The sequence below is a fragment of the Lemur catta genome, chromosome 3, assembly GCF_020740605.2.
Source record: "Lemur catta isolate mLemCat1 chromosome 3, mLemCat1.pri, whole genome shotgun sequence".
Classification (NCBI taxonomy): Eukaryota; Metazoa; Chordata; class Mammalia; order Primates; family Lemuridae; genus Lemur; species Lemur catta.
Genome location: NC_059130.1, coordinates 3,447,446 through 3,508,393, shown reverse-complemented (window position 1 = coordinate 3,508,393; position 60,948 = coordinate 3,447,446). Strand labels below are relative to the sequence as shown.

Below are 60,948 nucleotides of genomic sequence, written 5' to 3'. Positions count from 1 at the left end.
CCCAGGTGTGTTTGGGGGTCCCCCTCTGCCCTGGCTAATGCTGTAGTTGCCCTATACCTATTAGCCTATCACCTATTTCTGATAACATTATTATTATCTGTTCAGAAGCTGGCTCTGCTGGGCATTAGAGTGCACACAGACAGTGCCCTCCTTCGATTGGCACACAGCAGAAAGGGCTGCGGCTCCTGTTATTGGCATTCTGTAAAAACCTGCCATCTAATCCTACCAGCAATACCGTGAGTACTGTGAGGTTTGAGGCTACCCAACAATCTATCATATCCGGTAAAGAAATGACCTCCAGTTATTGTCAGTTCGGTATTGGGCAGGTATCCCTCAGGTTAGAATCACTGCCAGGGTAGCAGCCAGACTTTATGACCCTGGTTTACCGTAGCTGTGAGCCTGTTCACACACAAATTTAACGTCACAGGCTCCCAACAGGTCATCATCATGCAGAAATAGCAAAGGGCACACTTCTGGTATTTTATTTGTCTGTTTTTTGTTGTTGTTGTTGTTGATGTCCTAAGCCTCCCAAATCCTACTAGGAAACAGTAAGAATAAAGCCTGGGTCAGGCTCTAACATAAAGATACAGTCTCACAAACGCCACGTTGCAACTGTAGCAGTCCTACTTCTACACGGAAGAAGCCTGGGTGGGACTTGCCTCATCTTCCTGAGCTGCGTCAACCATTCAGATACTGTTTTCTAGGTTTGCACTCTACAAAACACTTGGTAACTGGGGGGAAGGCAATCAACTCAGGCATCAGACATCTGTCATGAAGAAGAAGATTATTCCTTCTAAGTCTCTCAGCTAGCTGACGTGCATCTAATGAGGCTGGTGCAGCCTGTAGAGGGGACCTCTCAAAATGTGGGGACAGGGCATGTGTGAGCTCCATCCCTGTGGGGCACGGGAATGCAGATGGTTGAAAGGATGCTTCAGCTACGCTGGTTGGAGGTTATCAAGGAGTTTTCACACCTTCCCAACTTGCCTCAGATGAAATCTTTGGGAAGAGATGGCAGGGACACCTAGGCACCTATAATAGGGTAAATAGCAGAACGTGGCGGCTGGTGAATGAGCTCTGGAGTGGGACTGTCCGGTCTTAAATCCAACTCTATCAGTTACTCACTGTGTAACTGTGGGCAAGTTTCTTAACCCTCTATGACTTAGTTTATCTCCCTGTAAAATGGGAATGACAATAATAGCACCCACCCCATGGGGTTGTGGTGAGAATTCAAAAAGCATCACAAAAACCATACTCAGCACAATGCTTGGCAGCTATTAAATGCTCACTGGAGTTAACGCTGACTATTGTGATCATTATGGAAAAGCGGATAAGCACAGGGACCCTGGTGTCAGTCAGAGCTGGGTTCCAGGCTTAACTCCGCCACTTCCTGTGTAACCAGCAGCAATCAAACTTCCCTAAGCTTTCCGTTTCCTCACCTGCGGCATGGGGACAGCAGCAGTTCAGACTTCCCTGGGTTACGGTTTGGATTAAAGAGGTGACGTAGGAGCCCCTGGCTAGTAGTTAGTTAATACCCGTTAGCTGTCATTATTTATTAATAGCAGTTGATGGGAAGCAGCGCTCAGCCGGCTGCTTTCCGACCTCTCCCTCCGTCGGGGCCCCTGCTCTCGGGGCCGGGTGAACCCTACAGACCCCCTTTGTATACCTTGCGTCACCAGCCAGCTGCTGTAATGCCTCCTGGGTCCCCAGCTCCCAGACTGTTCCCAAGTGTGGCAATTAGTCAATTGCTTCCTGCAGGTGATAACCCTGTCTGGAATAGGGCAATGATTTTTAGCCTATCCCTGCCATTCTTGAAGGGTCTGAAAATCCCACTTCTGGACGGCCAGAGGGTGTGAGTCCAAAGGCCAGGACTTCGCAGGGGCCTCTTCTTCTAACAGCCCGGAGAGACCCGCCGGTGGCCGACGGTCCCACGCCGGCCCGAGGCTCCGGCTGGACGCGGAGACCCGGTTCTCCCCGGCGCCCTCGCGTCCCGAGGAAAGGTGAGGGCGCATCCCCCCCTGGCGGCCGCGGGGCAGACACCGGGCGGCCGGAGCGTGCTGCGCCCGGCGGTCCCTTCCTCCCTTAGGGAAGGTGGGACGCACTGCCACGGACACTTGTCGCGCGCGGGGGAGACCAGCTCTGCATGTCCGCTTCGCTTCTCGGAAAACAGCGTCCCTGGTGCTGTCCTTGGGGAAGATCCGCCGACCCAAAGCCAAGTCCCCACGCCGGCTTCCTGCAGGAGGAGGGGACGTAGAGCCACGGGGGCGCGCGCGGCGCGGGGACCCTGGTCTCTTCCGGAGCCGCCCCGGGGCGACTGCACTGACAGTCCCTCGCGCGGGCCAAGGGCGGCTCCCGTCGCCGGAGCGGGTGGATTCTTGAACTTGAGCGAGCCCCAAACACGCCTGCGCAGGTGCCCGGGTCGCAGCCCGCGAGGGTCAGCGTCAGCCGACAGGGCCAGCACCGGCACGGGCCAGCGGGCCGGGGTGGAAGTCGCCGCGTCGCTGGCAACTTGCCCGCCGTGGCTTCCGGTGCACGGGCGCCCGCCACCACCGTTCAGCTTCTTGCAAGAGGCAGGACCGAGACCGGACCCGGGATGGGGGATCTGCTGTCTCCGCGCGGAACGGTTTGGGGGCTGCCCCAGGGCGCCCTGGGTTGGTATACTTTGGTGGGGCTGAACTTGGACTTCCCAGGCCAGCAACTGCTCCAGTTGTCTAAAGGAGACCGAGCGCCTAAACTGAACTTGCAAATCTAAGAACATAAGCTACCTCTTAAAAAAAAAGGTCGAAGGGCTAGGACTCAGAATTAGAGAACCCAGAATTCAGCCTTCCCTTCACCGTGTGGCCCTACTGAGTTTTCTTTGGAATAAAGTCTAGCAAACTAAGCCAGAGGTGGGGGCCATTCTTTGAGGTGTCAGGAAAATAGTTAACAGTGTATCTTGTATCCACCAATATGCAAAGAAGGGTAGCGGTGGTAACCAAGGGGATGGGATACTCACGCACCTTCAGGAGCCCATCCCGACCCTAGGAAAATAACCACTGGTCAAAACTGAGCTAATTCGAAAACAAGGAGGGAAAGGAAATGTATATAGAAAAAACAAACAAACAAAATAACCACAAATTAACAAAATTAATTCAAAAAGAAATAAGAAACCCAAATAACCAGGGAGCTGAAATGGACATTTCAAAAATGTTGCCCTCTTCTCTACCAAGAGAACAAGCTCAGATGGTTTCCCTGGAAATCTCAAATTTTCAATAAGCAGAGAAGTCCCCCTCCCTTTTTTAAAAACATTGTTTCAGAGCATAGGAAAAGTGAAAAAAAACTCTCCAGCTCATTTCATGATGCAATGTGTAATTTTGATATTCAGACAAAGACACAGTGCTCAGAATTATTAGGCTAATTTTATTTATCACCATACATACAAAACTTCTATACAAAATATTATCAAATCAAATACAGTATTTTAAAAATGGATCATAACTAAGAAGCATTTATCCCAGAGATGCAAAAGTGGTTTAACATCAGGAAAAAAAAAAAAATCTATCAGTTAACTCACCACACCAAAAAAGAGAAAAGCCATACGATCCTCTGAATAGACGCTGAGACGCATTTATGCATTGTGATGGTTAATTTTATGTGTCAACTTGATTGGGCTAAAGAATGCCTAGATATTTCTGTGAGAGTGTTCCCCGGAAGAGATTAGTATTTGATTCAGTAGACTGAGTAAAGAACTGCCTTCACCAATGTGGGTGGACACCATCCAATCTGTTGAGAGCCTGAATAGAACAAAAAGGACTAACTCTCTCTGTGTTCTTGAGCTAAGACATCCATCTGCTCCTGCCCTTGGTTTTTGGGCCTTCTGGTTCTCCGCCTTTGAACTCTAGGACTTACATTGGTGACTCCCCAACCCCTGTCCCCACCATCCCTCAGGCCCTTAGACTGGAACTGAATTACACCACCAGCTTTCCTGTTTCTCCAGCTTGCAGATGGCAGATGGTGGGACTTCTCAGCTTCCATAATCACATGAGCCAATTCCCATAATAAATACACACACACACACACACACACACGCGTGCACTCTCTCTCTCTTTCTCTCTCTCTGTCTCGCTCTCTCTCTCTCTATATATATATATATTTTCCTTTTTTATTGGTTCTGCTTCTTGACAAACTGGGAATGAAGGATGTCTTTCCAAATGTACAGCAAATATCATACTTCCTGGTGAACTGTGAGGAGGAGTGTCACGAAAGCCAGGTGCCAGACATAAAGGCCCACACTCAGTACCATGACTCCACACTGTAATGGAAGGTGTAGTCTTGAGCTGTTTCATATGGTTGCCACTGGCCACAGGTGGTTATTCAAATTTAAATTTAATTAAAAATTCGGTTCCTGAATCAGGTGCGAAATAGCCATATGTAGTTACCTTAATGGACAACCCAGCTATAGAACATTGCAGAAAGTTCTAATGGACAGTGCCGGTCCAGCCAACACAAAAAAAACCAAGAAAATGAAAAAAGAGGCCTAAGGATTGGAAAGAAAAAGACAAAGTTTCCCTTATCTACTGACAATATGATTGTCTGCATAGAAGATCTAAAAACTCTGCAGGTATGCTATTAGGGTTAATAAAGGAGTTTAGCAATGTTGCTATACACAAAGTGGGCATAATAATAATAGCTATCACATATGCACTTTTACTACATGCCTGGCACGTGCCAAGGGCTTTCATGTACTGTTACATGTTATAATAATTTAATTTTTGTGACAAGTAGTAAGTAGCATTACTATTCCTACTTTTCAGATGTGGAAATTGAGGCAGAGTGATTAAGTACCTTGTTCAGAGTCACACAGCTAAATTAGACAAAGTCAGGGTTCAAAACTCTAGCAAACTAGCTCTGGTAACACCATGCTGTTTCGCATTCCAAAGTACCAACAAATCAAATTTTATAACATAATAAGGGGACAAGGTAACAGACAAAATAGAAGTCTTTATAAGAGCAACAACATTTGTAAAAGAACTTAGGTATAAAGCTAATAAACGATGCAAGACTGAGCTCCTTACTTTGGGGGAAGTCTTGGCTCCCCAAGGATAGAGAGCTCTGTTTGGTATAATCGCAGCCTTAACTCAAGGAAGTGAACTATCTCCTGGATTTCAACCAATAGGTCTGGCCAAATCTTCTGAAATTCACTTATCAAGTCCCTTCCCTGGGGTCAGATTTTTTGAGTCAACACCAAAAAGCAATTCATCTTTCTGGATCAGCACTGTGGCTTTCCCCTTCCAGAAGATGATGTCACCTAGCACAGTCTTGCTATGTCATTAGCAATTCCAGTGACAGTGCCTCAGTTTGGAATCTCCACCTGCCCAGAGTGCCAAAGATCTCTTCAATGCTTGACCTTCATCATGATACAAAAATATTTTTTTAGCACTGTGGAGAAACTCTTATGCACATTGAGTAGTGGTCAAAGGCTTCAGCCAAGTTTTCCAAATTTCATTTGGCTAAATGCTTACAGAGGTTGGAAGGGGTTCTTTGCCAACGTATGCAGTTTAATAACTTATATTTGGAAAGGTTTTTAAAAAATGGTCCCACATATATCTCTGATATTATGTCCAGGGCCAATTTCGTCTTTAACAGGAGTCCTTTAAGCCATTTGCTCATCCTCATTGTAGACTGTCTGTTCTTGTTATCATCATAGAAGCAAGAGGATCTTGGCTGCCAGGCTCCCAGAAGAAGCAACAGAATTAAGGGCTTCTTCTGAGATTCCCTTCAGGGGATAGAAATATCCTGGGGAGACAAGAGGGGCTTTGTCCATAGTTGGCTACTTCTTTGTGTCCTCAGAAGCTAATCAGTGGTCCAGCTCTGCCCCATATTTTGTCCCCTTAACTGTGCAGGAAACTCTGTTGCACCTCTGTTCTCAGTGAATGGCCCTAATTCTAAATCTCTGAGTTGTTAATAACACTTGTACTTTTACTTGTACTACTCTAACTGGGGAAGGTAAAATTGCTATAGAATAATTCAAAAAATAGATTAAAAAAAACTTAACTAATATTTGTAGAGTTTTTTGCATTTTATAATATATAAGTATTATACAGTTGACTGGCTTCTAATTATCTCTGTTTATATGCACAGATCATACCTTTTTCCTCTAGTCCCTAAATGTTTGCTCCTTTATTCTAAGGCCCACTAACTCCAGAAAAAATGATTTGGTTCGGTTAATTATAAAAATAGTGCCCAATTTTCAGTATTTTAGGAGTTGTGTAGGTAGGTGTCTTTCATTCACTAGAATCCCTAGACACCGTCCATTTCTCAACTTTAATCTTCAAGAGCTCCCGAGGAAGGGAAACAGAAACTATAGTTAAAGCTCTGTGCCTTCAGGTCCGAGGTGCTGAACAAGAAAAGCTCTGTAGTACTATCATGGATTGAATGTTTGTACTCCCCACCCCACCTCCACCAAATTTGTGTGTTGAAAGCTTAAAACCCTAGTGAGGCTGTATTTGCAGGTGGGGTCCCAAAAGAAATAATTAAGGTTCAAAGATGCTGAACAAAGAAAAAGCTGTGTAGTACTGTTATGGATCTAATGTTTGTATCCTTCATTCTCCCCTCTCCTCTGCCACCAGATTTATATGTTGAAGTTCTAACCTCCAGTGCTGCTGTATTTGGAGGTGGGGCCCCTCAGGAAGTAATTAAGGTTAAACGCGGTCATAAGGATGGGGTCCTGGTTTGTTAGGATTAGTGTCTATTTAAATCCATTCGGGCTACTATAACAAAATACTTTAGACTGGGTAATTTACACACAGAAATTTATTGCTCGTAGTTCTGGACGCTGGGAAGTCCAAGATCAAGGCAACAGCAGATTCGGTGTCTGGCGAGGGACTGTTCCTTATAGATGGCGCCTTCTAAGTCTTCACATGGCAGAAGGGATGAAGGGCTCCCTCAAGGCTTTTGTATAAGGGCATTAATTCCATTCCTGAGGCAGAGCCCTCAGGACATACTCACCTTGGGAAGGTCCCTCCTATTAATACCTTCAGGAGTTAGGTTTCAACATATGAATCGGGGGTCAGGAGGAATGTGCATTCAGACCATAGCAATGTTCTTATAAAAAGAGACATCAGAGACCTCACTCTTTCTCTGTCCTTTGGCATGCCCTGGGGAAAGGCCATGTGCGGATGTAGCTAGAAGGTAGCCAGCTATAAACCAGGAAGAGAGCCCTCACTAGAAACTGAATTTGCCAGCACCTCGATCATGGACTCCTAGCCTCCAGAACTGCGAAATAACAAGTTTCTATTGTTTAAGCCACCCAGCCTATGGTATTTTGTTATAGAAACCTAAGCAGACTAAGACAAGTGCCTGTAAAGCTTCAGAGGGTCTTAAGCCCCCAAAGGGTCTACGGATACAACTGTATTTCAATAAAATTATTCTAAAGGTAATCTTATGTAATTTATGAATTTAAAAACATTATTCTTACAAGGGCTTCAAAGGCATCACCAGACTGCCAAAGAGGTCCATGGCATTAAAATAAATAAATAAATAAATGAATAAATAGCTGGGTGTGGTGGCTTGAGTCTGTAGTGCCAGCTACTCAGGGGCTGAGCCAGGAAGATCACTTGAGCCCAGGAGTTCAAGGATGCAGTGAACTGTGGTCTTGCCAGTACACTCCAGCCTGGCCAACAAAGTTAGACCCTGTATCTTAACAAGAAAAAAAAAATGAAGAACCTCTTTATCTCCTCTGCTCCTTCTGGTAGGCATAAAATAAATATATGTGGTTATCAGGAAAAGATGACTCTCAGCTTGCTTTCAACCATAATTTTTACTAGGGCCTAATCTATTCCAAACCTATAACCTTTAACTATACTAAAATTTGTAGATGGGTATAGATATAAATGAGGGGAAACATTACATAGAATTTTCTAAAATATTTAATTCTAGCAGACATTTATGTTGAGTGTGAGCCACTATGTACCATAGCACAACCATATGTATAGGTACTATGTGTATAGTTACCATATGCATGTACCTTATGTACCACAGTATACCATATAAGTATTAAAAATCACAGCAAATGTTATAATGGTAAGTTCAACAAGGAAATTAAAAATATTATTAATAATATTTTAAAGCTGAACTTGGGGTGCCCTTCTAGTAAAGCAGAGCTGCTGATGTCTGAAATGGAAACTCACATATCTGCTGACACTGCTTAGAGAAAAAGGCTAACCAGTCTATGCTAATGGGTGGAGTAAGAAAGTCAATCAGATATTTCTGCTGTGGTAGGCCCTAGCTACTCTAAAGAAGGTATCAATTATTCATACAAAGATCTAAAGAAACTAAATATCATATCTTAGACAAAGAGAGAACAATAATTAAAGAATCTCCAGAGGTGGAACATCTCACCCAAACTCAACATCAAATTCGAATGCCAACAAAAGACAAGTGTTGGTGAGGATGTGGAGAAATTGGAGCCCTTGTACACTGTTGGTGGGAATGAAAAATGATGCAGTGACTATGGGAAACAAAGTAAAGTTTCCTCAAAAAATTAAAAGACAGAATTATCATATGATCCAGTAATCCTACTTCTGGGTATTTATCCCAAAGAATTGAGATCAGAATCTTGAAGAGATATTAGCACTCCTATGTTCATTGGAGCACTATTCACAATAGCCAAGATGTGCCAACAACCTAAATGTGTATGGACAGATGAACGGATAAAGACAATGTGGTATATACACACAATGGAATACTGCTGGCCTTTAAAAAGAAGGAAATTCTGCAACACATGACAACACAGATGAACCTTGAGGACAGACATTATACTAAGTGAAATAAGCCAGTCACAGCAAGGCAAATACTGCTGCATGATGCAGCTTCTATAGGTATCTAAGATAGACAAATTTATAGACTTGAAGAGTGGAATGGTAGTTACCAGAGGACGGAGAGAGGGGATATTGGAGCTGTTAATCATAGTTTCGGTCAAGTGAGATAAGTAGGGTCTAGAGCGCTGCCTTACAACATTGTACCTGGAGTCAGCAATAATGTATTATACACCTCAAAGTTTGTTAAAAAGATAGATCTCATGTTATACCACAAAAATACCACAATAAAAAAACCCTAATGCCAAAAACCAGTTCTTACTAAAATACAGAATGGGAAGAATTAAGGAAGCAGAAGCCAAGCTTTCATAAATATTTAAGTAAAGCACTATGAAAATAAACTTTTTGGAGGGTTTTCCTTTGTACACAATTATATTTATGAGGGAAAGAAGTTGCATGAAAACAGGCAATATATAATATATCACTAATACCATCAACCTTCAGTCATCCATCTGATGAAATGGAAAAAGATATGAATAATATAAATAATGGAAATTTTTATTTTATATATGTGAAGAATATATGAATATATATTTATACATACACATCTAAGTATTTATGAGAACGACTCACAGATACTTAGATACTAGGGAAGGTGGGGTCCTCAGACAATGACTGTTCCCAACATCCTATTGAGTTGACTCTACTAGTTATCCTCAAGCCAGTTTGTAACCAGCTACAGGATGATCCAAAAAATAGATAAAAAACAAAACAAAACAAAATAACCCCCCCCAAAACTAGACTAAACTAACATTTGTCAAGTTCTTTACATTTTACAAAGCACTCTGATACACGTTTTCTGAACATATTTAACAGTTCTGGTATGCATTGCATAAGTATCGCTATAACTAAAAGAAGATTTAGAATTAATTTCCTCAAAGTAAACTGCCAAACGACAAGTAGTTTTGGTGTTCATTTCTATTAAGCACTACCTTGTTTGCTTAGATGTCCATTTGTATATGTTATATTGTTTAACACTACAGTTTAAATGGACATTTTTAACCGAATACCCTAAAATTAGGGCCAGTAGGTGTATAAAGTGCTGAGAAAGAAAGGAATATTTAATTGAACTAGATGCGGAGGTATGAGTGTTGTCAACTATGGATTCAAGAAGAATCTCTTTGAGGCCTGTCATTGTTAGTGGCCAGGCAGAGGCAGGGACGATGACATATTCCTGGAATATACACCCAGGCGTCTGCGCCCTTCCTGGCCCTGCTGAATCGATCCTTTAACAGGTTCGCACGGACCCTGACGGACACAGCCGCAGGCAGGCGCCCATGCTCCCAAAGCCCGCAGCGGGGACCCGCGGGGCGGCCGCGGCGCGCGGTTTGTCACCGGAAGCCGGGCTGACCGCGACGCGAGCGCACGTGGGCGGCGGCGACAGCCGGGGGCGGCGGGTACACGGGCGAGCCGGGTTCAGGTCGCGAGCAAAGCCGAATGGCGGAGTCTGCAGTTTGTTCCGCAGACGCTGGGGAGCCCCGAAAGTCTAAATGGACGATTGATAAACAAAGCACACATTGTTTCAAAAGGGAGCAAGTTTCTCCGCAGTGTTGGCAGGGAGAGACTGTACAGGCCTCGTTTAGCCCTGTGTCCCCAGAACCCAGAGTGGCCGCACCCTTTTGTCCTTATCCTTCCGTGTATTTTCCCAGTTAATTTACTCCGCAGGTATTTGCCGAGCGCCTACTGTGTGCCGGGCGCTCCTCTAGAACTGGGCAAACAGTGAATAAAACACAACTATCTTCGGGCCCCAAAGTTCACAAGATAAATCATTTAAATGGCATATCGGGTGATTAGCGCTCAGTGAAAAAAGAAGGCAAGGAAAGAGGATAAATTGATACTGCATCCACTCCCGACCCGGAGGGGGAGCCATCCCTCCGGGTGCGCGGGGAGTCGAACCCGGCACCGGCCGGAGACGCGCAGCCGGGCAGGGCGGGGCCGGCGGCTGGGGTTGGGCGCGCGGCGCGGCACAGCCGGTCACGTGACTCGAGGGGCGGGAGGCCGAGAGCAGAGTTCGGCTGGGCACTTTCCCTAGGAAAAGGCGGGCGGAGCCGAAAACCAAACAAACGTCCTCCGAGCGACTGGGGGCGGGGCCGACGGGAGCGAGCCCGGCTTCCCGAGCCAAGGCCTTCCGCCGAGTTGGTTTTTCGGTTGTTGAGCACGGCGGCCGGGCGGTCCGCGGTCGGGCCGAGACGCGCGGAGCAATGGCGACCTTTGTGAGCGAGCTGGAGGCGGCCAAGAAGAACTTGAGCGAGGCCCTGGGCGACAACGTGAAGCAGTAAGAGCTGCCCCGGCGCAGCCTCGGGGCCGACACGCGCGCGCCCTCCCGACCCGGGCTGCCGACCCCACCGCCCCGAGGCCTGTGCGTCCCCGCGTCCGCGGCGGCGGGGCCTCCGCGTCTCTCGGGCCGCGGCGGGGCGGGCAGCGCGGGCTCACCCCGCCGGCGGGGCCGGGCTCCCGGGTCCCGGGTCCCGGGCGGGCGCGTTCGCGGGGCCTCTGCCCTGGGGGGCCGGGAGAAGCGCGCTTCCCGCCCCAGGGCCCGCCGAGCAGGTCCGGGTCCCTGCGCAGGGGGCTGAGCGAGCCGGAGCCCTGCGCGCCCGGCGGGAGAGGGCACTGCGCGGGGTGGCCCGCTCCTGGAGGGCTTCCTGGAGGCGGAGGCCTACTGTGCGCGTGTGATATGCCAGGCATTATTAGTAAGCACTTTGACAGGAATTTCGGAAGACCGACGGACCCTCCTGTAAAATAATAGTCATCTGACACTACGACTTTTACAGTGACCGTAGCAGTAGGGGACATTTGAACCCCTTTTAAGCGCTCTTAATGTATTAGCTCGTTTAATCCTCAGAACAGGTACAAGGTTGGTACAATTATTATTCCCATTTGGTAGATGGGAAGACTGAGACCTAGCGAGGTTAAGTAACTCTTTAAAAACCACTGCCAGGATTGGGACCCACGCTTCTAATTCCCAGCTTATGCTTTACAGGGGGGTGTAAAGGGTCCCAGAGGGCCGTGGCTCGCGCCTGTCATCCTAGCACTCTGGGAGGCCGAGGCTGGAAGATCATTTGAGCTCAGGAGTTCGAGACCAGCCTGAGTAAGAGCGAGACCCCGTCTCTACTAAAAATAGAAAGAAATTAGCTGAACAACTACAAATATATAGAAAAAAATTAGCCGGGCATGGTGGCGCATGCCTGTAGTCCCAGCTACTCGGGAGGCTGAGGCAGGAGGATCACTTGAGCCCAGGAGTTTGAGGTTGCTGCGAGCTAGGGTGATGCCACGGCACTCACTGTAGCCGGGCAATAGAGCGAGACTCTGTCTCAAAAAAAAAAGATCCCAGAGTTGCCCAGCCAGGGAGGACCCAATATGCAGTCCGGTCAGATGCAGAATGGGTGAGGGTAACATCAATATCCAGGGAAGGCCAAAGCCAAATAATACCATAGAAGGAACCTCTGAGATACAAGGATAAAATTGGGAAGTTTTCAAAACACTATTACAACTTTATTTTCCAAAAATATGGGAAGCAAATTTGAAACATTTAAAATTATAGTGCCTGTGTTGTTGCTGCTATATGGCTTCCGTGGTATTCTGCATATTTGCATTACACAATAGATGCATACTTTTAAATGATGTTGGTGGAGGAGCAAGGTATTTGCGAATACTTTCTCTCCAACACTTTTCTTCTTTTCATCTTTCTTTGTTCTTTACTATGACCGGATTGAAGTTACTTAGCTTGGATGTCACATGTGATTTTTGGAGTTTTTTCCTTCATGTGAAATTTTGGGGTGGCAGATTTGACAGTCTGCTTTTCATCCTAACAAAATACTAATAAATCACACTTCTACAAAGACTAGAATTAAAATCTAATCTATTATTATATCATAATTATTTAATTTTTGGTAAACATTTATTGACTCCTAAAGAGAGAATGTTCCACTGTAAGTTATCTTTTAATATTCATGTTTGCTGTTTGTTTGTTGCTTATTTAATTAAAAATTCTTAATCATTTTAATAGGTAAAATTGACAGCTTTTATGTTCGTTATTACAGCTTTATACTTTTGTAATGCTGACAAAATTTACATTTTTTAACCATGATAGGAGATGTTTCATTCTGTTCCATCTAGAATGCTTACCAATAATCTGAAAGTGAATGCTTATATACTACAGTAAATCTTAAGGACCTTGCTGTGTGACGATTGACTTTAATGCTGATTAGATGCAGTGGTGACCTCTGTGATCCCACACTCATCAATTACACACAGGTTCAAGGCTGCCAGAAGTGATTTCAAAGTTAGCATTCCTTATTCAGTCCCCCTGCCCCCTTTTTTTTTGCAATGGAAAATTATCCATTTAATGTGTAGAAAATTCCCCAAAACAAATCTGAACCAAACCATAACAAAACAGACAAATCAATAAGCAAACAAAATGCTGGACATGTAACCTTATTCAGTTTTTAAAGGCCAAAACTGATCGTCCGATGTTGGTCAAATACCGATGCTGTAGCTAAATTTGGTGCATTTGTAGTGTGAATACCCACTAGCAATGCAATCAAAAGAGGTTTGTGTGCCTGGAACAGTATTGTTCTGTATTGTTTTTCCATTCTCTCTTTGTCCTTTTCCTCTTCTGCTCCTTAAAAAGGGCCTCTTGGTTCAATAGTCTAATATGGCTATATTGTACAGTCATTTCTCACATTTCCTCCGTAAGCCGTTTGCTTTGGTTTGTACAGCCTCACCATTTAAATGTGGTCCTTGGTGGTCGGTAAAACATAAGGTTAGATAAGAAACCTGGATGTGAGTAATTTGCTGTTTATCCAGCGGTCCAGATGCCCTTTACGTCTGACTGGATCAAGTTGTGCCCATGTCCCTCCCGCAAAGACACAGGCTTCGCGAGCCAGCTCACTTTGTACAGTACCCAGTAAAGTGTCATGTTCAAATGGTTGTTTAATTTTTTTGAGGTCTTGGTCATGTTACTTAGTTTTCTCCAGGTCATCTCCAGTGCATCCTGGTCTGACTCACAGGCCTCACCCATCATCCTCACCTTCGTAGAGGTTGACTCACTTTGTTTTTGGGATTGTTGAGGGAAACAGTCATTTGTCTGTGGCTATACTGTGAGTTAACAAACAGACCAGGATTGGGGAACGAGTATTCTATTGATAACTCTTGATAGTCAGTTCTGACTCTTTGGGCTAGAAAGTTTGCCTTTGGGGAAGACAGAGAGCATCATTTTGGCAGAGTAGTTCTGGAACAAGTTCGCTACTCTAAATATGGTTTCTGTTAGCATCTTTCTTATAAAATAGTGACACAGGATTTTAAATAATAGTTTTCCTCCTGTTACTGTCTGTCCTTTGTTGGATAGAATGAGGTAGGGAAAGACTTTTGTGGAGCTTTATTTCATTTCATTATTATTCCGGCTCTTGTAAGAAAGTGGTAAAGTGTCCATTTTGGGGAAGTTTCTATTGACCTTTGACTCATGAATGTGTGACTATCAGGGGGTAGGGGTACCAAGCTCTAGAGCTACAAATGTTTTACTGTTGAGTGAAATGGGCCTGAACCGTGGCAGTGTCATGGGATTTGGGCCGTTTAAGTCTCCATAAAAGCTGGGGGTGTGCTCCTGTAAAAAAAAAATGCACATGAACCCAAAGCTTTGCATGCAGTTTCTCACGTATGCAGTCAGTTACATACAGAGGTAGTTACTGAGATGCCTTGGAGCTGATCCACATACAGAAGGCTGGATATTATATGGCAGTGAGAACATTAAAACATTTCATTTAGAAATCTGATATATATTTTTTTTCTGTTACGAACTCAAATGAGCATTAGAAAGTAAGTAGGCTTGAATTGAAAGTGACAGGACAAGTGCTGAGTAATTTTTAATCCTGTTCCATGAACAAGAAGCAGCTTCCTTAAGGACTGAAACAAGGGTTGTGAATGTGATGTGAAAACCCATATATTTTAGTTTTATTTCTAACAATGTTGTTAAGGTATAAAAGATTAAATCATTTTTTTCCTACCAGTTACGTAGTGATATTAGGTGCTGGTTTTCACTTAAGAAAACCAGTAAGTTTCTCATATCCATAGATACTTTCTTTGTGGTAAGAATGTGTTTAGAAACCCATTCCTTCAGCCAGTTAGATTAAAAATTGAGTTCATCTGAAGGGAAAGATATTGCCTATCATAAGTATAAATGACCATGCCCCTCTCTGTAAAACACGTACACATTTTAAAATATAAATCTTAAATGCAGCATTCTGGAGGGTAGGTCTTTTAGAAAGTGACAGTGAGAAGGAAAGGGAGAGCTGTTTTTGGTTAAAGTGAATCAGGAGTCCAGTTCTGCGAACACCTGCCAGTCTCCTTTTAGGGAGGACTTTCCTATCTGTTTCTTTGTTGGTATTCTAATTCCTAGGTGTATGAGTGAGCTAGGCCTGCCATAACAAAATACCACAGATTGGTTGGTTTATATGACAGAAATTTATTTTCTCGCAGTTTTGGAAGCTAGAAGTTCAAGGTCGAGGTGTTGGCAGGCTTGGCTTCTTTTGAGGCCTCTCTCCTACAGATGACAGCCTTCTCTTCTTGCTGTGCATTCACGTGGTGGTTCTGTACGTGCACGTGTCTGGTGTCTCTGTATTCTAATCTCCTCCTCTCATAAGGACACCCATCATATTGGATGAGGGCCGCCCCTAATGGCCTCATTTTCATTTAATTACCTCTTTAAAGGCCTTGTCTCCAAGTTCAGTCATATTCTGAGGTACTGGAGTTAGGGCTTTAACATGTGAATGGGGGGGGTACAATTCACCATATAACCCCAGGGAATGCAGTTCCTTCCCTGGGATTTGGAGCATGTAAGGTAAACTTGGGAAAGAAGCCAAATCTGTGGTTCTTAATGTTGTTTCTGCCTCTGCAGATACTGGGCTAACTTAAAGTTGTGGTTCAAGCAGAAGATCAGCAAAGAAGAGTTTGACCTTGAAGCTCATAGACTTCTGACACAGGATAATGGTAAAATACTCATCTAAGGAGTTATTTTGCTCTTCTGAAGTTTTCCCAGATGTTCAATAAATTAAAGTTTTTTCACTTCATAAAAAATAAAATTTTGGTTTTGGTAGTATGTAAGGTCATCTTAATAATGTGAATGTTTAAACTTAAGTATAAAGAATGGCAGAGTAGGAGGCATCTAAAATCCTTACAAGCTAGACTAAAGTGGTTTCTTTATGTTGAAAATATCTTGTATTTGACTTGTGACAATCTTCCCTTTTCAGTACATTCTCACAACGATTTCCTCCTGGCCATTCTCACGCGTTGTCAGATTTTGGTTTCTACACCAGGTAAGGGAATGGAAATACTCGCAGTGTATGTCGGCCAGCAAAGCCATGGCGCATGAGGCTTTAGCTTCCTCTGATAGACACATCTGGTGTTTGTGATGAAATGTTCTTGGAACTGCTCAGAAGAAAAATTTTATTATGTAGATATGAATTTTTTTATGGACCTTTTTAAAGCAGGCGATTTTCCTGTACTTATGTTGACTTTTGATCTTTACTCCCCACTCAGCTATATTTTAGATTACTTAAATAAATGAGAAGCGAGGAAGAGGGTGGGAGGTCAGGATGAAGAAGGTGAGGGAAGTGAAGAGAGGGCCTTTGGTGTTAGAAGATATTCCGTAGGTAGAGTGGAGATGAATTAGTGGAGGGAAAACCACAACGTGTGTGGGAAACCTGAACTTTCACTTGTATTCTTAAGTAAGATATCAGCATCTGGAAGGTAGAGCTCTAACACGAGTTTGGCAGATTATTGGTAGAGAACAATTGGTAGGGAATAGGCTCATGTTGGGGAGGTGAGTGGAAACTAAACCTGTTACTACAACCTAAAGAGGGATAAATAGAAACACTGACCCCTGTGCCCCTAACTTTTTGAAGCTTAAGTGGTACATTAAGTTACAGATCACCTCTCTCAACCATGTTATTTTAATCAGTCACTCAAAAACAAATAATTAAATACATTGAGAACCTACCTTATGATAAGAGTCGTCCTGTACTCTGTTAAAAACTTAGATTGATAGCCACCTCCTGCTGTAGATTAATTTTTTTTTTTAAGGCCTAGGGTGATTCTGATGATCATATGTCAAAAGCCCATGTTTTATCTAGAAACTGCTGGTATTTTGTATCATCCCTCTCTGCTAACCTGTACTGTATGATAAAAATTCACTTAGGATTTCCTAGCACCTAGTTCTTCAACCTCAGAGAAGTTGTTATTGATGTAAAGTGTGATAAACAGCGAGCACTTATTTATGGAAGTTGGGATTGGAGACCAGGGGCTGCTCCCCTTGACCCTCTCCATACCTGTCGCTGCACATTCTCACGCTGGGCCAGAGTTTGGATGTTCTAGATGTTCTATTTAATTTAAACAGAAGTAGACTTTAGCCATACCACGTTTTTGTTTTTTTTTTTGAGACGAGTCTCACTCTGTTGCCTGGACTAGAGTGCCGTGGCGTCAGCCTAGCTCACAGCAACCTCAAACTCCTGGGCTCAAGTGATCCTCCTGCCTCAGCCTCTGAGTAGCTGGGACTACAGGCATGCACCACCATGCCCGGCTAATTTTTTCTATATATTTTTAGTTGTCCAGCTAATTTCTTTTTATTTTTAGTAGAGATGGGGTCTCACTCTTGCTCAGCCTAGTCTCGAACTCCGGAGCTCAAACAATCCTCCCACCTTGGCCTCCCAGAGTGCTAGGATTACAGGTGTGAACCACTGGGCCCGGCGTAGCCAGACCACTTTTATGTCCAAAGTTAGATCATAAAGATAATCTACTTTGTTGTATATAATTTAATTTGATCAACCAACATTGTGAGGATTAGATCTTTCTTTGTAGGTAGGTATATTGTAAAGTGCCACATACTCAAATGGTAAGTGGAATGGTCAGAAATAAAAACCCTGGTTGATAGGAGTCAGGAGACTTGGCTTCAAGTTTAGGTTTTGCCACTAGTTTGGCAAATATGTAAGTACTTACCTGGGCATTCTTAGCTTTCACATTTATAAAATAGGTTTAGTAATATCTGTCCTATAGGATTATGGAAAAGCAGATGAAAGAACATGTAAAAAAAATGCTTTTAAAAGTAAAAAAATGCCAAACAAATATGAAGTATTAGTAAGTATAGGTGGCTCATTTTAATTAAATAAAAACCTTTGATATTCTTGAATGTCTGTTAATGGTTATTTAAAAATAAGTGAAAAAACATCCCATTTGGAATTTGAGAATATAAATAATATTTCTCCATCAAACACCCAAAACTTATTTCCTCAAAAATGAAATTAATATTTACTAGGAACAGAGATGATTTCTTTTAAAAGTAAAATATAGTTATTTATACTTAATAATTTTGGATGGGTTGTTTTCTATCCTTCTAAGCTAGACAGGAAAGATACTAATATTTATTGACTGTAGTATGCTAGACACATTATCTTTAATCCTCACAACAATTCTATAGGGTGGGTATTGGCCTCTTTTTATAGATAAGGAAACAAACTTCAGAGAAGAGAAAACGAATTTGCACGACGTCCTGTCCAGCTAGTGAGTGGAAGTGGTGGATCAAACTGAAATCTAAGTGCTGCTGAGAAGCCCTCCCTCGTGTCAGGGTGGTCCTTGCCATGCTTTGCCCCCTCACCCGAAGCATTTGGCTACACAGCAGCAGCTCGTAAGCGCGTGTTTGCGGGCCTGCTCCTGTGCAGCGTCCTTCAGCCTGCTTTCTTGTCAGCACTCAGCATCCAGTGTCATTTACCAGGAATAAACTTCTTTGGGAAGTCATCTACGATTGGTTGACCTTATCAAGTGAGATCTGGGTGTGCAAAGATGGAGAAAAGAAACTTGATCTCCTGAACAGTTATTTTTTAACTGAGGAACTTAGAGCATTTTTTTCAAAGTTTTAGAAACTTTTCTTTGCAAACATATAAAAATGGTAGTAACATTTTACTATGATTATGGGTGATTTTTTTTTCATTCTTAAACATTTTGGGAGGGGTATTTTTTTCAAGTGTATAATACTATAATGAATTTGTATTTGGTTTTTTTTTTTTTTTTTTTGAGACAGATTCTCACTGTGTTGCCTGGGCTAGAGTGCTGTGGCATTAGCCTAGCTCACAGCAACCTCAAACTCCTGGGCTCAAGCGATCCTCCTGCCTCAGCCTCCCCAGTAGCTGGGACTACAGGCATGCGCCACCATGCCCGGCTAATTTTTTATGTATATACTTTTAGTTATCCATATAATTTCTTTCTATTTTTAGTAGAGATGGGGTCTCGCTCTTGCTCAGGCTAGTCTCGAACTCCTGAGCTCAAACGATCCTCCCGCCTTGGCCTCCCAGAGTGCTAGGATTACAGGCGTGAGCCACCGCGCCCAGCCTGTATTTGGTTTTTTTAAAACAATATATGTTCACTGTTTTTTTTAATCATTAACACAGAGGGTTTTATGATAAAAGCTTTTCCTCCCTCCTGACCTATTCCCAAAGGCAAGTACTTTTGTTTCTTATTCTTCCAGTGGGACCAACATAGACCCTCCATAGTTGCCTAAACCTGTTTCTGGATTTACTGATTTTACTGATTTTCTGTCTCTTTGTCTTATTGCTGTGTTCTTTGAGATTTCTTCAACTATTATCTTTTAGCCTTTCTGTTTAATGTATTCTTTAATTCAGCAATTTTTATAGCATCCTCTTTTTGTTTTATGGATACACATCGTATCCAACTTTTGTGAGGCTACCAGTTAGAAATGTATCAGGGCCCTTTTGCATGTCCTCTCTAGGACCTCTGTTTGTTTAGGTTGGGCTTTCTTGTCCTGTTACAGAATATCATCAAATGTCTGAGGATTCATTGTTGTCCTTTTCATATTTATTCGTAAGAATGAAGCATAGAACTACCTGGAGAGTTTGCTTTAGAGTGAGCTGACAGGAAGCCAGCTATTAAACTGGGGGTTCCCCAAATACCAGGATGCAGAGAGCTTTGCTCTAGGGTGCTAGCATGCATACCAACTACTGCAGTAAATCCCAGTAATTTTGTTCAGTTTAACTAGAGAAGAGTCCTCATTCCCACCCCGCCATCCCCTGCCCCCATTATAAATACCTTGCTGTGTGCCATTCTGGGCATGAGAGTGAGCAGGGCTGCCTTCAGAGTGTGTGAACTACAGTTCACAGAAGGTCCCTGCACTTGGTTTGCTGCTCCACCAGCGTCTTGAAACTCTTAATTTTGAATGCAGGGCCCTACACTTTATTTTGTACTGAGCCCAGTCCTGGGAGTGAGGAGAGGGGTTTGTGTGGTTGATTTAGGCATATAGACCTTTTGTTAATCTTGTTTTTAGCTTTACTGATCCCTCATGGTTTCCACTGTGCTCCCGTTCTCCAAATCCAGATGCTCTGTGGTTTTACCAGGCAGGTTGATGTGCTTCCACCTCATTTGCCGCTTTGCTTGCCTAGCTGAGGTTACTGCTTCCGTTTGTCTGCTTTGTAAGTCAGCACCTTCAGAGTGGTCCGTCGTAGGAATTTTTTGAGATTTCATCATGTCCTCCACTCATTTTCCTTGTTATCTCTGTTGTGGATGTGTGGCATTTACCTTCCTCTGCTTTCATTTTTTTGTAGGGTCTTGTAAGAGAGGAGATAAATACATGTGGTTAGTTTACCATCTTAGCCTAGAAAATTTTGTCCTACTTTTATAATACTACTACTAATAATAAAAACAACCAATAAACATTAATTAAAAATATAAAAACATTTTGTCTTCCTAAAAAAATGTTGATTATGGATAGAAAAAATTATGATTTGAGAGAATTTTTAATGTTGTGTAGAGAAGTAGAAAGGGAAGATTTGAATTTAGGCGTTTATTATTTATTTCCATTTCTTGAGCATTCTGTTAGTTTTAAGCCCAACATGGAACTTCAGCAGTTAACAATTGTCATTATTTTCACTTATGGTTATTATTTTTCTGTCTCATAGAGGGTGCCGGATCTTTGCCCTGGACAGGGGGTTCTGCAGCCAAACCTGGGAAACCCAAGGGAAAGAAAAAACTTTCTTCCGTTCGTCAGAAATTTGATGTAGGTTGTTCTCCAATAGATCTTGAAAATGAGTGACTGAAGTACTCGTGTCATGAAACTAGCTTTAGTTTTTAAATAAATTTTAAAATACGAGTAGTAGAGTTAAAAAAAGAGGGAATATGATTTGGGGAGAAGGGTTCAAAGATTGTGAATCCTAGGTGTCTGGATTTTTATATTTTCTTGTTTGTTATTGCTTGAATATTAATACGTTATCATTAGTACCTAATGGTTTTTCAATTATTCAAAGCTTTGCCTTTGTTCTTTCTCCTCTTAAATATTTTTTTGAATGAATAGTTTCTCACATTGAGAATATGTGTTGCGAGGGTTCGGGTGGCCTGGAGGCCTCTGGCGGGACCCTGGTGATGCCCAGCTGGGCCCTGAGCCGTTCGGGGACCAGTAGAGATGTCATGAAGGCATTTGGCGATAAAATTTGTAAACATTTTAAGTAAATTGCTTTTTTCAGTTTTTATCTAGGGAAAAAAGTTTCCCAAAAGTAACCCTTTATAGGTATCGATAACTTTATCGATTGATATCAACAAATATTTCTTTTTTTCCACCTTTGCTCTGTGTTTTGTATCAGTCATCATATTCAGTCTGGAAGGTATTGATATCTCCACAGAGGCACGCCTGGTTTAAAAAGGCACGTTTGGTAAAAAATACAGTTTTATACTTGGAAAATGGAAAAATAACAATGTTTGTATGATATAAACTTCAAACAGGGACAAACCATCTTCACTACAAAATCTTGTATGTTGGCCTTAAGCAGCAGCTCCCAGGGGCCTGTCACCCCGAGATGGTGGAGGATGTGAATGGGCTGTCAGAAGCCCCCAGAGGATGGCTAAGGTTTTATGAATGAAAAAAGATTGAGGAAAACTATTTTAAGTAGTGTGACTATAGGTCAGGTTCTGTATTGAGAATTGTAAGTAGAAAATAACAGTAGCTAAATTGTTACACCACACAGCTTTATCTTGGAATATTTATTAGATCCATCATATGGATTAGCTATGCTTTTTAATTGAAGCATTAATTATATGTTTATGCTTGCAGAACCTGATTAGTTATACTTAAAATGCTCTGACTTGTTTGAGTATAGTTCTGTATCTTCTTCTTCCATCTAATTGTTATTTTGAGCACAGGGCCACACATTCTGTGATCACCAAGGTATCAATGGAATAGAATAAACTGCTATGCATACTACCATTACTCCCCTTAATTCATGTCTTCATTATTACCATGCAATGGGTGTGAATCTGTGATTATTTGTACATGAGTTACTTTTGTTTTGCCCCTGTGGTATATAGTTTTGGTGGTGTTAATTGGTAGGATCTCAAGTTCAACACATGGGTTACTTTTATTTTTGTCTTAACTTGCCACTGTAACGAATAATTTTGAAAAGTTTTCTTACTCATAGCATAGATTCCAGCCTCAAAATCCCCTCTCGGGAGCCCAGCAGTTTGTGGCAAAGGATCCCCAAGATGATGACGACTTGAAACTTTGTTCCCATACAATGATGCTTCCTACTCGGGGTCAGCTTGAAGGGAGAATGATAGTGACTGCTTACGAGCATGGGCTGGACAACGTCACTGAGGAGGCCGTTTCAGCTGTGGTCTATGCGGTGGAGGTTGGTTTGCTGTTGGCAGAAACAATTTTACAGATTGAATGGAACAAGCTTGTGTGGTGTTTAAAGTTACTATTACCAGAAAGGAACCATAATGTCGCTCTGATTTCACAGGACTGTCATCGTTGAAATTGTTTTCTTTTAAGGGGAGAAACACATCGATCACATTCCAATGACTTGTCTTCAGTTAATAGACTAAGCTTTTCAGAAAGGTTGCTTACAAACTTCTGCTTGATGTCGTTTTTACTTTGTCAACAAGGGAACAGTTTTTAAGGAAAGAAATGAGATTGAGACTCCTCTAAGATTAAAGTCACTTGTTTTTGCTGTGCTGTAGCATTGAACGAGCGTCAGTCTCGGCATCTGTACAGTGGGGTTGTTGTCTCAGCACGCTATTTCACTCATCCGTTCGTTTCATTCATTTAGTTATTTAACAAAATAGACATTGTGGTCTATAGTGCACAGGTGCTGTCGGGTAATATTGGTTAATTCCTTTCAATTCTCTGGGCCTCATTTTCTTCATTTGTACCTCAAAAGTAATAGCTGTCTCATGAAGTTATAAATGTTAAGTAAATTCTGTGTGAAAACCTGTTATAAATTGTACAGTGATGTGTTTGTATAAGACAGGCCCATTGGTATAATTGAAATACCCTTTCTGACCCTGGCTCCCTGTTAATAATGGGAGGCTGGGCCTAGTCCGATCTCTGTTTTCACAGACGTTCCCCAACCTTTTCTCATGTACTTGGCACGTGTACTTTCTCATAAAGGTAAACAGAAATTAGGTACCTAATTTTTTTGTGTTCATTTCCTACATATCTGTAGTTTATTTGGCTTTTGAGAGAGCTGAGGTTCTTTTCATGCAGAGATTTTGGTGGATTGGCTATTATGACCAATAACCCCAGATCTTGAAACATTTTTCCACATTTTAAACCAAGTTTCAAGGTAATTTGCCTCTTTGTAAAAAAATTATTTATCTTTGTCCTTTTGTTTAAAGCTATCTAGAAATCATTTTTGAGAGGAACCAATTTAGAGATGTAAAAAACTTTAAAAATACATTTCATGTAGAGAAAGCCCATCTGAAGGAGAACTAAATAAAAATAAGCATGGCCCCCTCTTTCCTATACCCGCCTCCTCCCCTGGTACGGCTCGTTTTGAACATTCATTTGGTTCTAGCATGCTCTAAGCCTGTTCCACATCTCCATCTAAATGCTAATAAACATTTTTTGGTCAATGGAAGTGTTATGATCTGTTTTTAAAGAGAAGATCACACTATTTTTCTTTTCTTATTTTTACAGAATCACCTTAAAGATATACTGACGTCAGTTGTGTCAAGAAGGAAAGCTTATCGGTTACGAGATGGCCATTTTAAATACGCCTTTGGTAGTAACGTGACCCCACAGCCTTACCTGAAGAATAGTGTGGTAGCTTACAACAACTTAATAGAAAGGTAAGTGAGGTTTCTTGTGATTTTGTTCCATCCTTTGCTAACTGGTTACACTAGTCTTCTGTAATAGAGCACTGTTAAATAATCCATTATTGTATTGCTGCAGGTTGAAGTACCTTTGACAGCAGTGCAGTTTTATTTCTTAAATCCTATCCTTGCACGATAGTGAATTATTTTGGTACACTTTTTATCCACAGCAGAGTTCCAGAGTGTGGCTGCGGCCTGTGGGTTTAACATGATTGTCCCTCACTGTCTGAGGTGGAGGGGAGTAGTTCCCTGGGAGGTGCATCCTGATGGCTCCTGAGGCAGCACCGCCTGGTGGCGAAGTCACAAGCACGGCCCGTGATTGCTGGGTCGGGGCTGGATTTCCTAACGGTGGGAGGAGGAGGAGTGGTAGATTTTTCTCGAGGTCCTCATGTGGCTCTTGTAGCTGTAGCTCAAGGGTTGCTTTTGGCCTCCTGTCATACAGATGTGGTCTCTGTTCATCTCTGGGATTCCTATGTCCTCCCTCCACTGAGGGCTCCAGCACCGCTCGTGCCCCGAGTCACCCGTTTATGAGACAGCCTAGATGACCTTCCTCCATGTGTTGTCTTTCTCACCACAGCCCGCCCCCCTAAAAATTTCAGTCTGAAGTTTAAGCCTTAGGGAAAGAAAAGCAAATACAATTTTCCTCGTGGTTACTGAAGAGACTGAATTTCCTTGGATTGCTGGACTTCGTATATCTGGTTAGTCAGGGAGAAGAGAGGTGATGAGTTAATGGGGATACAAGTTCAGAGAAAAAAGTATGATCGGGAGGGCTGGCAGGGTGATGGTGGTGAAGAGATACCAGGGAGGAAGGCAGGCAGTGTAGGAGGGAAGCAGAGAGAGTCACCACGCACGGGAGCTGGCGTCGGTGCCCATTCCATGGCTCTGAAGACCTCTACAGGGGTCCCAGGCCCAGTTTGAAGAACCACCTTAAATCGGGTGCAGTTGAGATGCCGTATATGGTTATTTATTGTCTAAATCTCATTCAGGCATATCTGTTTGGGATTATTTATTTTCGTTTTTAAGTCATTCTTCTCTAGAGAAAAACAAGCCAAAAAAAGTGGCTCCTTGTAGTGGGTGATGCTGGGAACAGTGTCTGACCCTGGCGGGACTCCCGAGCCCCCCTCCCCTGCCGACCAGTCCCTGGGAGGGTTTTGTCTGTCTGTGGGCTGCTTGTGACTCTGACAGGGCTGCTTTTGTCTGATGCTGCCGTCCCACGCCGTGTTCCACTGTGCTTCCCTCTGAGTTACGGCCTCGCTCTTTTGTGTTACCTCTTTGTTCCTCAGCATTGTGTAGGTTATCTCCTGCCACTGTGGTCCCCAGCCCCCTCTGTCACAGCCCCCCATCCCACTGCTCCCCACTTCTGTGGGAAAATTCTCTTTAATGAAACTGGTCCCTGTGCAGAAAGGTTGGGGACCACTGTCTTACTGTATTACGATGGACAACTCATGCCTGACTTCTCAGCTTGTATCGTGTCTGTGCTCGATTTTGGGAAATTGGCAAGACCTCAGTGAATTCTCCCCACCCTCCAGTTTTGCCTGCTGCTTCTTTTGTGCTATATCTTCTTTTCTTGCTCTTCATTTTGAACCTACTGTCTCTAGTACCATTCACTTTCCTCTCTATTTGCTTCATTTTCATATTCCTTTAGTTAAACCCTATTATTTTTTCCAGCTGGAAGCTCTTTAAGGGCAAGAAACAATTTTGGTTCAGTATCCTGAGCTAAGTAAATATTTTAATGATGTGGAGGAAGGAGGGGAAATGTGGTTGCATTGTATTTCATTTCCAACCTGATAGATGGGCTGCCTTTAAAAATTAAAATTATGGACTATTGATGTGTATATAATAGTATACACTGAATGGATTTCTGATTCATTTTAAGATATTCTTAATAAGATTGTAGCAGGCTACTCCTATTCTAGTTGTTCAGTTGTTTCCATGCTGGGAATGTTTCTGAAATTTCTATTTTCAGCCCTCCAGCTTTTTCTGCTCCCTGTGCTGGTCAGAATCCAGCTTCCCACCCGGCCCCGGACGATGCTGAGCAGCAGGCGGCGCTCCTCCTGGCCTGTGCCGGGGACACGCTGCCTGCCTCTCTGCCTCCCGTGAACATGTACGACCTTTTTGAAGCTTTGCAGGTAATTCTTGGCTCCTTAAAGTTTACCTAGATTTAGGGGTAGGAGTCTCTTCCACTTCCTGGCTTTGTCCTTTTCAGTTTTTATTGTTTGTTATTAAAGCCATTAATACTGGCCTCATCCTGAGCCCAGGAGTCCTTCCTAATTTACCTCCCCCATCTTCCACCTCCCTGATAAAAGAAAAGAAAAAAAAAATCCCCTTGTTCTCCTATTCCTATTTTAGAACCTTGTTATTGTTGTTTTCTTATTATCTGATCTGGGATTCATTAACTTCTGACTTAGAGTTTATAGGTTCTGTGTCTGTTGTGTGTTTTGCTGATATAAATCCTACTTTTATATGTTGGGAAAATAAGTATACTAAAGTATAATTGGAGGCTGGGCGCGGTGGCCCACGCCTGTAATCCTAGCACTCTGGGAGGCCGAAGCAGGGGGATCGCTTGAGGTCAGGAGTTCAAGACCAGTCTGTGCCAGAGCGACACCCCGTCTCTACTAAAAATAGAAAAATTAGCTGGGTGTAGTGGCACGCACCTGTAATCCCAGCTACTCAAGGAGGCTGAGGCAGGAGGATTGCCTGAGCCCAGGAGTTTGAGGTTGCTGTGAGCTAGGCTGACGCCACGACACTCTAGCCTGGGCAACAGAGCGAGACTCTGTCTCAAAAAAAAAAAAAAAAGAAAAAGAAAAATAATAATCAGAGACATGCTAATTTTTTAAATCCCAGGTACACAGGGAAGTCATTCCTACACATACTGTATATGCCCTTAACATTGAAAGGATCATCATGAAACTGTGGCATCCAAATCATGAAGAGCTACAGCAAGACAAAGTCCACCGCCAGCGCTTGGCAGCCAAGGAGGGGCTTTTGCTGTGCTAAATTAGGATTTGAGGGTATGGGACCCTCACCAGCTTGATTACTGAAAAGTGAATATTTTTGGGGTCCACATTTCAAGGCTGAAGTGTATAGTGTATATGTAAACTTTCCTATGGAAATGTGACATCAAGTACATTTTGTGTTGCTACTGTGAAGCCATTGACATAAATCTGATTTTGATAATGATCCGTATCACTGTATGTGCGTGTTCCCAGTTATGGGAGCAGGCACTGGTGAAGGTCTGTGCTGGTGTGGAGGTGTTCAGGCATCTGAGGCTCAGTGTCTGTGGTCTGCATGTACGATAGATGACATCTTAGAACAAAGAAGCTGTTATAACTTTGTCCCCCCGATCACAGGACATCCAGGTGTTCAGTGACACATCATATATTCTGTATCTAAAAGTCTTAAATTTCTGCGTTTCTGTTGAAGAACTGTGCTCTCGGATTTTGGTTGAAATAACCTATACAGTGTTAAAAATCAGATACCTCCTTTAATGACTAGTTTAATTTTAACAGCTATAGGTAGGCCCCTGAAAAAATTTGTCATTACAACTCCATAGAAAATATGACTGGGAAATGCTGTGTTATTACACAGCATAAAGTCCTTTCTTTGCATGTAAAACCAAAATCAAACAAACAAAACCCTTGGAATGCAATTAATTAACCTTATAAAATATCTTCCCATAACTCGTTTTTTAGAGTTAATAATGCCCAAAGACTTTGATTGGCAGGTTCATCTGTTATTTTTATAGAATGTGTTTTAAGAAATCTATACAAATTGGATTTATGCTTGATAATTCCTATTCCTGTGAAATATCTATTTCTACCCTTTCAAGTGATAAAGTGAAGATAATTTGCATTTGACAGTGTTACCGATAACCAGCTTTGTTTTTTCCAAGAGGTATCTTGGTTTTTGTTCAAGAATAGTGTTGATGGATAAATTAGAATGTATAGATGGGTCTGTGTAGGTCTAAATAATAGATGTATAGATTTGTATATATGGTTCACTTACCTGGATCTGTGTATTTGATTTTGTACTTTACATGTGAAAAATAAACCTTTTGGGAGAAAATTTTTGTTGTTTATTAGAGTAAAAATAAGGAATATTGCCGTCTACCAAAATATGAAAACTTTGCTTTATGAGATCTTAACAGAGACTTTTCAAAAGAATATACTAAAAGATTAAAAAGGCAGGTTCCAGTTAAGGTATGCTATTTCTTCCTTTTGTGATGTATAGATTAAGACTTAAAAATCAATGGCTTGGTTTCAGTTCTTGGCACAAGCCATTTAGAGTTTTAGGTGAAATAATACTTAAGAATGTTTAGGGTTTGGAAGAATTTGAACTGATATTCAAATTAACACAGAGGTTTTGTTTTGGACTAGTTACACCCCTGGGCCTCAATGCTGCCCAGGGAGTATTGAATTTCATGAGTTCCACAGAGGGAGGCAGCCAGGAGCCTCGGCTGTGCCCTCCTGCCCAGTGGGCAGGTGCCGTGGGGTCTGTGTGGCACGAAGGACACTGCAAACAGGAAAGTTCCTCATCACCCTGTAGGACCTGGCCTAAATTCCTAGAGTCACCTCTCTACCTGGTGGGACCGCAGAACACAGGACTCCCTTCGCCTCATATTTCAGGTCTGCGCTCTAAGATCTCTGTCCATTTCAGTTTTCCTCAAGAAATCATTTTCTAAAGTGGGGGGAGATGGGGCTGAAGGCAGGACAGGAAGGTAGAAAAGGTGATAGTGAGGATTTTCAAGAGCGCCCGGGAAAGCGATTTGAACTTGTCCCCCCCCCCCGGAGGCTGGCTCCACCTCTTGACACCACTGCCAGCTGTGGGGCTCGAGTGCAGTCCCTTATAATTAGCTTAGAAAACCACGAGTGCTTATCATTGAGCATCATTCAGAAAAAATAATTATTTTAATGAGGAAAAAAGCTGTTAGAAACCAGATAATTTCAGATTTAAGAGTAAAGCTTGTTTTTCCTGCAGGAATTTAAGTAACTGTCTTTTTTAGCTACGGGTTTATCACTGTACAAAACCAGGTTTGATAAGGCCTGCCTTACTTTACTAGACAGGCTGAGAGCCAGCCTAGCACATTCTTGTCACCTTTGCCACCTGCTGCCGTGATCAACCAAGCACAAAGTTCCGTAACTATTTCTCCTTTCCGTTGTCTGAAGTGACTGGGATGTTCCCACATCTCACAAATTGTCTTCTAAATGACTATTTTCTTTTGACCACAAATGCCTGGGTCCTATCAGGTCCTTGACTCATACCAAAATGACTCTGGGAGGAAGAGTCATGGTCAGGAAGCTCAGTCTTAGGGGTCAGACTTGGAGGGTGTGGTCAACAGACTGGGTCAGCATTAAATTCTAATGGTTTAAAAAGGAAAAAAAAAGGTCCAGATTATTCTTAGAGAGCCGACTACTACTTAAGTGTATGGGCACAGAAAATGGCCAGGACTAATTTTACTAAAAGCATATAACAAAAAAGACACGAGTTCATCATCCTTTCATTTTAAAAGAAATTTATGAAAACAGAATACTAAATTCTCTTTTCTATCCATTAACTTGTTAGCATGTTTTCCCCTCATTTTAAATTCATATCCCTTGATAGATGTCCTTCGTGTGATTTTGGCAATGCACCACTCCTGAGGGCATCCAGAACACAACTCCTCGAGGAAAAGAGCCGTCTGTGCCAGACCTGCCTCACCTGTAAAGGCCCCTAAACCCACACACACCCTCTTCCCTTTGTCTGCAGAGACACCAACGTTACTTATACTGCATCCCACAAACAATTACCTGATTCAAGGGTGTAATATGCTGATACCAAACTGGATGGAGAAGAAAGTGTAGACAATAGCTTGAAATGTAACTTTTCACAATGCTAACAAACAGGTCATTAAATAAAACTGCCATGGCCTGTTGTCTTTATTATCAAAGTTTATTGTTGGGGTCAGTTCCTATCTACTAGGGAGTACAACTATGTCTCAATATGTGCTATAGTAACTCTAGGGTAATAGCCATTCTGCAAAATAGTTGTACTGGGGCTCTGTTAGGCATAGATCACAACTAAGTCAGTGGAAGAATGAGCCCAGAAAAGCCCTGACAGTAGAGCCATTACTCTAGGAAAGTTCCAGTGCTGTGCAACCTGTAAGGCATCATCTCTCAGCTGATGATGAGGCTCACGGAGGTGTTGGTGGAATGAAACAGGAGTTGAACCCATTTTCTACTCTTCTTGGCAGGATAACTATGGCTCCGAGGCAGGAACCGAAAATCTTGTCAAATCTTTTAAGCTCCCAAAGCAAGTGAAATAATACATGAAGAAAGGGCCAGTAACTAGGACAGTAAACGAAAAATTGGGTAGAATTGCAGGGAACAGAGACTTCTGGAATGGAGTAGCTGGGTTCAGATGGCATTTGAGATGACCAGGAATGCAGTAGAGGTAAAAGCAACTGGCGAAACAAGCCAAATACTGAAAGTTATTCAGATACTAGAAATTAAGTGAAATTTCCCCCCTTTAGGGGTAAGAGTAGTTTAAAAAGATCAGAAAGATGAATCACTAACAGGAATATGAGTACCTGAGTAGAAACGGATGTTTCAAGATGCCAAAGAGTTTGTAATATACAGATAAGCTAAGTCTCCAGGAAGGAAAAGTGGTTACAGCAGCCTGTTGGCCAGATTTGACACAGGAATGACGTTTCTAGCAATGGCTTTTTCTATGAGGTTCTGGCATATTTTTTGTAGCACAGATAGCTTTCAAGGAATGTTTTCATAACACCCAACTTATGTGGGAATGCAAATTACTATCATGTAAAAATCTGACGACCTAGAAGATTTGAAGTCTCGAAACAGCCGTGGCTAAAGACTCGAGCCCTCCCACTACCCTTGTGATAAAAAATTAAAGAAATTAACAAAACAAGTATCAGTCAGTGGGCCTTGTACCATGTAGACAAGCAGATAATTTATAGTGACTTTTTCTGTAGGCAGCCTGAGAAACAGAAGACCTTGTGTGCTAATTCCTGCCCTGTCATTAAATATAATAATGAAAAAAATAGGGCCATTAAATGAGACCCTAAAAAAGTCTAGCTGCCAACCAGACTGGGAAGATAAATAAAACAGCATATTTTATTTTAACCTATATCTTCCACACTAACCTAGTTTGTCTATAGAAAAGCCATCTGCTGGCACCAGGCCAGTATGTCTATGTCTTAATTTTGTTATCATTAGTATCTCATTTTTTCCAAAAGAGGAAATGTGTTAAGTAGCAGGTACATATAAGTGACACATTTCTACAAAGCCTTCTCTGTAGTCTCGACCTGTGTGGGTCTACTTTTGGAAGCATTTTCAAAGGCAGAATAAAACATTTCCTTGAGGTTTTATCCATAGAAAGGACACTATTGGAGTTGTGCCTGTATGCCGAGTCTCTTGTTGGTGTTGAACAAATGGTCTCTTCTCCAGGAAATACCTTTGTTCGTTTCGTATTTACAGGTTTCTTTTGATGGACAGATGGAGTAATCTCCAAAACAAGAGATGGAGCAGAAGCAGTTTCTTTTCTAATCATGTCTCTGATGAAATTAAGAGTCCCAGACTTTTCTGACACCTCAGGGTGTGCTCAGGCCCCGTGGCCTTTTCCTGCTCTTCACTGTGCATCCATATTTTCGGGAATAATCTTCTCAAGAATTCTCCCCAACTGTTTCAATCACAGTTCCACTTGCTGGAAAACAGAGAGAACCTAAGTGTGAATTAACCCTTGGAATTCTGGATATCTTCTTAACTTTTCACAAACACAGTAATTCCTTTAGTCAGATTTCCAAATAGATGACAAGAGGCAGCTTTGTGCCCACACATCTCCTAAATCTCTCTTTCACCACAAATCCATCTACTTCCATCACTTCCTCAGCAGCTGCAGAGAATCGTGGCGGTCTACAAGAGCAAAAGCTCACGACTGATAACAGAAGTAAATGCCACGCAGATAGCTGCAGCTTAGCATAGCTTTTCCCCCTTTCCTCATCTGCCAGTTTTTAATCAAGTCCCTGAGGTAGCAAAAGTAGAAAATTAAAAATGCACAAAAATATAACCTAACAAGGACAGGGAAAAGCAAAAGGTAAGCGAGAAAAAGATAAAAACTCACTGTAGGTCAAGTTTGGTATCCAGTGGAGGCAGTAAAAGGGTCAGTAGAAAAGGGAGGCTGAATTCATGGGATTTTTCAACAAGTGGGGGACATATGGGGGAAAAAAGCAATTTTGGTGATGTTGAATGTAATAATAAGAACTTCTTGCTCCACTGTAATTCCAGATCTCAGGATTTACAGTGGGGTTCAGCGATACAAGTACAAATTGATCTGGGGGCAAGGATGGAGACAGAAGCCACTCATTGAAACGCAGAGGTACTGACACAGCATGAGGTGGGCTGAGAGATTCCCTTAGCATTTCATTTGGAGAGCAAGGAGGGCGGAAACACCTCATTATACTTTAAAAGAAAGAAAAAGAATGTGTCAAGATGGCTTCAGGTCCTTTGTAAAAGGGAGAGCTTCTTCTATTTGGCGGGGGTAGTGAGAACGAGAAGGTAAATGAGCTGTTGTGTGTGTCCCCTACTGCACATGGCTACTCCCCTCCCCTCAAGGAGTGGGGTGGTGGGGGTGGTGGCTCATTTCACCAGTGTTGTCCCTATTAGGCCCCCATTCCTCATTTCCTTTTAAACCTGCTCCTTTCCCGTACTCAGTTGAAAATTCCAAGCCTATCATCCTCAGCCTTCAAACTTTCCTCACTGGAGTTCTAGATACGCACCCTGTTTTTTTCTTTTTTTGGTGCAAAATGATTCCATTTAAAAATGTCTTCCTTCAGACATCTGCTGACCACAGGAAATTACTGTAATTGCCCACTCCATGTGAAGGTCATTATGAGACTCAGATGATGCCTTAAAAACCCTTGAACTCCCTAGGGAAAAGCATGCAGACGCTATTATTTTTATTTCCGTGGTGGGCATACTACAGACCACCCAAGGACTGCGACCTGAGGACACAGTATGAAGGCACACTGAGTGCTCGCCCTAGGTCAGGGTCCTGCAGGCCAGTGAGCGTAAGTACAACTGTTGCAAGTGTATCAGGCACCCACCGATTGGCCTAAATGTTCAGCATAATTTATAAGGGTCAGAAGAAAGTTGGCTTTTCAGATAAAACTGTGTGTGACCTGAGCACTGTCAGATGATGCTCCTTCAGGCCCAAATAATTTCTTTCGACCTTACAGCTCTCAGATTAAATGTTCCAGAAGCTCACTCTTTGTTCATTTTATGTATTACACAAGTGCTTCTGGGTCCAGACTGCAGACCAAAATACACACGAAGGTTAAGCAATAAAAGTTTCATATAGAGGAGAAAATTCTAATGGCCTCTTATCTACACTACTGCTCTGTAGTCTCTAAAAGAACCTGAAAGCAGGGCTGGGCGTGGTGGCTCACACCTGTAATCCTAGCACTCTGGGAGGCCAAGGCGGGAGGATTGCTTGAGGTCAGGAGTTCAAGACCAGCCTGACTAAGAGCGACACCCCGTCTCTACTAAAAATAGAAAAAATTAGCCGGGCATGGTGGCGCATGCCTGTAGTCCCAGTTACTCGGGAGGCTGAGGCAGGAGGATCACTTGAGCCCAGGAGTTTGAGGTTGCTGTGAGCTAGACATGCCATGGCACTCCAGCCTGGGTGACAGTGTGAGACTGTCTCAAAAAAAAAAAAAAAAAAAAAAAACCTTGAAAAAAGTAATGGAAAGAAAAATGTGTTTGCAGAACAAACACGTCAACCAGCAAGGCACTGAGCACGTACTCCTGACCATTACCTTTAACTTTCCCTTCAGTTGCCCTCAGTCATGCTTTCACTGTCACACTCTTTTGGTGGCTCTCCTCCTCCTGGCAACTCGCTTTCGATTTCCCACAGGACATCGTCTTCCTCCTCCAAGTTGCTGGAGATGTGGCACTTCTTGAAGCCCTGGACAATGGATTCGCTTGGGATGTTATTCCACGCGACCATGACCCACTCCAGAAAGAGGCCCAGGGGCGGCTTCTTGGCATTCCCGGTGGGGCTCAGCGCCAGGTTCCCGGCCAGAAGCCAGTTGGAGTACTGAGCCCGCACGCTGTCGTTCAGCGGCTTGTAGACCACCACATCCAGCACCTGGAGCTGCGAGGTCAGGCCCCCCGGGATGATCACCATGTCGGTGTTCATGCTGTCCATGGAGTTCTTCACGGAGTCGGTGGCGTGGCCCCGGAAGCCATTCAAGATGAGCATCCCTCGCTGCTTGGGCGCCGCGCCGGGCCTCCGTCTCCACACCACTTCCAGCCAGTCCTGCATCAAGTCCTCCGTCATCCAGCCGTACCGGTGGCAACGGATCTCCATCCCGCTGGGGAACTTCCCAGGGGGGATGTACGTCCCCCTCAGAATGATGTACGGAGGCAACTTCCTCCCATCGGCCAGGACGCCAAGCATCGCCGTGATTTTCAGTTTTTCCCTGCCGGGCGTCTTGACCAAGACAGGCTTTTCGCCCTGGTTGTCAACAGTCACCCTCGATGGCACCTCTAGACAGATGGGCGTCTCGTCTGCGTTCCCCATCTGAGCCACCTGGTAGTCATGCGCCCGGCGCAGAGCCAGCACGCTGCGCTGGTACGAGACGAGCTTCTCAGTCAGGTCCTCGGGCAGGTGCTGGGGGACGGGCACCTTGTGCCTCAGAGACAGGTCGTACCTCCTCATCATCCTCCGACACCAGCCCAAGCTTGCCTTGAACCCCTTCTCCGGAATGTTCATCTCCTGGGCGATTTCGAGGGCTTTGAGCTGCATGGCCTCCCTGGTGATGGGGTCCCCTTTGGCCTGCATGTAGCGGACGTACTCGGCCACACGCTGGTCCACCAGGGCAAACCTCCCGTTCTTGGGCCCTCGGAATGCCCGGCGCATGGCGTGGGCGTTCTGGAGCTGCGGCTTCACTTTGCGCCAGTCTCGAACGTTCTTTTCCAACACCCCAAACTGCTTGGCAGCCTGGCAGTTGTTGGTGCTCTCGGCGTATTCCACCACCATTAACTTGAACCCTGCGTCGTAACTGCGGCGCATGCCCCGGCTGAACTGAAACTTCCCGGCGATGTCGTCCGCAGACAGGTCGTACCCTGGGAAGCCCATGGTCACGTAGAAGGGGTACCCCTCGCTCCACTCGGGCAGCTCCGTGAAGTCCCGGGGCAGGCGGAGGCCCAAGCTGTCCAGGTGCTGAGGCTGAGGAAAGTGGGCGGCAGCGTTCACCGGGCTGGCCCACTCCGGGGGCTTCACGTCCGACTCTTCATTTTCTGGGAGACAACAGGGAGGGGCAAAAATAACGCTAGTAAGTAAAATGGTTTATACCCTAACTCTTTGGGTTGAAAAGCAAAGAATACCTTAATCTGAGTTTCACCAAAAGTAACTTTAATAACAAATAACCATTGCCTAAGTCCTTATCCATAGGCCAGATACTGACATGGATCACCCACTTCTAATCCTCTCAATAACTGCATCACTGTTCCTCCTTTGCAGATGAGGAAAGGGATGGGACAGAGGTGACATAATGCATGGAGGTAGCCACACTAGAAAGAGGCAGAGCTGGGAACTCAACACAGGCACTAAATAATTTAGGGGCCACATTTAGGTCAAAATAATTTTTATGTGAATGAGAAGCCAAATGTAACTCATTCTGCCACATAATATTACAGAAATCTGGGTGCTGTCATGGGCTGAATCTCATCTCCTGAACCAAGAAAACCCACAGGAAAAACCACACTCAACAAAATTAAGCTTGTAAGGCAGAAAATTAGTTCTTGCACACCAACGTTAGAACTGGGTTTCACTGTATGTTTATATTTAGAAGGTGGCCACAGAAGTTGGATATGATTTGGGGAAATTTCACCAAAACTAAAATGCCATCAGTTGTAGAATGCACCATTACGTGCCATTAAGGAAGGAAAAAAAATGCCACTAAGGAAGCTATGACAAGCCACTGACTTTAAGAGGCATTCCAGTTTCAGAGATGGTGAAGTGGTGGCGGAAAAAACATATCCTAGAGTCAGTGAAATATGGCATTTTAAACTCTTACCTCTAGAGAAAATAAAAATAAAGCTATTCTGGCTGTCTGGGAGCTATGCTGTATTTACTTGACTGCTACGTTGCTAACCATTTTTCTCGATAAAGGAGTAAGTGCTTCTTAGACGTATTTGCTCCAGTGTGCACTATGGCTGCTATTGATTTTTCCATCCAGTGTGAAATGGACAGAAAGCCAGCTAACTCAGAGTGTGCAGGGGCATGTGCTGCGCTGGGATGGCCCAGCTCACCCTGGATGTGCGCTGGGCCAAGTGCTGTACAAGCCTCATTCCAGTTCATCCACGTACAAGGTCGCGCATCAAGCCTTACTCCCCAGAGCCGACGGAGGAAGAGATGGAAGCTCAGAGGTGACAGAAGTTGCCTAAGGTCACACAGTTAACGCCGGGAAGAGGGGGATTTTTAAACTCCAGAGCTCATCTTTCTACCTCACTCTTCAGAATGTGTTTATACATAGAAACTGAAAACCCAGCTTCACAGTGTTCCCCTGTGGATGGATGCTGAATTGGTCTGTTCACGGTACCTGCAAAGGTTCCTCCTCCTTGGAGCTGCCACTCATCAGAATTCTGAGACTCCTCTTCCCCTTCCAACCGAGAGATCATGTCTGGCTTAGGGAATGGGAATTCTGTTGACAGGAAATAAAACAGGTAACAGCGTGAGTTACTGTCCTGGAGCACTAGCAGGAGAGCTTCACAGGACTTCAGAAACACCCTCCCTTCTTTTGTGAAAGACAAGGGGAAAGGCTCAGGGATACTTAAAGAAAAAATATGCTGGGAAAGAGGTCTTCCCAAGAGGATTTATGAATCTCTGCTAATGAGGGATGCTACCAGCAACAACAAAAACAGAACTGCATTTAGCAGCAAAGTGGGTGGATGCAGCCCCTCATCCAATGAACATTTTGGTACCTCTATGAGGAAACTGGAAAAACCCTCCGAATGGCTACATTCTGATTAGACAGATAATACCAGTCCTGGGGGAGTGGGGAGCAAACACTCTTTGGGGGCATGTCCCAAGCTTCAAAGCTGACAGGATAATAACAAGGTCTGCCTTCCCTCCTAAGGAACACAGGCCCAGACTCAGGGTGACATTTCTAAGGTTATGTTTTGTGTGTTTGTTTCAAATGCCAATGCCTGGGTCGAATGAGGGAATTTCTGAGAAGTGACACAAGTTGCTGAGTCAAAGGACACAATATTTGTACACTGCCCAAATCAAAAATAGGAAATTAAATGGCTCAGACATTGAGGAGACAGAGTCCAAGTTCAGGAGAGAGGGACACTGGATACACCAGAGAAGAGAGACATGGAAACAATTCTCTGGCCTCAGAGCTTCCAGGAGACAAAAGAAAACAAAGCTTTACCCAGGGACAGGACAGTTTCGTAATTCATCCTCATGACTTCCCGGTACAGGGCCTTTTGTTGCTCCGTCAAAACTTCCCACTCTTCATCAGAAAAATAGATGGCCACCTCGTCGAATAGGGCTGGTACCTGGAACAGTGAACAGGCCTTTCTCAGTGATGAACAGGTACGTGCGGACACAGGGTCCCAGACCAGACAGGATCCTACAGCAACCTGGGGCAGCCCTTCCTCCCGCAGGTCAGGTAAGGGGCCCCGACCCGGGGGACGGCCTGTCCACATTCACACGGCTGCTGGAGGCAAACACGGGCACGGACTTGGTCCTCCTGTGCCCTGCTGAGTTCTTACCCGTCACCACGGCAGCTGCCACCCTCAGTTCACTGATAAGGAAAGCAGCCCCTTGAGAAGAAAACTCCCTACTGCCGGATCACCCGGTTGGGGGACACTGGACATACTATCCTCACGCACTGCGGTGACAGCTGCTCACAGCTCACCCCTGACCCCAGAAATGGAAGCCACCCACACCCAGAAAAAGTGTCTCCACCCACACCTCATCCCAACCCATACCCCCACCTTCCAGTCAGACCCTCAGCCCAGGGTGCGGCGGGTTGGTTTGTAAATTCGAGTAGCATCATTGCTCCCCATGGGATCCCTGTGGTTTTCCAGGGCACTAACCCGAATGACTTGGAGTCCAAAGCCACCCAGGGAGGAACCAGCGAGAGAAGGGGCCCTGCTTGGCCTTTCCAATCCACAAGAGCACGAAGAGGAGAGAAGGGCTAATTAGAGCTTAATTTATGGAATGAGACGCCAGAGCAAACTAGTTTGCTTTGATCCCAGAGCAGGTAGGCAGAAAGCCCCAAGGACAGACTCCACCCCCCACCCCCTTCTTCCCCAGCAGGAGGGGGCTCCCCAGCAGCTAACAGCAGCTAAGCCACCCACACCAATCTCCTCTGCTTTTTAAATGACTTGCTTTTCTTTTTACTACATTTTTTTCTTTCAGTCATTAAAAATCCTGCTCCAAAGCTGATTGTATTTAGTGGTAAGAGATCAGCGGGCAGCTTGCTTCTGGATACTTTGCACACTCCCCTTCAAAGCCATTCCCCACGGCTGTATCTTGGGGCCGGGTGATCATGATACTGCTTTTCCTCGGCTTAGAAAATAGGCGTCTGCACAGCCTGCAGCCCGCCCAGGCGCCGGGCCCTCAGTCACTGGGCTACACCGGCCTCTCCGCCCTCACCCGCTCACTCTCGCCCGCCCCACAGCCCCTGCGCGCACCTACTAGGAAAAGCCCTGTGACTGCTTCATTTATTTCCCCCCAACAACCCTGGGGGGAGCAGAGATGCCCCCACTTAATCAAGGAGGAAATGGGCTCAGAGAGGACTCATTTGCAGGCTAAGGTCACCCAGCCAGGAAGCGGCAGTGTTGCGGTTTAGATCCGGCACTGTCTGACGCCAAGGCTCTGGCTATCCAGAGAACAGAGCTGTCCCCCTGAGGATTAACCTTCGACCCTCCCGCACCTGTGTGCTCACCTGTACTCAGCTGCTTGCAGTTCCTGAACAAACCGTCCCCCGGCACCTTGACCCCTTGGCCCACATTCTCCCTGGGCCTCCCCGTTCCTGGCCTGGCTGACACCCACCCATCTTCCAAGACAGCACAGACGACCTGCCCCTCAGGGAGCCCACTCTGTCCCATGCCGTGAGCACACCCATGTTCCCGTGATGCCCTGGGCTCAACACTATGGTGGCACTTGTCACACTGCAGTATTCCTTAGGTTTACTCGTCTGCTCCCTGCACTAGGGTATGAACTCGTTCAGGACAGAACCTGTGCTTACCCCTTTTTGCTTCCCTAAGCCCAGGGCACCTGCTGTAGCTAGCAGCCACTTAAAAATGTGTTTTTGAACAAACGATCTAGGCGAATCATCTCTGGATCTCCCTTCTTTTGTTCCACTTGGAACAGTTTCAGAGAATCATGAGATTTTAACTGTCATAAAGCCGAGCCTACTCTTTGGAGTAAGAATGGACGAAAATCACCAAGTGTGAAATACTAGGAGGTAAAAACGGCTTGGTTTCCAGGCTTTCTGCAGACATCCTCAACCTGGAAAGCCAGTCAGCCCCGGAATTTTCCAGCCCACTCCCTTCCCACTTCCCAGGCCTTTAAACAACTCTCCCTTTGGCCTCTTTTCTCCCTAGAAAGTTCCAGATCTAGGCCATACCTATTTATAGTCCCTTTCCCTTTGCTGATAAAACGGGACACAGGACTGGCTGTGCGCGTCATTCCAGAGGGGCTAGCAATACTCCCAGGGGTAACAGGTTCTCGCCTGGGGAAAACATTAGGTGTGAGGAGCCTTGCAGTTGTGAGAAGGCCAGAGGCCGGTGCGGGACTCATCTCCTCCTATTCGTGACGGAGCCACGGAGCATCTTCAAACAAGCTCGCATTATGCTCCAGCGGCACAGTGCAGCGGCTCAGAAATCCTCCTCCCAGCAACCCTCTGTGGGGAGGGAGCAAGCCTCCGGCCAGGCCCTGCTGAGCTGGCCTCCCCGCGCTCCACAGAGGCCTTTTATCTGGCCGAACACACCAGAAGGTAAACAGGGCCAGCCCTGAGCAAAACTGACAAGTCAGGCAGTCTGGGTACAACCTCAGACACCCTTTCTTGGCCTTGCAGGTAGGGGCCCCCCTCCCTGCCCTCAGAAGATCAAGGCCGCATTGGGTAGGTGTGCTTCCTCTAGCTTGTATGCCCTGCCCTGCCCTGCCCTGCCCGGGCCTCTCTGGAAGGGTGACCGTTGCAAAGTGCTTACACCATGCACAGGCTCACTGAAGGCTCACAGCCACCCGGCACAGGTGGCAGGGACCGCAGGGGAATGATTGTACGGGTGCACGGATGGGGCACCTGCTGTGTGCCAGGCACGGTGTAGGCACTCCCGCCTACAGACATACATCCGCTCATCGAATCCCTTAAACAAGCTAGGGACAGACGGATTGCTACCGACTTCTATGCGTAAGGAAACAGAGTGGTTAAGCAGCTTGCCCAAGGTCACAGCTAGAAAGTCTGACTCCAAAGCCTGTCCTTTCTCAGCAGGCCACTTAATCTTAGCATGGTGGCTTAGACAGCCTGGGGCTTCCCTTAGAAAGATGGGCTGAGGACTCACTCCTCACAGCGAAGGAGAGCTCACACCAAGCCCTCCTGGCAGGCCCTGGCCCCTGGCCTGGCCTCCTTCTACGTATCCCCTTCCACTCCCCGCTGTGCACGTCAGGTTCCAGCTGCAGGCGCTGCTCCTGACTCTGCACACGGGCTCCTCGCCCTCGCTGCTCGCGCTGTCCTCTGGCCCGGAGTGCAAACCCCTCCCTCCCTCGGCTGCTTCCACTCATGACTAAGACTCAGTTCAAAGTACATTTTTTTTCTCTTTTCTATGTGAAATTGTATTTCTACTCCAATTCTATGGTAGTTTAGCTTAATATACAGCACAGTTCTTATGCTTAGAAAGCTTTTATTGATCACCCTAACATAATTCTCTACAACCGAAACACATATTTAAAAACAGACTCAATTCTTTTCTTCCCCTAATTTAATGCTCTAGAGCAGGGTTTCTCAACCTCAGCCCAATTGACATTTTGGGCCAGACAATTCTTTGTTGCGTGTGTGTGTGTGGGAGGGGATCCTGTGCCTTGTAAACGTTTAGCAGCATCCCTGGCTTCTATCCACTAGATGCCAGTAGGATCTGCCACCCGCAACCCCTACCCAAGTCATGAATGACAACCCGAAGTGTCTTTAGATATTGCTGAATGTCCAGGCCGGGGGAAGGAGGGCAAAACCACTCACTGCTCAAGACCAGGCCTTGCCCAGGAAGCCCCCTGAGTTCTCCAGCCTGGATCAGGCCTCCCCACCTTGGCCGACCTCCACCACTGCCTCTGCCCACTGCACTCACTGTGGTGTTTCCCTCTCTGTCTCACTCACGAGACTAGAACTCCACAAGGACAGGATCCTGTCTTTACACCCAGCACTGCGCTCTGTAACCTTGGAGATGGAGGACAGATGCCTGGAGGCCACAAATGCCAAATCCCCAGCCCCAGGAAGCAGCCCGGCCCCTCCAGCTCCTCTGGTTACTTCCTTCTTGCCCAGCCAAGCACGGTCTTCACCTTGCTCCTTTCTCCTTGTCCCAACGTATTCACTTTTACTGCATCCGTTTTCCAAGGTTCTCCACTCCAACTAGATGTTCTGGGCTGGCCAGTTTAGCCTCAAAGCCCGGGATTTCTACTGCCTTGATGACTCGCTCCAGGCTAGATGGTCCTGACACCTGCCCAGATCAGAGCCGAGGAGGAGGATGGGATGGGCAAGGAACACTGATCACACCAATGCAGCGTGGCCTCCACAGCCAGACTGGCAAACCCAGAGCCTGGGGCTGCGTTGTGCTGTATTTTTTTTTAAATTGAGGTATAATATACATACAGCAAAAGGCATTACTTTGAAGAGTACAGCTCAGGGAGCCTGCTTTTAAGAATAAATGTCTGTGTACATGTGTATCTTGGGGTGAAGCAGATAAACTTTCTGCACCCCAGTTCCCTAATGTGCGAGGGGGTCTGGACTGAACAATTTGGAAGTACCATGGTTCTATGGATAGCGACTCTCCTTGGATATTACGTATACTGATAATGTTTATGGACAGTTGAAAACTAGGCAGAGAAAACAATGCCAATTTGTTGCCTCAAATGTTTATCATTCATGCCTAATCACTGTGAAGTCCAGTAACTACTGTGACTGAGTATATGTAACTATAAATATCTGTTGCATTTACATTGGTGTAGTTTACCTCCATCCCACTACTCTGTCTGAATATGCTAAATCTCCGTATTCCCCGCTGCCTACCGTTTCAGTCCAGGTCAGGAGGACCTGCAGTTGTCTCGCGTGAACTCCGATTAAGAGGTACTCGTGCAGAACCAACCGGCCTAACTCTCTTCATGTCAGCTCCGCGACCCGAGTCTTACCTAAAATGGTTCCCTTCAACCAGCAGTCAGTCAGCAAACATTTATTTGGTGCCTACAGTGTACCTGGTATCGAGCAGGGTGTAGGCAAAATGTGGGAAGGAGAGAGACAAGGTCTTGGCTTCTAGGACTTCCACATTAAGGATGACAAGCTCCATGGCTGAAGGGACTGTTCCCATAACCACCTCCTCCATTCTCTGCACTGCCTTTTAAAGCCACAGGGCTGTTTTCTCAGGAATGCAAACACACCGTGGCTGGGCTGGGCTATTTTTACTTCCCACGGCTGCCTGAGGAGGAGACTGAAAGCAAGGCTGGCTCCCAGGCCTGCGCGGACCCCGCGCCTTCTCACTTACCCATCCACCCTCCGAGCAGATTCGTACTTTCTGCATATCTGCGGGGCCATCCTCCAGTTCCCGGCTCTGAATCTCTTCCTCCTCTTCCTCTTCTTTCAGGGTCAAGTTGAGAGGGTAGGCTGTGGACTCCATCTCTGCAAGCAAGATTCAGTTCAGAAAAACCAGGTGTCAGCGTGACCTCTCCAAAGCCCATGAGGAGGTGGGAAGGCCCAGCCATACACAAACCTCTTTTGCCCCAAGCATGGTTCTGGCTGGACAGAAGGGAACAGAATCGGCCGGGAGGCGAGAAGGTGACATATTTAATTATGATAAGAGGGGCTGCGGGTGGGTAGATAATGTATCTGGCTGCCTTCAAATATTTAAAAGCGATCTACAGAAGAGACCAGACCGGCCTGTAGAGGCTGAAGGGCAGAACCGAGGCCAGTGCGTAAACATTCCCGGAACAGGTTTCGAACCGGCACTGACAGACAGGACTTTCTCACAGCCAGTGCGGCCCAAACAGGCATCGGAGGGAGCGAAGGCGCCTGGACACAGACAGGACACTTACTCAACTGGGTTGGTACTAGAAGGCAGTTAAGCATCAGCAGTGGTTGGCTCAGAAGGCTCATCATCTGGATTTTCCAAATTCAAAGGTTCTGTCCAAAAGCTGGTTCAGAAAATGGTCGTTCTGCCTTAAGGGACTTTGCTAAGCCGGGAGTCAGTGACACACAGTGAGGGGTACGCCTGGATACCCCCAGAGGTGCTAGGGCCCGCCCGACCGGGAGATGACTCGTCGCTCCTGGGCCGCAAATTCTCATTCGGCGGCCCCTCGGCCAGCACAATGGGCCACGCTCCTGCCTCCCAGGGGCGTGGGCGATTCCCAGGTGCGGGGCGGGGGCGCATCTTGCGGGCCGCATCCTCCCGGACTTCAAAGGAAAGATCCCTCCAGAGTTCAAAGGCAGCTTCTTCGATATTTCCGAAAGAGACGGGCGAACGCGGCAGGGGCGGGTCCGGGGCGGGCGGGACGGGCTTCGGACCCCGGCGGCGGGGCGCGCACTCAGCCGCGGCCTCCCCGCCGGCGCCGCGCGGAGGTGCCCGCGGCCAGATCGCCGCCCCGCCCGCCGCCGCCGCCGCCCCCGGGCGCGCTCGGGTGTCTCCACCATCTTGTCCCATTTCCCCTCCCCGCGGCCCCGCGCCGGGAGCGCTCCCGCCGCCCGCCGCCCGGCCCGCCTCCCCGCCGGGCCCCCGCCCGGCCCCGGCGCACCTGCCGCCCCCGGCGGGCCCGCAACAAAGGCGGCGGCGAAGGTGCAGCCTCGGCGCCCCCGCCCCCGCCGCCCTGGGCCCGGGGAGGGGCCGCGCCGCCCCCGCCCCGCCGCCCGCGCGCACTCACCGCCGGGCCGAGCGGCCGGGCCGCGGGCTGGGGACGCGAGGGCTCCGGCGCGGCGGTCACGGCGCCATCCTCTCCGCCTCTCCGGCTTCCCGTGCGCGCGGCCCCTCGGGAGGGAGCGGGCGGGACACGTGGTGGGAGGAGGAGGGTCCGGCCGGAGCTGAGGGTGTTGGGAGGCGAGGGGAGGAGCGCGGCTGATGTCAGCAGGCCTCGGCGGCGCCGGGGGACGGCGCCCGAGCGGGCTCGCGGACCCTCCTCCCGGCGCGGCTTCCGGCCGGCGTCCCCCGCCGTCCCCCGCCGGCCGCCCCGCCGGGCGCCGACTGCTTCCAGCGCCGCGTGTGACCCCGGCGGGGTGAGGCAGGAAGAGCCCGGATTTGTTTTGTAACCGAGTGTAACGTGGGTGCGCCTCCAGGTGCTCATTTGCATTCGCCGGTGGGTGCGCTGGCTTGGGTGAGCGCTCGGGGCCTTCCCTGCGTCGCTTCCAGGAAGAGCCTGAAGACGGACCGAGCCAGGCAGCGTAGGGGCATGAGGAGGGGTCTTTGGGGACGAAGGCTCTATTCTGGCAGGGTTACGTCCAGAACTTGGTAACATACATGGAGAAGGAACTTCCTGATTTTTGTAGTTGTTGCCTGTTAAATCCCCAGCATGTAAGGCGAATAGAAGGATCTTCCACCTGCAGAACGTTCAAAGGGGTTGCTCACTCGCATCTCTGTGGACGATACAGCGAAAGTGATCTGAGAAGCCCTGAAGCTCTGTCTTCTCATTCCAGAAAAAGATTTTGGATTTGCGTTTTTTGTTGGGAACTTGTTAAAGAAAAAATTACTCTGATGCTGGTTGAAAGAATAAGGAAGACTTTATTCAGGGTTATTGAGATAGGTGTCAAGATTATCACAATTGGGGAGAAAGACGGGATTCAACACAGAACACAGGAAAGACAGCTGGGAATTTACAGCCAAGAGGCAGAATGAAGAGGGTCAGTGGATGGAAAATTACCGAGAGGAAACATCTAGAGTAGAGGGATTCTGGCTAAACTGACTTAACAGGATTCTTGCGGAAGGTCTGCCAGGGTGATCAGATATCAATGATGATCAGATATCAAGGGTGGAGTCTTTTCTCTAAACTGACTTAGCAGGATTCTTGCTAAAACTGGGTTGGGCATGCAAAAGGTGGTGGTGGGGGGGGGGAGGTGTTGGCCAGGGGGCCAGGGAAGAGGCTGTTCAAGGAGAGAGTGTTTGTCAGACTTTTCAGATTATCTCTAAGACCTGAGTACCTGTTGAGAAAGATTTGTCTCTGCAACTTTTTGTGGCCGTTCCTAATTATTTATGTGTGATTTTACTTCTCTCTGCAGTGGGAAAGGCCACTGTTTGGCGTGCTCTTAATACATAAAATATAGTATGACAAACGTATCTTGGAAGTGCCATCGTGGCTGACAACCCAAGACCAGAGAAGGTCTAATGGATGGATGGAAAAGATTATTCAAATATGGGGATAGGGTTTAGAATTTTTTGTTTGTTTTAATGAACAGTTCTTTTTGTGTATAACATTAGTATTTTTAGAGCAGGGGTGACATCTTAACTGAAATTGATTGACATTCCCATCTAAACTTTCCAGAGGAAACGGCAGATTCAAATAGAAAAGTGAGGAGGGTGTCAGGAAGGAAGCAGGGTACCAGGGGTATCACTGGAATCTCAACTTCTTAGAAAAAAATAATACAGGTTATGAGATAACCACAAAGGAATATTATGTTAGGGTTTTAGTCTCTGAGAGCCTTGATGTTCTCATGCAGCTTTGGTTAGTTGTCTCTGAAAGGAAGCTAACCAACAATGACTCACCTGAATTCTTGACTTTGAACCTACAGCCTCATGGTCTCTGTTACTGTCATGGGACCCACCTTTATACAGGTCCATGATTGCTAACAAGACTTACTCTAGGAACAGAGTGCTGGTGTAGGCACAATATCCTGCAGACATATTCATGTATCAGTGGTTTTCTGAGTCATCTCACTTCTCTTTGCTTGAGTTTCCTCATCTGCAAAAAGGTACTGTCCAAGCTTTCCCTTAGCTCTGTTATTCAGAGCTTCCATTCTCCATAAGACCTCGTCTCAGTCTGAATGAGAAGTGATTGAAGCAAGTTTTTGAGACAGCGTATGACTTTGGTAATTCAGTTGGATGGATTTCTGTTAGTAGGTGGCTAACACATAGCAGCAGAACACCCATGTAATCAACATAATATTAATAGTTCTTTAATGATGGTATTGTCTGACTTCATCCTTCCTCCTCTTGGATTATTGCAGTACACAAGCCACTGGGCTTCCTAAAAGGCTCAGATTCCACAAAATACTCATTCTACACTGTAGCGTTCCTTGGTGAATACACATTTCTGACCTTCTTCATGGCCAGGTCAACATAGCTACTGGCCCATGCAGCTATTCCTCAGGGACTGTGGTAGATTAAGTTAATAGTCCCTGTGGTACTGTTATACACCATGTCTTTGCTGAGGCACCATGTGTGCAGAATGTACTTCAACACCCTTTCGCTTGGCCTGGGTATGTGTTGTGCTTAGGGCAATGGAATGCGGAGAGAATCTCTGTGTGTGAGTCCTGGGCAGAGGTCCGAAGAGGTCTCATGTTTCTACTTAGACCTCTGAAAGCCTTTGATCTCTGCTATGACAAAAGTATGCCTAAATAGTCACTGCCCCTTCAACCTGGGCATCAGAATCAGGCATTTGTTACAGAGCCATACTGGCTAACACAAAGGCCAGTGACCAGGAGAAGAGATCATTGTTTTAATGAGTTCTGAGTGTCTTGTTATATAGCATTTTTGTGGCTATAGCTAATTGAGACAGTGACAAGAGGCAACCTTGGACTTGGGGCTCCCAACATTGGCCCTCATGGGGATGCTGTGAGGTGGAAGGGGGAGAATTGACCATTTCATGGCGGATATCTTCTGGTATGTGAACAAGGAGTCCTAGATAGGCAGGGAAGGAGGAGGGAACAAATGGAGGGAAGGAGTGTCACTGCTGACTACGTCCTTCTCCTCCCTGGGATTCTGGCACTTTAGAGGAAGAGCAAGATATGACTTGAGCCGTAGAAATTACCCAGTAAAGCCTCAAATTATTCCTGGTAGATCTTGACAAAATGGTAAGGAAAACCCTGTACTGTTCTTGGAAGGGCTTAGAAGTTCCTGGAGAGGAGATATGTGTTTGATCACCTCAGATGGTTAAGGAACAGTCAGTAGTTTGTCTAGAAAAGGAAAAAGAATTATAATACTTAGTGTTGTACTAGCTACTGTAACAAACAGACTCCCAAATGCATTAAGGCTCAAACACAACAGAAATGTACTTTCCATTTATGTAACAGTACAGTGTGGGTGTTCCTGGTCTAAAGGTGACTCCCCATCCTGTGATTTAGGGAGCCATGTTCTTTCCATCGTGTGACTTTGCCGTAACCTAAGGCCTTGTGGTTTTCTTCATCCACAGAGTGAAGGGAAAAGAGAAAATGGAGAAGGCACACCTTTTCTGGGCCCTCAAGGGACACACATTTCTTATGTTCATATTGCATTGGTTGAAGCTGGGTGTGGTGAAGGGCACCTGTAGTCCCAGCGATTCAGGAGGCGGAGGCCGGAGGATCACTTGAAGTCAGGAGTTCGAGGCTGCAGTACTCTACGATCGTGCCTGTGAATAGCCACTGCACTCCAGCCTGGGCAACGTAGTGAGACCCTGTCTCTAAAAAAACAAAAAATAAAGTAAAAAACAAAAAAATTGTCACACATCCTATTGGTTAGGATCAGTTACATGGTCACACCTATATGAGAAGGGGCAGGAAAATGCAGTGCATGTCAAGCAGTCACTTCCCAGTGACAGCTCCATACACTGAAAAGAAAGCATGGATTTTTGTCTCTGCCGCAAAGATGCTTTTACTTTGAACACTTTAAATATTTCACTCCACTGTCTTCTTGCTTGTAAGGTTTTTGATGAGACATCCAATGTATTTTTTATCCTTGTTCCTCTGCAGGTAAGGTGTTTATCTTTCCTCTGACTTCAAGATTTTCTCTGTCTTTGATTTTCTGCAGTTTGGATATTGTATTAATCAGGGTTCTCTAGGGAAACAGAACCAATAGAAGACACAGATAGATACACACGCACACACACACACACACTATATATATATATATATATATATATATATATATATATGTAGAGAGAGAGAGAGAGAGATTTGTTATGGGAATTGGCTCATGTGATTATGGAGGCTAAGTCCCACAATATGGGACACAATATGCTGTCTGCAAGCTGGAGAATCAGGAAAGCTGGTGGTATAATTTAGTCTGAATGTGAAGGCCTGAGAGCTGGTTGTGTGTGTGCACACGTGTGCACGTGTGTGTGTGTGTGCACACATGTGCTGGAATAAGTCTTCAGGTTTGAAAGCCTGAGAACCAGGAGCTCTAATGTCCAAGGGCAAGACAAAATGGAAGTCCCGGCTTAAGAAGACCTTTCCTCTGCCTTTTTGTTCTATTCAAGTCCTCAACAGATGGGATGATGCCTGCTTACATTGGTGAGGGCAGATTCAAATACTCATCTCTTCTGGAAACACCATCACAGACACACCCAGAAATGATGTTTTACCAGCTATCTGGGCATCCCTTAGCCCAGTCAAGTTGACACATAAAATTAACCATCATAGGTATGATATTTCTAGGTGTGATTTTTTTTTTTTTTATCCTACTTGGTGTTCTGTGAGTTTCCTGAATCTGTGGTTTAGTGTCAGTCATTACTTTTGGAAAATTCTCAGCTATTATTATTTCAGATATTTCTTTTGGTTTTCTCTCTCTCTTTCCTTTTGGTATTTCCATTATGTGTATATTATACCTTTTATAATTTTCCCACAGTTCCGTTTTTTTTTTCTGTTTTGTTTAAAAAATTTTTTTCTTCTTGGCTTTTCATTCTAGGAAGTTTCTATTGACATATCTTCAAGCTCACTGATTCTTCCTTTGACTCTGTCTAATCTACTGATGAGCCCATCAAAAGCATTATTTATTTCTGTTATGTTGTTTTGATTCTTAGAATTGCCTCTTTCTCTGAGTTTCCATCTCTCTGTTGAGATTACCCATTAGTTCTTCCATTTTGTTCACTTTTCCTGTTAGAGCCCTTAGCATATTAATCAGTTATTTTAAATCTCAAGTTTGATAATTCCCAAATCGCTGCCATATCTGAGTCTGGCTCTGATGTCGGCTTTATCTCTTCAAACTGTGTTTTTTGCCTTTTAGCATGCCTTGCAATTTTTTGTTGAAAGCTAGACATGATCTATTTAGTAAAAGGAACTGAGATAAATAGGCCTCCAGTGTGAGGTTTTATGTATTTTGGCTGGGAGTCAGGCTGTATTTACTGTTTGCTGTACCTGTGGTGTCAGAGGCTAAAATTTCCTTATGTGTTTTTGTCTCCCCCGTTGTCTTTGGATTTCCCTAGAGACTCTTTCCTAAATAGAGTCTGAGGCTTGCAGTTCTTTTAGCTGTAAGCCCCTGTTGTTAGAGCCTGATGGATGTGGTGTTAAGATTTGGAAGGAAGAGAAGCATTCTATGATCTGATGATGAGGTCTCAGTCTTTCAGTGAGCCTGTGTCCCTGAGCGTGGGCCTTCACAAGTGCTTCTCAGCTTCCCTCTCCCTCTGCCTCAAGTGAGACAGGAAGAAGGGTCTGGAATTAGGTATTTCCCTTCCCCAGGTCTATTAGACTCTGGTAAAACCCAAGCTGGTTGGGCTCTGATAAAATAGTTTCCCTTGGCCAGGTGTGGTGGCTCACACCTGTGATCCACTTTGGGAGGCCAAAGTGAGGATTTCTTGAGGCCAGGAGTTTGAGACCAACTTAGGCAACATATTGAGATCCTGCCTCTACAAAGGATAATAATTTAACACATTAACTGCCATGTGAGTTGTGTTTAACTCACGCTAGTTTTGAGCCTGGGGCCTTGTGAAGCATATGTAACTCACATGTCTCTTCACCTTGGGAACCATGAGAACATTTTTCAAGTTGGATATAACTCGTGCACAGAAAACAATAAAAAATAACAAATTTTTCCCTAAATTAGATAGGGCCGTTTTATTTTCAAAGTTTTTATTCTATTTTCATAATAAAACACTGTGGCCCCAAGGAAAAAAAATTTTTTTCTAGTGTGACAGTCAGTGCATTAAAAAAAATTAGCTGGGCATGGTGGCATGCACCTATAGTCCCAGCTATTCAGGAGGCTGAGGCGGGAGAATCATTAGAGCCTGGGAGATTGAGGTTGCAGTGAGCGACATTAGTGCCACCGCATTCCAGCTTGGACAATAGCGTGAGACCCTGTCCCCCCCCCAAAAAAGCTTCCCTTGAGGGCAGGCTTTTGTTAAGAACGGAATGCTCTGGGCTTATTTCAAAATGGCTATTTGTCCCCCTCCCTTTGCCAGAAGCATTAGGGGAATTTTCTCTGATTTTCAGCCTGAGAACCTGGAGGTGAAACTTCTGAATGTGTGGGGGCTCCGCTAAGGCTGCCCCCAGGGTTACTCGCAGGCTGGTCCACACCGAGCCTCTGACAATGTCCCTACCGAATGGGCTCCAGCGGCTGGCGTCTGCTCCTGGAAGCCATGATTCTCCGTATTCATCTGGCTCTCTACTTTTTAGGGCAGCACCTTGTCCTGTGACCTCGATTTTCTGATGGATCTAAAAAGAGTTGTCAATTTTCAGTTTGTTCAGCTTTTCTTCTTTTGAGGACAGGAGTGACCACTTCTAACCTCTTTATGTGTTTGGACTGGAAACTGCTTTTCTTTTTAGAAAAAAATAATTGTTTTACTCATGGAAAAGAATAAAAATCACTTGAAATTCTTGTCATATGCATGTAACTAATGAATATGGTTGTTTCTTAGGAAAATCTGCAGGAATAATATTAAAATGTAGCTCAGTGAAGATGACCAAGTAAGGTAATAAATGGTTAAATTCTTATATTTATCCCTCAGGTGTCCAAGTCTTTTTTTTTGTTTTTTTTTTTGAGACAGAGTCTCGCTCTGTTGCCCAGGCTAGAGTGCCGTGGCGTCAGTCTAGCTCGCAGCAACCTCAAACTCCTGGGCTCAAGCGATCCTCCTGCCTCAGTCTCCCGAGTAGCATGCGCCACCATGCCCGGCTAATTTTTTCTATGTATATTTTAGTTGTCCAGATAATTTCTTTCTATTTTTAGTAGAGACAGGGTCTCGCTCTTGCTCAGGCTGGTCTCGAACTCCTGACCTTGAGCAATCCTCCCTCCTTGGCCTCCCAGAGTGCTCGGATTACAGGTGTGAGCCACCGCGCCCGGCCTCCAAGTCTTGATCTAAGGAGTGAATTTGAGATTTTGGAAGAGTAGCTGGAAGCTTATTTTTTGTTCAGTCTTCTCAGGGTATCATTGCTCCTGGCCTGGCTTTTGCTAAGACATAGAAAGCAGACAGTTCTCTAATGAAAGCTCAAGATGTTGGTGTCTTATATTGCCCACTGGAAGATTTTCGAATGCTTTGGAATCCACTTTAGCAGGGGAGGAGTTGATGTCCAACTACAAAATTTCAAAAATTAAGTGGCCTGGATAGAAAGGCATCTGTAGAGAAAGTCAGACTTTTCTTTATAAGTAGTTTTACATCAACGTCAGCACATATTTGGTAGAATCTTTAATGTCCCAAACCTCAAGCATGGTAAAATAATTTTGATCTGGAAAAATTTTAAAGCAGATATTAACAGTTGTCCTGCGAGGTTATAGAGAAGTAATGGTCCCATGAATATGATTTCCCATCTGCTGTGGTGTGAATGTGGTCTCTCCCTGCCCAAACTCATGCTGAAGTTTAATTGCCAAAGTATTGATGTGAGGTGGTGAGGCCTTGAAGAGGCATTTGGGTCATGAGGGATCTGATGTCATGAAGGGTTAATGCAGTGTCAAAAGAGTGAGTGAGTTCTTGCTCTCACAGGAAGAGAGCAGGTTGTTATGAAGCGAAGCTTTAGCCTCTTTGCTTCCCCTTCCTTCTGCCATGAGTTGAAGCAGCTCAAGGCCATCACGGGACGGGCTGCCTGAACTTGGACTTCACAGCCTGCAGAGCTATGAGCTCAATAAACCTCTTTTCTCTGTAAATTAGCCAGTCTCTGGTATTCTGTTATAACAACACAAAACAGACTAAGACACCATCTACTGGGTCATTCCTATCTTCACAAAAACATGTTGCAATATCACTTATTTTTTAAAAAACATTTTACCTCATGTCTCCTGCCATGTACCTTTTCTTTGCTCCCTTTACCACCAAACCTTTGAGGCATCTGTTCTCACTGTCTCCTGTGCCTCTCTCCCATCTTCCACTTGACACCCTCCAGTCGTGTTTTCTACTCCAATACTCTGCCACAACAGACTTGTCAAGGTCATCAGTGAAGTCCACGTTGCCCAACTGCATCACTTGTTCTCAGCCTGCATCTTCCGTGACTGTGGTAGATTGTTCCATTACTGGCCCCAAACACTCCTGCCTCTCAAGATCCATGCCTTGTGTGCTTCCCTCCCACATTAACTCTGGACTTGGCCACGGGACTTGCTTTGACCAATGGGATATTAGCAAGTCCGAAGCAAGCAGAGGCTTGGTAGACACTTGCTCATTGGTTCTTGCTTTCTTGGAGCCCAGCTGTCAAGAAAAGAAGTTTGGGCTGTCCTGGGGGTGAGGTCATGTGGAGGAGAATCAAGGTGTAGCAGCTCAAGCTACCCGCCAGACCTTCCACAGCCACCAGGAAACAGCCAGCTCCCCGCCGGCCTGCTGTCTGACTGTAGCCACATCAGCGACCCCAAGCAAGGCTAGCAGGCGCACCATCTAGCTGAGCCAGTCTGGATTGCTGACCCACAGAACTATAAGCAATAGAGTCGTTGCTTTAAGTCGCTAACTTTTGAGGTACTTTTTAATGCTGCAATAGACAATGATATACTTGACTCATAGCAGCATTTAAGAAAGTTGGTCATGTCATGCCTGTATATATGTATATAATTTATTTTAATTATGGTAAAATATACATAACATAAAATTTACTATTTTAATCATTTTTAAATATACAATTCAATGGCATTAAGCATACTTATGTATTGTGCAATCATTTCCATTGTCCGTTTCCAGAATTTTTTTAACCACCTCAAACAAAAACTCTGTACCCACCAAGCAATAACTTCTCATTCTTCCACCCTTTGCATTCCTTGGCAGCTACCGTTCTGCTTTCTGTCTCTATGAACTTGCATATTCTAGGCACCTCGTATAAGTGAAATCATACGATGTTTGTCCTTTTGTGTCTGGCTTATTTCACTTAGCTTAATTTCTTTAAGTTTCATCCATGTTGGAGAATGTGTCACAATTTCCTTCTTTTTTAAGGCTGAATAATATTTCATTGCGTGAATATACTGCATTTTGTTTATCCATTCATCAGTTGATGGACGTTTGTATTGTGTCCACCTTTCAGCTATTGCGAATAATGCTGCTATGAAGATTGGAATGTAAGTATCTGTTTGAGTACCTGTATCCTAACTTTCCTTTTGAAATCCTGTCTTTATTTGGCATCTAGGATATCACTCTTAATTCTTTTTCTTTTCTTGCTTTTTCTCAACTTTCTTTATTGTCCTCATCTCCCACACCTCTGAACATCTGAATGCCTCAGAGTGCATTTCTTAGACTTCTCTTTCTACACTCATTTCCTTATTTCACCTGTTCCCCCAGCTTTAAATACCCACATTTGAAATGAGACTCATATTAATGTTCCGGCTTGGATCTCTGCTCTGAATTACAAACTTACATATTCAACTACCTGCCAGAAATTTCTATTTGGATGTCTAATACGCATCTCAAACTAAATCTGTCCAAACATGAAATCTTGACACTATTCCCAAACTATTCTCCTATAGTCTTCCTATCTTGTTAAGTAACAGCTCTATCCTTTCAGTTGCTCTGGCCAGGTTATCCTTGATTCCCATCTTTCTCCTTTATTAGGAAATCCTATGGGCTTTATCTTCAAGAAGAGATTCAGAAGTCCCAGCTACTCTGGAGGCTGAGGTGGGAGGATTACTTGAGCCCAGGAGTTCAAGATTACAGTGAGCTATGAATGTACCACTGCACTCCAGCCTGGGGGACAGAGCAAGAACTTGTCTCTAAAAAACCCCTAAACAAACAAACAAAAAAAAAAAAAAGAAAGAAAGAAAGAAAAGGAAAGGAAAGAAATATGCCCTGGATCTGCCTTCCTCCACGATCATCATCCTGCAGTGAACCACCACCACCTCTCACTGGGTCCCTGCCGCTGACCTCGTGGCTGGGCACCCCACTGCCGCCTCCTTCCCTACAGTCTGTTCCCAATACAGCAGCCGGAGTGTTTTTAAAAGGAAAGGCTGCTCCTCTGCTCAAAACCCTCCAATCAGCACAGTAAAATTTACGGTTATTACTGTGTCTCTTAAGATCTTCTAAGGCCCTCAACCCCTCACCCTCCGTGAGAGCCTTGGCATTGCCGTTCCTTTTCCCTGGAAAACTCTTTTTTCACTTCATCACTTCTCCATGCCAATGCCACCACCTCATGGCTTTCCATGACTATTTTTTATAAAGTAGTGACTTCCCCAGGCCCCACATTCCCTATCTCCTGTATTATGCTTTGTCTTCTCTATCACAGTTACTATCCTCTGACATTAGTGTCCGTTTATTGTGTTATCTCCCAGTGGAATATAAGCTCCATGGGTATAGGAATGTGGTTTATTGTGTTAATTGCTGCAATCCTGGAAGCCATACTAGAGCCTGGAAAATAGTATGCCCTCAATAAATTAATGCTGAATGGATGAAGAAATCATAAATAAGTCTCCCTTCTGGTGTATACACTAAACTGCAAATATGCAAAACATATATTCAGAAACAGGACAAGCTGACCTTCAGAAAGTTGTTTTTTGATGTACACAGATTGTGGAGATGGTCCCAAAGATAATACTTTTCATTTTAATAGAGAATAGTTAATTATTTTTTTCTGGCAGTAGTTAGCGTATCAGACCGTTTGTTTATCGCAGCCACTTCTGTGTGATACACAATCAGGAATTTTATTATCCTGTCATGCACTGCTGCGCTGGGGGAGGACAGGGGAGCGAGAGGGATGTCAAAGAATAATTTCTTTAAAATTAAAAATATAAAAATATAGAATGAACACACGTCAAAGATTTATTAATATACAAATTAATACACAAATATAGAATGAACACACATCAAAGATTTATTAACCTTGTTAACAAGGGAATCAGCAAGATGAGAAACCTGGTGCCATTTGAAGAAGCTTTAGTCACTGAAGAAAGAATGTTGAATGCCAGGTTATATGGAAACCTGGTTAATATCATACTGACCAATAAAATCATAACTTTGTGGTTATCTTTTCTACAGTACAGAATTATTTATGTCTCTACCTGATGAAAATCTATGAGTTATCGTCTAACTGTACAGTGTCTGGGCCCCCATTAATCACAAATAACAAGTCACTCAAACGTGTGTCTACTAGAGAATTAAGTAGTTTTCTAGGGGACCTGTTCGACAAAGTTCTGGTCTGATTTTGAAAGGGCCTGTAGTCCCCCTTTCGCCTAATTTCCAAGTTTTGAATAATTTTTCTTAACATCAACATAGACTCAATTAATCTTAAAGTGATTTCTAGTTATTAGGAAATTTTTAAAAGAAGAGATTTCCAATTATGAAAAAATAGTGTGACCTTATTTGAACCCCAAAATCAGAACACCTGATTTGACAAGTTAGACGATGAAGGTGTGTACACAGTAAGACAGCTTGTTCGAAACCAAGACCTCCAGACAATTGTGAATGATGCTCTGCATAAGAATAGAGCCTCTTCCAATTGCATCATCTATTTTTCCTTTAAAACATTTTCTTGGTTAAGAAATTTTTGTTTTGCAGCGTGTGCAATGTACTGTTGTGCCCAGAAATTCGTGTAGGCAGAGAGATGAACGTTCGGGGGCATTGGTCATAACACAGGGGCCTGTGCTCTGTGGCTGGACGTGGACCACCCTCAAAGATTTGTAACTGTGTTCCCTGCTCCATCAAGGAGGAAGAAACTACCAGAGCAAAAAGAAGAAGGGAAACTGAGGAAGGAATTATATAATTTGTGTATCACAGTGGCTACTGTTAGTACCATTTTACTGAAAGAAAAGTGAGACTTTGAAATATTAAGGAACACATGCGTGCAGTTAGTGACAGGACTGAGTTTATTCATTCCAAAGACAGTTATTTTTTCTTTTATTAAAAATGACGCGTCGATGCTTCCATCTGAGGCGACTCAGCAAAGCGAGGGCCGGACGCGCACAGGCTGCGCGGCTCCTGGGCACTTGCATTCCCCTCATCTCATTTCATCCTTGCAATACTCCTGTGGAATTCGCAGGACATGTATTCTTTTGCTGTTTCACAGACGGGTAAACTGAGGCTTATATAGATTAAGAGCCCTTCCCATGATCACATCCAATAGCCAGAGGCCGATGGGGCACCAAATTAGGGGCGTCCGGCCCCCCGCACGACCCCACCGCTCCTGGGGGGGGCTCCGTGGTCCTCCCTGCGTGCAATCCCCCTGCCCCCCACACCCAGCCTCAGCGGCTGTGCAGCTTTTCTCTCTGGAGTGTCCAATCAGCCTTTCCACCTCCTTCCTCTCCTGACGTTTTCTGCATTTGAGGAAGGGGCTTTGGAAATTGAAAGGACGGCCCATCTCCAAGCCCTACAGCCTGCAGGGTGAGGGAGCGCCGCAGGCCGAGAGCTCCCCCTGCTGTCGGTTCTGGGTAGGGCCGGAGTGCCGGACAAAGGCTGGGGCTGGGAGCAGGGGTGTGTGACAGGTCACAGTCCCTACGTGACCCCAAGAAATGGCACTGAGGCAAAATTCACAGTAATAAGCTAGGCAGAAAGCTCTGGAGGAATTCATTTTTCCTGCGTGTTATTTGTAGCACCACCACTAGAAAAGATAAAAAGCTGTGAGGATTTTGAAAAATCAGGTGGGATTATTAGAAGTAGTAAGAATCTTATTTGTAAAAATGCGTATTATTCATATCACAAAAAGCCTGGGCTTGGGAATCAGACACATCAAGGGTCTAATACCAACTCTGCTATTGATGAGCTTTTTTGGCTTTGGGGAAATGACCCCTCACCTTGCTAGCCTCACCTCCCCCTGCCCTGAAAGGTAAGGGAGCCGGGGGGCACAGGGTGCCCCAAGCAGTGTCTGAAACACAGGGGACCCTCGGCGGGAAGGTGAAGAAGGAAGACAGAGAGGGGACAAAGACACAGTTGGCATTAAAAGTGCTAAGGCATTAAGTGGACTATCTTAATGGAAAACTATTCAATTCATGAAATTTACGTTTTAAAAACTATTTTATATATTTATTCCTGATTGTTGCTTCTTTTATCTTTTTAGACACATATTGATTATCGAAATCAGTGAACTTGCCCTAGCCACCAAGGGGAAAGACCTCCCTCCCACAGAAGAGGAAAAGTCTCCATGCCTGGGTGAGCCCCCCAAAAACCAAAGACCAAAGCGCTTCACCCCTGTTTCCCACAGATGGCTTAGATGAGAGCTATGGTGATTAGGGGAGGCTTCCTGGAGCAGGTGGCCTTTTACACAGACTTGGGTGCACAGTTGAAATAAGTAGAAGGAAGAGAAGGAAATTACCCTTCAAAGGCCTCTGTATTTACACAAAAAGATCAAAGGTTAGAGGATCCTAAGGGGAGGAGTAATATAAGTGAGACCAAAAGGATGTTTTAAGAGAAGCCTAGGGAAAGAGGCCGCTTGCTGTGATAATTACTTTATTTATTTATTTTTGCCCACGCCCCCCGACACATTTATAATTTATGAAAACTTCAGATCATTTATCATCTGATGAAAGCTTAAAGACACTTACCATTAATTAATAAAAATAGCCAAGCAATGATATCACAAATCTGTGATCCATCATTACACCATTAAAATTACTGGATCAGTAAAAGAAAAAAAATGCAAGTTGGGTAGATTCTGGAGCTTAAGCTCTCTGAGTAGAGAAGAGAGCAAGCTGGTAGAGAAATAATTGCCATCTGCAATGGATGGGTCCAGTAAATTCTTAAGGGGTGCAGAAACATTATTGCTATCCTTGGAAAGAAAAGTGAAAGACATGGCCAAAATTGCACAGTAGAAACATGCTTGCTGGGAATTCTGAGCCTGTTTGTCACTGGGCTTTCTTGGGTCATGGTGTGCAAGATCTTTTGGGGTGAACTCTTAGAGGGGTGCCAACTGCTGACTCAGTGGGCTCCATGTCCACTAGTGGCAACACTGGCAACAGTGATAACAATGCTAGTAGCTGACAGCAGCATCCTCCTCCCCTCTACCTGTTTCTCTTGCTACCCTTCTTTCACACAATGACCTTCTTCCAAGACATAAACTTAAGGACATAGATAACAACAAAATAGTAAAACAATTAGGAATAGATAAGTTTGGGGTATTTATCACCTTTGTATTTAATATAATTTATTTAATTTTAAGTTTAGCTTAATTTTTAATAATGGCCACTTATTAAATTGTTCACCAAAATCCTTGAAAATTTAACAATTGGCTCTTGTGAGCTTGTACATGATTGGGGGACAACGGAAGGAATCAGGTATTGGATATTTACAAAAAATGGACATTGTAGCTACCGAATGTGGACAGGTTTGCAAGACAACGAAAAACTGTGACTTTTATTTAGTAGTTCACAATTGAAGAGGGAAGAGTAAATGATTCTGTTTAATGCCATGGAAGCTGTTAGGTTAATGCAATCTAGTGATATTTTCATACAATCTGCCATTATCTTTATAGCTCCTTTTTTTCTCCCCCACAGATTTTCTGAATTTTTTTAAAAAACATCTTCATTGAGATATAATTTATATACCATAAAAGCCCCTGTTTTAAGTGTGCAATGAAATGGTTTTTCATAGCTCCTTTAACTGACCTCCCTTGGAATCTTCTCTCATTTTTTTCCTCCTCTTAGGGAGAAAACGGAACAGAGGACCATGTTGATCTCCTGTCTTAAAAGCACAATTATTTGACCCTATTACAAAATCTTATATACAACAGTATTTTCTTTTCAGGACAATTGAAACAAACATTTGCAGCGAACTGGATTTCTCACAGATTAGCCTCAAGCTGAAAGGGGAGAGCCCTTGACCGTGGAACGCCAGGTGATCAGGCAGCAGGTGGAGCTGTGGTCGGTATTAGTTTCCACGTAGCTTCGAGGAGTCCCTGAAGTCAGCCCCCTGATATACCAGCTGACATTCACTGGGTTTCAGGCACTGTGTTCCATCAGCCCTTCTTTCCCCCAGCATACGGCGGGGAGACAAGATAAACCAAGAAGATAGGACATGGAACCGAAACTCACTATGGATTTATTATATATTATTTATATAATCAATAAAATTACTATTAAATTCCTCATTTTATAGATGGGGCGGTCAAGGCTTAGAGAGAGTGATTCTGCTTGTGTGAAGTCATGCAGGTGGATAGTGGTGAGCTAGACTCCCTTGGTCTACGGTGACGCTCTGCAGGACCCCATGCTGGTAAATCAGGGATTGTGTGAGCCCTTGGAGAGGCAGTGTGGGTAAGGACAGCAGACCTCATCCAGAAGAGGTTTCAGTTTAGTGAGGACAAATTGCTACCTCGTCTGTGGCGGAAGAGGTCTGATGGAATCAACTTGCCACCGAGTAGCTGGCTAGCGTCCCCAAGGAACAGTGCCATATCAAAGCTCAGTGTCGGTCTGTGCTGCTGGCATGCTGAGCATTCAGCAGTGAGGGGGGGCCTATGCTGCTGGGACTATGCACGGAGCCTATTGTTGACACCATGGCCACCGTGGATCCATTGCACGAGCGAAGGGCTGGCTGAGCAAAGAGCCTTGCCAAGGAGAGAGAATCTCTTGCCAGGTTATTGAGGGACTCCTCTCTCCTGGCCATTAATGTGAGACACATAGATCTATGCATTCTGTGCTCACTCCCATAAGTCCGTTCACATGCCTCTTCCCTATACGTCCTTACCTCTAATCTTCCAATCTTCCTTCTTCCAGCACCCTGATCAACCCGTTAATCCATTGTTCATCACACAGGAGTCCTAGTAGAGCCCGTTCTCCCTCCATAAGTGAATAATCAAGTGCTCTGCTCACAGTCCTGCCCGATGGGAGGATTTCACTTCCCCACTGTCCTTCCAGATCATCCACCTTCAGCTTGTGCCAACACATCAAGGCAATTCATCTGGGAACCAGGCCTGAGATTTTCTTCCTCTCTCAGTGAGTGGTAGGGCCCCCGGGAGGTGAGTTAAAGGAAAGATGTTCATGCATCAGGGACAGGTGACCTGGGGTCTGGACCACGCAACTTATTTGTGCTTTCTTGACCTGCTCAGGCCAGATTCCCAATGTTTTATTTCCATTGTACAATGATTTGCTTTGGTGCTGTTGATCTTCTGACTCAGTGGATTTGATAATTCCCAGCTAATTAAAGGACTGCTTTTGTGGCATGTTTAGGACACACACACACACGTATATGTATATATATATATTTTATGACAGAGAGCAGAGATGGAAGAGGCCAAAAGAACCATATGCATGTGCATTTGGAATTTCTGGTTGGTCACTATATATATACTCCACTCACGTTTTATTATTCAAAGCAAGTGACCTAGCAAAACCTGACAGCGAGTGGAAGTGTGTTTCACCACAAGGAGGTTGAGGGAAGGGCTGGATAATGCTCTTCCCAGGCGGGAGCAGACAACTGGGAGCAATGTTACAATCTGCCATTTTCCTGAAGCTTTTTCACCATTCCTCCCAACATCTCCTCT

General features: G+C 44.9%; 2 protein-coding genes across 4 annotated transcripts; one reads left to right on the top strand and one right to left on the bottom strand.

Moving 5' to 3' along the window:
• The first annotated feature begins 10,834 nt into the window (after positions 1-10,834).
• On the top strand, positions 10,835-28,055 carry TADA1 (transcriptional adaptor 1). Its single transcript, XM_045546613.1, has 8 exons — positions 10,835-11,127; positions 15,745-15,836; positions 16,097-16,162; positions 20,807-20,904; positions 22,316-22,525; positions 23,815-23,966; positions 25,957-26,119; positions 26,835-28,055. Exons 1-8 carry the CDS (start codon positions 11,054-11,056, stop codon positions 26,985-26,987), a joined length of 1,008 nt encoding a protein of 335 aa, XP_045402569.1. The 5' UTR covers positions 10,835-11,053; the 3' UTR covers positions 26,988-28,055.
• Positions 28,056-29,899: 1,844 nt separating this feature from the next.
• POGK (pogo transposable element derived with KRAB domain) lies at positions 29,900-44,387 on the bottom strand. 3 transcript variants are annotated; one of them, XM_045546610.1, is made up of 7 exons: positions 44,121-44,387; positions 43,299-43,397; positions 42,752-42,885; positions 37,426-37,552; positions 36,592-36,693; positions 33,802-35,287; positions 29,900-31,691 (listed from the first exon to the last, which is right to left on the bottom strand). In XM_045546610.1, exons 2-6 carry the CDS (start codon positions 43,360-43,362, stop codon positions 33,816-33,818), a joined length of 1,899 nt encoding a protein of 632 aa, XP_045402566.1. In that variant the 5' UTR covers positions 43,363-43,397; positions 44,121-44,387; the 3' UTR covers positions 29,900-31,691; positions 33,802-33,815. The 3 variants fall into 3 exon arrangements, with proteins under 3 accessions (XP_045402566.1, XP_045402568.1, XP_045402567.1); XM_045546612.1 differs by lacking the exon at positions 43,299-43,397; XM_045546611.1 differs by lacking the exon at positions 44,121-44,387 and having other exon boundaries at positions 42,779-42,885; positions 43,299-43,767.
• Between the last annotated feature and the right edge of the window lie 16,561 nt (positions 44,388-60,948).

Bases quoted from the DNA above. Each gene is read 5' to 3' on its own strand.
- TADA1 (XM_045546613.1), top strand. From the start codon at position 11,054: ATGGCGACCTTTGTGAGCGAGCTGGAGGCGGCCAAGAAGAACTTGAGC. The intron at 20,905-22,315 runs GTAGGTTGTTCT...TCTTACTCATAG, and splicing joins CCGTTCGTCAGAAATTTGAT to CATAGATTCCAGCCTCAAAA. The intron at 22,526-23,814 runs GTTGGTTTGCTG...TTATTTTTACAG, and splicing joins CTGTGGTCTATGCGGTGGAG to AATCACCTTAAAGATATACT.
- POGK (XM_045546610.1), bottom strand. From the start codon at position 43,362: ATGATGAGCCTTCTGAGCCAACCACTGCTGATGCTTAACTGCCTTCTA. The intron at 37,553-42,751 runs GTAAGTGAGAAG...TCACTGTTCCAG, and splicing joins TCTGCTCGGAGGGTGGATGG to GTACCAGCCCTATTCGACGA. The intron at 35,288-36,591 runs GTACCGTGAACA...GTTGTCTCCCAG, and splicing joins AGGAGGAGGAACCTTTGCAG to AAAATGAAGAGTCGGACGTG.